The 70,690-nt window shown below is 46.3% G+C and overlaps 3 protein-coding genes across 9 annotated transcripts in view; all 3 read left to right on the forward strand.

The window, feature by feature from the left end:
• si:ch73-265d7.2 (C-type natriuretic peptide 2) overlaps positions 1–2,047 on the forward strand; it is a 2,128-nt gene extending 81 nt beyond the window's left edge. Inside the window, exons 1-3 of the mRNA XM_047386725.1 lie at positions 1–45; positions 1,122–1,252; positions 1,405–2,047. The exon at positions 1–45 is cut by the window's left edge and continues 81 nt beyond it. Of these exons, the coding sequence (XP_047242681.1) occupies positions 1,160–1,252; positions 1,405–1,713 (402 nt within the window). The 5' untranslated portion in view covers positions 1–45; positions 1,122–1,159 and the 3' untranslated portion in view covers positions 1,714–2,047. The remainder of the gene's footprint in view (positions 46–1,121; positions 1,253–1,404) is intronic.
• A 2,462-nt stretch (positions 2,048–4,509) lies between these two features.
• Positions 4,510–13,822, forward strand: zgc:85858 (uncharacterized protein LOC405879 homolog). Its single transcript, XM_047385062.1, has 3 exons — positions 4,510–4,809; positions 7,737–7,812; positions 12,755–13,822. The coding sequence occupies exons 1-3, from the start codon at positions 4,726–4,728 to the stop codon at positions 12,793–12,795; spliced, it is 201 nt and encodes a 66-aa protein (XP_047241018.1). The 5' UTR covers positions 4,510–4,725; the 3' UTR covers positions 12,796–13,822.
• Positions 13,823–18,443: 4,621 nt separating this feature from the next.
• On the forward strand, positions 18,444–60,520 carry camta2 (calmodulin binding transcription activator 2). 7 transcript variants are annotated; one of them, XR_007041348.1, is made up of 27 exons: positions 18,444–18,508; positions 19,262–19,337; positions 21,164–21,267; positions 21,693–21,760; positions 21,838–21,973; positions 22,236–22,307; positions 22,931–23,078; positions 23,153–23,281; positions 23,350–23,539; positions 28,101–29,007; positions 29,094–29,708; positions 37,194–37,320; positions 38,423–38,557; positions 50,257–50,417; positions 52,901–53,076; positions 53,151–53,229; positions 53,304–53,550; positions 53,618–53,854; positions 55,128–55,330; positions 55,491–55,672; positions 55,926–56,130; positions 56,374–56,445; positions 56,527–56,547; positions 56,769–56,962; positions 57,907–57,981; positions 58,063–59,683; positions 59,738–60,520. XR_007041348.1 is itself a non-coding variant. In XM_047385564.1 (26 exons), exons 2-26 carry the CDS (start codon positions 19,304–19,306, stop codon positions 58,115–58,117), a joined length of 4,572 nt encoding a protein of 1,523 aa, XP_047241520.1. In that variant the 5' UTR covers positions 18,444–18,508; positions 19,262–19,303; the 3' UTR covers positions 58,118–60,520. The 7 variants fall into 7 exon arrangements, 6 of the variants coding, with proteins under 6 accessions (XP_047241520.1, XP_047241522.1, XP_047241524.1 ...); XM_047385564.1 differs by having other exon boundaries at positions 58,063–60,520; XM_047385566.1 differs by having other exon boundaries at positions 53,618–53,845; positions 58,063–60,520.
• The last annotated feature ends 10,170 nt before the right edge of the window (positions 60,521–70,690 follow it).

Raw genomic sequence — 70,690 nt, forward strand, 5'->3', positions numbered from 1 at the left:
CAACCAGCTAAAACTTCTGGACCTTTGTTGGACTTGTTTGTGGAAGTAAGTTCTGCTGATTTATCACCATTTTAATGATAATAATTAAAGCATGCAGGTTTATGTTCTGCTGAAGGACCAGAACCTGCTCTGGTCGATCCAAACTTTTCTCTTTAAGATTAACATGAATTTACGTGAGTAAAATTCAAAGAAACTTTATTTTTATTAGAGTTATTTCATAAAACATTTATTAATTAACAATAAATGACTGGATTGAACTGAGTTGTTTTGAGATAAATTACATTTCCTGACTGAAAAATAAAATAATAAAGATTTTAACGGTCATGTCCTTAAATTAGAAGAAGAAGAAGCAGATCTTAAGGAGTGAAGATGTGTTTCTGGGTTGTTGATGGGAAGATCTCAGCTTCAAAGCTGCGAGGAACACATTTATTAATATGAATAAAATAACTGAACTCATTCACAGGCTGGAGGTGTCTGACCTGCTAACAGGAGCTCAGAGACAAACGGACGTCAAGATGCTGTCCTCCTGTTTGTCCACAGCGTCCACCAGGGGGACAGTTTGTTCTCTGGTTCTGAAAAATAAAACTGCAGAACCAGTTCTTTTGTTTCAGATATTTTATCTCTTTGACTCTGATGAAGACGTCTCACTGAGTATCTTTATGAGTTATTTAAGGCTTCTCAGCCTCCGCCTGGGTCAGTACTTCCATATAGGACCCGTATGGGAAGGACGGGCCCCAGATGGGACAAGTCTATGTAAAATGTGGGACCCATATGGATCGTAGATGTGCTCAGTCTGAACTGATTATCTTTTAACCCATTTCGGACCTCCACAGGGGACCCATATGATTTGGCATTTCCAGGTTCTATGTAGGTAACCCAAGTGGGTCCAATAGAAGAAGCCCTTAGTGGGCCCAGTCAGTCCGTAACCAGGGTTAAATGGGTCATGTTTCACGGCTCAGAGCTCTAGATGGTTTTTGGTTTTTAGAGTTTTTTAAGGTGAAATAAAATAAAAGTTTGACTATGAAACGTTGAATTTAACTCAGGTTGAATCTGTTTCTGTTTCATTTTAATAAAAACATTTAAAACATTAAAACATTTTCTGAACATTTTTTTCTTTTCAGGTTTTAAAGGATAATTTATTTTTGGTCTCCAAATAAAGATGGCTGCCTCTTCTTCTGTTCCTGTGATCCTCCTTCTCCTCCTCTCGGTTTCCGTGGAAACGAGGCCTTCTCCTCATAACGATGACAAACAGGTCTGTGGAGGCCTTCATCTTCTTCACCCTTCTTCTTCATCAGTTTCATCTCTTTCATCTCTGCGTGCTCGGATCTCACCAATGATTGGTCGGTCCTGGTCATGTGACTGATCTGCTCATTAATGTTATTGATTACCTGCTCATTTCTTCAGGTGTTACTCTCTCTTTTGGGCTCTCGCATCACTTCTCTCATCGAGGCCACGCCCACCTCTGATGACATCACAGAAGGCTCTGCTTCCCCACCAACATTCCTGCCTCCATCCCTGAGGTTAGCCCTGAATCACCACGGAAACACGAGCGGATTGGCCAGTAGACAGGAGGCCGTCCCTCGGTTCTTCCTGGACTTCCTGCGGCGGCAGGTGAAGACGAGGAGGCGGAGCCGCAAATCCATGGTGGGAGGAAGAGGATGTTTTGGGATGAAGCTGGACCGCATTGGCTCCATCAGTGGGCTGGGATGTTAGGGACTCAGTATGCTGCCCTAGGGTCAGTTACCATGGTAACTGTGTTGCAACTAAGGCTCCATCTTGCTGTGTTATTATTAATCAAAAGATGACTCTGCGTGACCTCTGACCTCCGGGACGTCCTGGTCCATCAGGTGGAGACTTCATGCTGGACTTTACTAACCACACACGCAGACAAATGTTGTAGTGATGAAGACTCTGGTAGTCAGCCTTGTAATGATCTCTGACCCAGAACTGTGTGTGTGTGTGTGTGTGTGTGTGTGTGTGTTTAACATGTAGACGTCTGTTAGTGCCGACTCAGCTCAGGCTGCATTAAACTGAATCTGAAATCTTTGCTCCAGCTGCTTTATTTAATCAGAACCAACATTTAAACCCGGTTTAAATGGACTTAAACTGTGAGACTCGGGTCAAATGTTCTGGGTCTCCACAGAACTAGCGTAATTGGGTCAGGTTTGTAGGCCACCTTGCTCACATACACTTTTTTCATCTCAGAGATCAGGACTTTGTGATGGTCATTCCAGAACATGGACTTTGTTGTCCTTCAGACACCATGGACCTAATCTGATGGTGTGTTGAGGGACGTCGTACATCTGAAGAACCCATTGGTGTCCAAGCTTTAACCTCCTGGCTGATGTCTTCAGAGGTTGCTTTAACTTTTCCTGATAATCTTCTTTCTTCATAGCGTAATCTATTTGTAGAGTCCACCAGTCCCTCCTGCAGTAAAACACCCCCACAGCATGATGCTGCCACCCCCTTACTTAACAGGTGGGATGGTGTCGTTAGGCTTTCAGGTTTCCTCTGTTTTCCTCCAAATGTACCAATGGTCATTATGTTCAAACACTTTAGTTTTAACATCATTAGATCAGAGGACACGTCTCAAATAATGAAGGTCTTGTTCCCTGAAGACATTTACAAACTGGAATCTGGGTTGGTTCCCAGTCTAGCCAACCAGCTGGTTCTTACTGCAACCATCATGTCCCACTGCAACGATGGGATGGCATTGGTTTAATAAACAGGAGAGAACAGCTTCATCAGAAGGGCCTCCTGGGGGTTGGACAAGGAGGAGAGTCAGGCTGCAGTCTCAGTCCACTCCCACCTCCAGGTGGCGCTGTTGGAGAAAGAAAAGGAGGAATTCCAGATAATAGCTGGAGTGCATCTCAGTCACAATGAGCACATTCAAAGGTCTCACATTAGACTGAGGCTCATCGTGCAGGAAATGGATCATAGCAGATAAACTGTGGATCATCATATTTAGATGTCTAAACTCGAACTGATCTCATTATTAAATTATTTATTTAGAATATTTATCGTCATGGAGCTTAATGGGTCACTCCAGGAAACAGACCCAGAGAGGCATATTAATTGATTTCATTGCATCATCGTTATATTCACACTTTCAATTAGTCACTAACAAACTCATAAATAACTTATTGGTAATCATATTAATATATTTTAAGTATTTGTTAAAACATAGAAAAGAGTGGCTTGTCCTCTTCAGGTTGGAGGGAAGTTCCTGCCTCAAGTGAAGGTGTTCAAATATATTGAGGTCTTGTTCATGAATGAGGGGAGAATGGAGCAGGAGATCGACAGACGGACCGGTGCAGCCATCACAGTAATGAGGACAATGTGTCCATCCATTGTAGTGAAGAGAGAGCTGAGCCAAAAGGCAAAGCTATTGATATGCTAGTCGGTCTACGTTCCTACCCTCACCTATGGCCACGAACTTTGGGTCATGACCGAAAGAACAAGATCCCGGATACAAGCGGCTAAAACGAACTTCCTCCGTAGGGTGGCACTCAGAGTAGAGCCGCTGCTCCTCCACATCGAGAGGAGTCAGCTGAGGTGACTTAGGCATCTGTTTTAGATGACCCCTGGACGCTCGAGAGGTGTTCCAGGCACATCCAACTGGGAGGAGGTCCAGGACACACTGGAGGGACTATGTCTCTTGGCTGGCCTAGGGAACGCCTCGAGCTCCCCCAGAGGAGCTGGAGGAAGTGCTTGTTGTTATTAAGGCCAGTTAAATGTTAACAGTGTGGCTGTTCTGGCCCATGGGTCCAGTCCAAATGTAACGTCAATAATGTCAGGCTTGGCTGACCCATCGGATCACACCTGCCACCATGGAACCACAGTGAGATGGACCATATGTTGATGTCTGTTCATCTTTCTAGTACAGTTTCACATTGTTTAGATGGAAGGCAACATCTCTTCTATGTCTGTTCACTGAGAACTTTCTCAGTTTATAACGAGGTATGGGGAGGAAGAGCGGAACTGTTAATGAACCAGGGATGATTTAGGTTAGTTCAGGATTAAAACACAGCATAATGAAGGAAAGCTTCTGGTTGGCTTATCTAGTGATTAATGGTGTGGTTGAGGTTTGGCCCTGCTCCCAAACCTTAGTTTTACCACGTTAACAGCATGATGTTTCAGACGCAAGGCAGCCATGTTGAAGTGTGTGGTTAGGGATGGAGAGAAACCTCTGACTTTCCAAATCAGACTTCTGGATTCAGACTGCAGTTGATTTATCTGAGTTGGTATTAAAATATTTTAACTTTTAAAAACAAATGGACGCTTAGTTCTTAAGAAATGGCAAAATTAGGTCCACCAAAGTTGATATTGAATATTTTCTAATGCTACATTTTAAAAGGAAATCCTTTCATTTCAGCATAACTGTATGCTTTATGTTTTATGTGTGTATTTTCATCCCGAAATAAACTGCTTTCATTCCTATAAGCCTGCAGTTTTCCCCAGCCACCAGGGGGCAGTACAGAGCAGTTCATAAACTTTGTGTAGCCCCTGTCACGTGACGGGGTTAGTTCCGGGTTCAGTTAGCAGCTAATAGTTAGCATCGTTTGCTCGGAGGTTACCTGCGGAGCGGTACCGAAACCGGTCTGAGCTGAGACTCTGCTTCTCTGGGACATTCCCTCCTCTAACCACACAGCCTCCACTGCTGCGCTCTCTTACCCGGTTCTGACCCGGTTCTCGCTCCCCTGTTCCGGTAATTACGGTGGAAACATGTCTGCGGTTCAGCGGATGAAGGTGGCCAACGAGCGGCACAGCAAGACGATCACACAGCGGGGACACGTCCAGAAAACATCGGTGGGTTCTGTCATAAAGTATTAAATGTGTTTATATCAGAATTAACTGGAAATGGAGCGGAAACATGTCCATATATGGCTTTTAGCTAACGTGTGTTTACAGGAGGAAGTGAGCCAGACTCCTCCAACAAACTCTTGATTTTAAGGTAATTTTATCTTCAGTGAGAGCCACAAACTCTAATAACATGATTTAAAGTGATGATCTGAGAGGATCAGAACCTGCCTTCAGTTCGGTTTACAGTTTGGGTTCGGCTGTTTATTTATGGGGCTTACATAACCTCTTCAGGCTGTAAACGGTCCGTGTGGATTGGATCAGCCTGGATCTGCCTTAACTAAACTGAGAATCATCGGTTCTGGTACCGAGGCTTAGTTCATTTACTTCATACTTAAGTGACGTTTTGATTTCAGAGTTTACGTCAGCTGTCAGCGGTAACCACGTCCATTAGCAACCATAGCCGAACCTGTTCCGGTGTTGAGGCAATGCGTCCTACTGCTGAGGATGTCACAATGCAGCGTCTGGTTCTGGAGAGGTGACAGGATAGAAACAGGGAGCATGCGTGGAGAGAAGGGTAGGTGATGCTCTCTGAGGATCTGGGTCTTCATGAAGATAGACAGGGGCGCCCAGGTTCTGGTACCACTTGGACATCAGTAGCCGCTGGTACCATCAAGAAGCAAAGCATGGCTGATATGCCTCCACTTTTCAAAATGCATAAAAATAGACCAAAAAAAAGCGATGCAGATTACGTTCGCTGCTGTATTTGTGATACGAAGTCCACGTTAATCCTGAGGAAACATCTGCAGCGTTTCCCTGACCATCATCCAAGGTCAGGTTGGGTCCCACCAACCAGACGGCCCGACCCCCAAAGAGGATCACGGCATGTTTAACAGTTAATGTCATTGGTGTTACTAGATCACGTCGTGAAGGATTTCTGTCCCTGCCGCGTCACTTCTCTACTTTCTATGGCCAAAACACACTCCTGATACTCCGGGTCACCTGAGTTACCTGAGCTCAGGTGACCACCAGCTCCTGACAGCGGACAGAAAAACATGCCGCTAAAACCTGGCTGTCGGAGGTGAAATTATCGCCCTGGATCTATAAGACTGAGCTTGGTAATTAAATACGTACATGATAGATAGAGGAAAGAAAGAAACAAAAACAGATAAAAGATGTGATAAAGAAGATAGATTTAGACATGATATATAAATCCAGGAGGTCAAAGATAAAGGTTTTTTCTCTAAATGTTTTGTCTAGTTTTGTCAGTTAAATCAGGCAGCAGTCAGAGGAAACCATGGTTCCAGCCACTCCTCTATTCTTCTGAGTGTGTGTTTATACACTGACCCGGTTAAGAACAAGATCATTTTCATCAGCCTCAGATCTACGGCTACAACTCCTGCATTCAGCACCGTCAGCTCGCCTCCATCCGTTAGCGACTCGTCTGCAGCAGCATGGCTGGGGTTAATTAAAGGTTTTAATGTTGAAGAAATGTTTGAAACAACTGAGATGTTACGATGCAAACAGCTGGAAGTTCTTTGACACATTAATTAAAGTTTATACAGAGAAATATGTTAAATTGAACATTTTTCTGATTTTATTATCAAAACAAGTTAACATTTATTACCACATAAACACACAAAAGTACCGAAAATCCATACCGTTCAGTACCGGTATCAGTTCCCAGGTACTGAGTATTGGTACCGTATCGGTTCAGATGTGAAAGGTACCCGTCCCTTATTGTGATCCATATCATGATAAATATTAGCATGTTTTCCTAACTGCATGAAGCCGTAGCTGGAACAGAACCTTGAGAACAGTTACCACTGGCTTTACTGCAGCATGGTGAGATGGTACCAATCAGAACCTTTAGAGCGGAGGAGAGGAATGAAATGACCGGGATAAATATACCTGGAATGGTTCTTCAGACCAGGAGCTCAGATTGGTTGGAGACCTGATTAATACAGGTTCTTACTTCCAGGTCCAAAAGATGTATACAGTTGGTACTGACCCAGTTTTCAATATCCTGGCTTCAGGAACCCATAGTGCTGCCATGTTCACACCTGAGTTGAGTTCTGCTTGCTATGCTGCCCCCTATCTGTGGGCAGTTCTACAGCCTCAAATATACAAACCATTGAAGAGAGGGACAACGTTATGAGATGAGGCCTACAGAAATACAGTGAACCTGGTCTACACCAGGTCTACACCAGGTCTAAACCAGGTCCAAACCAGGTCTACACCAGGTCTAAACCAGGTCTACACCAGGTCTAAACCAGGTCTACACCAGGTCTAAACCAGGTCTACACCAGGTCTAAACCAGGTCTACACCAGGTCTACACTAGGTCTAAACCAGGTCTACACCAGGTCTAAACCAGGTCTACACCAGGTCTACACCAGGTCTACACCAGGTCTAAACCAGGTCTACACCAGGTCTAAACCAGGTCTACACCAGGTCTAAACCAGGTCTACACCAGGTCTACACTAGGTCTAAACCAGGTCTACACCAGGTCTACACCAGGTCTACACCAGGTCTACACTAGGTCTAAACCAGGTCTAAACCAGGTCTAAACCAGGGCTACACCAGGTCTAAACCAGGTCTACACCAGGTCTAAACCAGGTCTACACCAGGTCTACACTAGGTCTAAACCATGTCTAAACCAGGTCTACACCAGGTCTAAACCAGGTCTACACTAGGTCTAAACCAGGTCTAAACCAGGTCTAAACCAGGGCTACACCAGGTCTAAACCAGGTCTACACCAGGTTTAAACCAGGTCTAAACCAGGACCATATTGGTACCAAGTGGGAATGGGGCCTCAGATCTCACACTGAGTTACGATAATGCAGTAAAACTTCATCCACCCAGACAGCCAGATGTTCAGGCTCTGCAGATGTTTTTTCCACTGCAGCTCTCAGGTTCACCTGTCTGTCTGTTTCAGAGGCCGGTAATCGAGGAGAAGTCTCCGGTGGGCCCCTGGCTGCTAGCGCTGTTCGTCTTTGTGGTTTGTGGATCAGGTGAGTTTTCCTTACAGGATGTTCTACAAGAGGGTTCTGTCAAGTCTCAGATCAGAACCAGCTGCTGAACTCTCACACACTCCAAACACACAGTCCCCTCTAAAGCAGAGCTGGATGACTGATGCGGATGAGGGAATAGTTTGGTTCAGATGTGTTGGAGCAGGGATGCTTCTAAAAGCTGCATGATCGTAGTTCTGGAGAACTAGACCGGGGCAGGATGCTTTAGATCAACATTAATGTTAAAACATAACGTTGTACTTCAGACAGTTCTGACCAGAGACTGAACCCAGACAAAGATCGAAGAGGGGAACCAAGTCCAAACTAATTTGAGACCAGTACTAAGACCACTGAATATTTCTGAAGCAGAACCTTTGACTGTTGACCTGTTTCCTGAGCTGTTCTGTTGGTCCATTACCGTGGTTACGGTCTGTTGTCTCCAGTCAGTTGGGGTTAAAGACACCGTGCAGAAACTGTTAAAGATAAATGAAAAAAGCTGCAGATAAACAGGAAGTAGGAAACCTCAATTTCACTTATTGTCACATCAAGACAGGAAGCTGCTCTTCCTCATCACCACAACGTCTGTATCAGAACCCGAACCTTCTTCAGGTTAATTACAGACCGTTTATATAATCCTGGTATCAGAATCAACCAACCCTTAGCAGATCCCATCAGAAGTGAAGGTATCACAGCAGCTTTTATGGTTTCACAGATAATAAGGGGGAACATGGAAAAAAGGGAGGATTTTTCCCTTCGCCTGAAGTGTTTCTGTTTTATTCACTATATCAACCTGTTGGCAATATCAGGAATAAGGCTACACAGCTTTGGAAACCCTTGATCTACCTTTGGACATCACCTGCATGGAGATTCATGCATCTGAGGTAAACTAGAGCAAAATTACAGAGGCGAAAACAAACGGAGGCGTTCTGCCTTTTGGCTCATTTCAGCACCATCTAGAAAAGTGGACAATTCTTGTGTTTTTACTTAAAACTTAATTTATTTAAAGTCTAAAATAGGTTGATTTAGTTTTATTTTTCTCCTAGTTTTAATAAAACAACAAGAAACTTCTCTGTTTGACTCCAACTGGAGGATATTTACACCCAGTTCAGTTAATATAATGAGGCTCATAATACAATGAACAGGAACATTTCTACATCGCTGAACTAAACATTAGTTTATTCTCCTTCAGTTTCACTGACTGTAAAAAGTGAATTTAGGTTCAGACCATCAGTTAGTAGCTGAATCAGGAAGTTCTCAGGTGGCTTCATTTACATCTATTTATGTGTTGTTTATGTGTTGTTTACATGTTGTTTATGTGTTGTTTACGTGTTGTTGACGTGTTGTTTACGTGTTGTTTGTGTTGTTTACGTGTTGTTTACATGTTGTTTATGTGTTGTTTACGTGTTGTTTATGTGTTGTTTACGTGTTGTTTATGTGTTGTTTACATGTTGTTTATGTGTTGTTTATGTGTTGTTTATGTGTTGTTTATGTGTTGTTTACGTGTTGTTTATGTGTTGTTTACATGTTGTTTACGTGTTGTTTACATGTTGTTTATGTGTTGTTTACGTGTTGTTTATGTGTTGTTTACGTATTGTTTACGTGTTGTTTACGTGTTGTTTATGTGTTGTTTACATGTTTATGTGTTGTTTACGTGTTGTTTATGTGTTGTTTACGTGTTGTTTATGTGTTGTTTACATGTTGTTTACGTGTTGTTTACATGTTGTTTATGTGTTGTTTACGTGTTGTTTATGTGTTGTTTACGTATTGTTTACGTGTTGTTTATGTGTTGTTTATGTGTTGTTTATGTGTTGTTTACGTATTGTTTACGTGTTGTTTACGTGTTGTTTACATGTTGTTTATGTGTTGTTTACGTGTTGTTTACATGTTGTTTATGTGTTGTTTACGTGTTGTTTATGTGTTGTTTATGTGTTGTTTACGTGTTGTTTACGTGTTGTTTACATGTTGTTTATGTGTTGTTTACGTGTTGTTTATGTGTTGTTTACGTGTTGTTTATATGTTGTTTACGTGTTGTTTATATGTTGTTTACGTGTTGTTTATGTGTTGTTTACGTGTTGTTTATGTGTTGTTTACGTGTTGTTTATATGTTGTTTATGTGTTGTTTATATGTTGTTTACGTGTTGTTTACGTGTTGTTTATGTGTTGTTTACGTGTTGTTTATGTGTTGTTTATGTGTTGTTTACGTGTTGTTTACGTGTTGTTTATGTGTTGTTTACGTGTTGTTTACATGTTGTTTATATGTTGTTTACGTGTTGTTTATGTGTTGTTTACATGTTGTTTATGTGTTGTTTATGTGTTGTTTACGTGTTGTTTACGTGTTGTTTACATGTTGTTTATGTGTTGTTTACGTGTTGTTTACGTGTTGTTGACGTGTTGTTTACGTGTTGTTTGTGTTGTTTACGTGTTGTTTACATGTTGTTTATGTGTTGTTTACGTGTTGTTTATGTGTTGTTTACGTGTTGTTTATGTGTTGTTTACATGTTGTTTATGTGTTGTTTATGTGTTGTTTATGTGTTGTTTATGTGTTGTTTACGTGTTGTTTATGTGTTGTTTACATGTTGTTTACGTGTTGTTTACATGTTGTTTATGTGTTGTTTACGTGTTGTTTATGTGTTGTTTACGTATTGTTTACGTGTTGTTTACGTGTTGTTTATGTGTTGTTTACATGTTTATGTGTTGTTTACGTGTTGTTTATGTGTTGTTTACGTGTTGTTTATGTGTTGTTTACATGTTGTTTACGTGTTGTTTACATGTTGTTTATGTGTTGTTTACGTGTTGTTTATGTGTTGTTTACGTATTGTTTACGTGTTGTTTATGTGTTGTTTATGTGTTGTTTATGTGTTGTTTACGTATTGTTTACGTGTTGTTTACGTGTTGTTTACATGTTGTTTATGTGTTGTTTACGTGTTGTTTACATGTTGTTTATGTGTTGTTTACGTGTTGTTTATGTGTTGTTTATGTGTTGTTTACGTGTTGTTTACGTGTTGTTTACATGTTGTTTATGTGTTGTTTACGTGTTGTTTACGTGTTGTTTATGTGTTGTTTACGTGTTGTTTATATGTTGTTTACGTGTTGTTTATATGTTGTTTACGTGTTGTTTATGTGTTGTTTACGTGTTGTTTATGTGTTGTTTACGTGTTGTTTATATGTTGTTTATGTGTTGTTTATATGTTGTTTACGTGTTGTTTACGTGTTGTTTATGTGTTGTTTACGTGTTGTTTATGTGTTGTTTATGTGTTGTTTACGTGTTGTTTACGTGTTGTTTATGTGTTGTTTACGTGTTGTTTACATGTTGTTTATATGTTGTTTACGTGTTGTTTATGTGTTGTTTACATGTTGTTTATGTGTTGTTTATGTGTTGTTTACGTGTTGTTTACGTGTTGTTTACATGTTGTTTATGTGTTGTTTACGTGTTGTTTACGTGTTGTTTATGTGTTGTTTACGTGTTGTTTATATGTTGTTTACGTGTTGTTTATATGTTGTTTACGTGTTGTTTATGTGTTGTTTACGTGTTGTTTATGTGTTGTTTACGTGTTGTTTATATGTTGTTTATGTGTTGTTTACGTGTTGTTTACGTGTTGTTTATGTGTTGTTTACGTGTTGTTTATATGTTGTTTACGTGTTGTTTATATGTTGTTTACGTGTTGTTTACGTGTTGTTTACGTGTTGTTTATGTGTTGTTTACGTGTTGTTTACGTGTTGTTTACGTGTCAGCCCTATGGACGTCCGGCCAGAGCCTGTATACTGAACTCATTCTTCAACAGGTCAGAAGCAGGTTCAGCCTCCTCCTCTCTCCAGGCCCCCCATCCTCCTTTTACCCACAGCTTCCCTTCACACTGCAGATACCACCTCACTCATGGATGCTGTGACTTCTTTAACCAAGTCAGGAGATGCTGCTGCTGCTTCTGCTTGTCCTCCCATCTGTCTGTCTCTAGGGGTCAGGTGGGAGGAGGCTGGAGAGACTTAACCAGAACAGGGCCTCTTGTCCAGATGGTGTCAACCCCAGAGTCCTGAAGGTTCATTGCCTTGAAGTTGAAGATGCCATCATATATCTTCAACTCACCCACTGTCTTGAGGATCATTTTCTTTAGCAAGATGCTGCATATCTTCTCTAAGTCTGTTGTGGAGAGTGTGATCTCTTCTCCATCATCTCCTGGGGAAGCAGCATCAGAACCTGGGACTTAAAAAAAGCTCAACAAGCTGATAAAGAAGACTGGTTCTGATTCTTCTAGAACCTGGAGATCATTGTGCAAAGAAGGATGCTTCATGAAATGAAGAACATTATGGAGAACCCTGAGCATCCTCTTCATCCGACTGTTGTACAACAACAGAGTGTCTTCAGTCAGAGGCTTCTTCAGATCTTATGGGATGTCATCTACCAGATCTGGACCCGGTTTATGCAGCACGAGTCCAGAAGACAACCAGACACATTGCTAGAGACCACACCCACCTGGACAACGCACTGTTTGTCCCACTTCCATCAGGAAATGATTCGGGAACATCAGAGCAAGAACAAACTGTTTCTAGAAGCAGTTTGAAGGTAGTTGTCCCCCTGCAGGCAGACACTAAACATGCTGACAGTCAAACAAACCAGCAGCCCATCTATAGACTGCTTCAGCACACGCTGCTCTTCATGTAGATACCATGTTTTTAGATGGTCTCCTCTAAGGTTGCTGCTCTTCATTTTTCTGCAAGTGTTTTTCATTTATGAACTACATGTGTATCTTTTCAGCCGGTGTCTCTGCAGAATGTTTACGCCTGGTTATGGTGACACGATGACACTAAAGACTCTGCTGTAAGACAGACGGCTGCAGGAGATGCTTCCTCTCCACAGCTGCTCATGAAGGAGTCATTTGTTCTCAGGACAAATGAAGGAATGTTAAACTGAATGTGAGCTGCTGCTAACATCCACCTCTCTGTGTTTCAGCCATCTTCCAGATCATCCAGAGCATCCGACAGGGCATGTGATGACCTCTGACCCCAGAGCCGAGCCTGCCTTCATCACCCCACCCAGCGTGCACACACACACACACACACACAGGTCTTTCTGACTTTGTGGGGACTCATTAAATTCTTGGTTGTCCCCATGAACTTTAACCTGAGCTCTGAAACAGGTCCGGACCTGTAAACATATCTGCAGGTCTGTCCTGCTGAAGAGTCCTGAACCTCCAGACTGAAGAGCTGTCCTCAGTGTAAGGACATGTCCTCGTAGTGGAGACATGTCCTTACACTGCAGATGTGTGCAGAATGTCCTCATGTTGTTGTTGAAGATCTCTGGTTCCCACAGAGACAGAAAGACCAGAACACATTTGTTCCTGTGGAGTTAAACTCTTTCTCCTCCTCTTGTAACTACACAACCTTGTTTTTTATTATTATTATTTTCTGCACTGTTATTGAAGCTGATCAGTTAGTGGAGTTACTGGTGTCAGATGAAGTCTTAAACTGTTTTCCTTCCAGTCGTCCTGCTGCTGATGTAAAGGGAAGTTCTGCTGTTGGTCGGTTCTGATCATAGATCCTGGAAAGCTTTGTTTGGTCCCTCAGAGTCGCTGTTTGTGAGAATTATTTAAAGATATTTATGAGGAGTCTGCTGTAACAAGCCATAATGGTCTCATCATCCTGATCTTGTTTACCAGTCTCCACTAAGCTGTGAAAGGTAACACATCCTGTGGATTTCACAATAAAAGCACACCGTGCTCAGTGTGTTTCCAGCCTGCTGCTGTTATAATGTGAACCTGATTCAAACCTTACAGAAGCTGTTAAATTGTGTTTAAATGAAACATCTGCAGCTCAGATGGGATTTCTGTCTACTGATATAAAACAGCAGCATCCTCCTTCAGAAAATGTCTCCATCTCTGTTCTTCAGGACATCAGACTGATGACTTTTACTGTAAAATACTGAAACTAATGAGAACAGCTGAAGAACCATCCTTGCTGCCCCCTGCTGGACTGTTTTCTCCACTTTTATACTAAATAAAACTTGTGATATTTTTCTCTACCTGCTTCTGACCCGGTTCTTCTTTAATGCACCTGTTTGAAGGAAAGATGCTGATGTCATCATGACGTCGTGATAAATTGAGGTCAGTAATGATTCTGGTCGGGATGAAGGATGAACGTATGTTTGGTCAGATGTTCTTTCTAAAAGCAGAACTTCTGGGCCAGCTTCTTCTGACTGCATCAGAACCTTCAGAGATGATCACCTCAGGACATGACCAGAACACAGTCCAACCCAACTTTAAATGGATAGAAGTCCAGTTGGACAGTTCTGTTGGGTTAGCTTGTAGCTTCAGTTACATTTCATCTGCCTTGTTGGCTCATATAAAAAGAAATGTTGAACAGATGAAGTAGAAGTTCAACCAATCAGGGTCTCAGAGTTTCAGTTCCATGTATTTAAATAGTACTATAGTATACAGGTACTTCACCAGGTCTGGACCCAGGTCAGGTTCAACGGTACTCCTAGTTATAAACCAATGAAGCCGAACTCAGTTTGTTCAGATTACTTCAAACTTTTCTTTCTAAGGACAACCAGCAGATTGCTTCGAGTCACTGACTTGGAGTCATTCACTGTAGTCCAGTGAAGACATGCTGCCACCTACTGGTGCATTGACAAACTGCACTTCACAGTTACTAACTAATGAACTTGGACTGAGCTGGTTGGGCTATTTAAGTTAAGCTTAAAATACATATTTCTGTGGTTTTAAGATGAGCTCTAAAGGTTTCTGCACACCAGCTGCAGCGTTTTATGTGATGTTATGAAATTAATAAAATAAACGTCCTGCAGATGAAATATTGTTACTAAAATCAGCCAGAGAAAATGTTTTAACTTCATTTAAAACTTTGATGCCCTAACAAAATCCCAGTTAACAGTGACGGCCAAATAAATACAGTATAAGACATTGAATGTTATTAATTTAGTTTGATGCTGGATCAGTTTTCCTTCGAGGAACCACCTGGTGATCAGGTGTTTAAATCTTCATGTTGGACCGAACCAACTAACTCGTGGTACCATGAGTGTTTCAGCTTATTTAATGAACAAAGTATTCATTTAAAATGTAAGAAAAGTTTATTGGTGAAATTTCTTCAACAGAAACAGGAAGTCTTTCAAAATAAAATACAAAAACATCTATAAAAATAAACATTAAAAACATTGTAGAAAAATGAAATAATCTCATAAAACTAAGAATCTGCTGTTTTCTAAGCAATCGGGTCATGATGTTAGAACCAGAGAAGCTCCTCCACAGCTGGAAGACTGTTGAGAAGACCATGTTCCTGTTGTAGCTCTGCCAGCTGTCTTGTCCAACATCAGCCACCACCAGGTGGGTTTTATGGACCATTGTTCTGATGACATTGTTACACTTTTATGTCGATTATTTGATCTCCATGGATCATGAAGATGTTGGAGTGAGGTGGTCCTCATATTTCACTTGGTCCAGCCTTGTCTGCAGGAGAAACCTGAGACATGATGCTCTTTAGATCCTGAAGATGTTTCAGCATAATAGAGGTGAGCTGGAGGTGTATAAACCCAACGTTCTGCTTTATGCTGATGATGTTTTTATTTGTAAACTCATTGCTAAATGTGGGCCATGAAGTCAGATCATTTTTAATCATCTTCTGAGCCTGGATCCACTCACGGATCCAAAACCTTGCTAGAGATGTTTCTGAAGAAAAATGGAGACGATTCTACAAAAAGCAAAAGAGTTGAACAAAGAGACCTTCTGTTTTGATCACAGATGGAGGATTCTTCTGAGACAAAATGAACCGTGTCAGAGAGCAGTGGTTCCGACTGTGTTCTAGCATGAAATACTAGGATTAATCAGACTGTTGATCAATTTTATTGATGCTCTGACTTCCAGGACCTATCAGGAGCCAGAAGGTATCTGGACCACCTTCTTCCATTAACTGAACGTCCATGTTGGAAGAACAACTGAATTCAGTTTTATTTATATGGCTCCATGTCATCTCAAGTCTCTTTACAGAGTCAGAAAAATCCAGGTTTAATGGAATCATCCAGATTCCCAGTCAGGTTCATCCATTCCAGTTAATCCTAACTATCAACCAGTTAGATTCAGTTTATTATTCAAACGTTTTTCTATCCAAGTGTTTCTACCCAGTCAGCAATCATTCCTGGATGAGCATGTAGAGACAGTGGACAGTCACTGGCACCGAGTCACTGACTTGGATGTTAGAAATAAATCAGAACATTTTCTACCCAACCAGAACTAGTCTGAACATCTGATGATGTGTAGAAATGTGGCCGTTGTTCTGTTTCTCCACTCACTGGTCACATTTTTACCATCTCTCAAGCAGATGTTCTACAACCACAGAAGACCACAGGAGGACCAACTGCTGCCAGCTCAGAGCAGGACCATTTCACACAAAGTCACCAGAACTGGACCAGAACATGATGGAAAATGTTGCCTGGTCTGGATTTCAGATTGTCAGGGTTCAGCTTGTCGGGTCAGAATTTGGTGGAAACATTATGAAAGCATGGATCCATCCAGGATCAACAGTCCAGGCTGCTGGTGCTATCTTGGTTTTCTTGGCACAGCTTGGGCCCCTCGGTACCAAATGAGCATCATCTGAACTCCACAGTCCACCTGAGTATTGCTGCTGACCATCTCCATCCCTTAATGACGACAGCAGACCCATCTTCTGATGGCTACCTCCAGATCATCTCCAACTGGTTTCTGGAACATGACAATGAGTTATCTGGACTCCAGTGGTCTCCACAGTCAGCGGATCTCAGTCCAACAGAACACCTTTGGGGTGTGGTAGAACTGGAAGTTCCAAGATGTGCAGCAGCTGTGTGATGCTGTCATTTCATTGTGGACCAGAACCTCTGAGGAATGGTTCTGATGTTTTTCTGGATCAAATCATTCCCTAAAATGAAGGTGGAGGAGAAGAAGCCCCTGCTGACATCAGGGATGATGTCCAGCTGTGACACAGTTCCTGGTATTAAACAGAATATTTATATTCAGAACCTGTTCTGGATGTTTTAATGCCAGGTTCTGATGTCTAGCTGTTCAGCTGGACCAACATCTTCTCTGGTAAAATCCTCACCGGGACCTGGTCCACATTGAGGATGAAGGGAAACATCTTCTCAGTGAAGGTGTGTGTGTAAAGGTGTGTATGTGTGTGTTTGAGTCGGGATCACAGAAGGTCAGTTTTCCACCGTTCCAGTCCAGGTTCACCCTGATCTTCTGGAGCTTCTTCTGTATTGGGAGAACTGTGGTTGAAGCTGCTGGTGCCAGTGCAGAGTATTCACCTCCATAGAACCCTATTCTCCATAATCCAGACTGCAGATCTCCTTCTTTCTGGACAGATTCTGATAGCAGACCCAGTAGCCAGTAGGTGCTGTCTCTTGGTGTGTTGGTCTGAATCTCTGCAGACCAGACAGATGGGCAGCTGGTGGTCCAGACAGAAGACATCAAGTCTCTCAGAGTGCAGATGGCAGAAGCCCTCTGAAGCTCTCTGCTGTGAGAAGGTTTCACACTGGATCTTTAGAGACATGTTAATAGGTGGCTCCTCCTTTGAAAATCTTCTCCTGCTGATGGGACAGTCTGGTTCTGGTTTCTCTGCCCAACATGTCTTCAGACAGTCTCTGCAGAAGTTCTGATTACAGGTCAAAACAACAGGATCCTTGAGGAGGTCCTGACAGACTGAGCAGCAGAGCTCCTCTGGTCTGGAAGCCATGCTGACTTTGAGTGAAACTGAAACCAAATCGAGCAGAAAGCTTAGAACCCGTCCAGAACTAAAGCCTCTCTCAGGCGGACTCTGGTGGGCGTTGAACCTGAAAGCAGGTCTCTCTGCTGCAGCTGAAAGCTGGTAGTTTGACCCAGAGCTGAAGTCAAAGTGAGGAAGGATCTCCAGTCAGGAAGATGTGGAGCTTCATGCTCCTTCAGATCAAAGCTGCTGTTTGAATATTTCAAGGTGTGGTGGTCCAGAGTTCAGGTGGTAAAATGATACGAAGCAAGAGAACGTTCAGATAAACCGGCCTAACTCTAACCCTTTATATGCAGAGATCCGAGCAGCAGAACCTGCTGTTCTTTGGTGCAGCTGGTCTGGAGCCTTTACTTTGAAAGACCTGCAGGAGATCCAGAGCAGCTTGAGACTCATGATGAAAGAACACAGATGAAGAGCTGCAGTTGGACTAAAAATACCAGCAGTCAGTCTGGAACCAGCCAAGGACTGAAACCTGAACCGGGCCGGTTCTGCCTCTATCTGTCCATAAACGTCCAGGAGAAAGATCATTTTAGCTGCTTGTAGGGTCCATATCTCCTGACCAGAGGTGAAGGAGGTCAGCTTGTTCTTCTTCATGAGAGACCAGAACAACGACCACATTGATGTAGACCAGACCTGGACAAGAAGACACCAAGATGCTTGAGCTTCTTCTCCAGAAGCAGAATATGAACTGGACCTGCTGGACCTGCTGTAAAGTCCACTGAGATGAGCTCTGATGTGAACTGATACCACATAAATGAACGGAACTGGTAGATCCAGATAGTCTAGAACCCTGAGATCATTTTAGAAAGCTCTCTCGGATCTTCAGACCCATTGGACCGGTCTCACCAATCACAGTCCAGCAAACTAATGAAAGCAGCCCGACGTCTTAGCCCCGCCCTTCTCCGTTGCTACGCAGTGACGTCAGAGGCAGAGAACATGGCGGCTGTGCTGAAGGCGGAAGGTAAATGAGCTTTAACTGACTACATAGCTGTAAACACGTCCTGTCTCGGTTCTGTGGGTTCTGTTTCTAACATCATACTGTGAGAACTGACGGGCAGAAGGCTGGTTGCGGTCAGAGCTCTTTAACCCGGAGCTGCAGCCCTGCTGCTCGGGTATTACTGGTGTTGATTCACCGCAGCTGAACTTCTGACAACCAGAACATCTCCGGTTGGTTCGCTGCCGGTTTAACTGCGACTGGACCGCCTGCCGGAGGGAAAAGCTTTCACTGCTACGTTTAGTCCGTAAGCCAAGGCTGCGGACTTTAGCAGCCTTCCGCCGTTAGCTCTTAACTAAACGGGAGCAGCTGAAGTCCCACCGCCGGGAAGAGGCGCCGAGAGGCGGCAGCAGCAGCCAGGAGAGTCCGTGGTCTCACCGCGGCCTCCTGGAGGGAGGGTATACAGTTCAGGCTGATTTAATCATTATTATTTATTCATAAAACGCGTCTCATTTACTGCGTCACACTGAGTATTTATGTGTTGTAATAGAAACATGTTTAATCAGAGGAAATCTGAACCGGTCCTGGTGTGTGTGTGTGTGTTGCTGTCAGATGTATGTGGTGTAATGTTTTTCAACACACGCTCCATGCAAATTGGATCCAAATTTGGCTGTTGCTAGGCAACTGGGCTGCACTGAGGAAGTGTGTGTGTGTGTGTGTGTGTGTGTTGGTTGGAGCAGAGCTTCAGGGTTTTGAACGGATGTCTCTGTGTGTCCTCAGCAGGACCGTGCAGGTGGACGTCCATCCTGTGAGACTGCCGCCATGAGCAACAAGGAGATGGTTTCCACGGAGACAGGTCAGTCACATCCACCAAGCTGCTCTCATCTACATGTTGCCGTGGAAACTGGAAACGTCATAGGAGGTGTTTCAGCAGTCAGGGTTTGAAATGAAATAATAAAACATTTTATTTGGAGCAACTTTCAGAACCCTGAAGGACTCCATTCAAACAAGAAATTAGATAAACTCCAGAAAATTAAAGCAACACCTGGAGGTAAGTGCTCTAGAACAGGTGAGTTTAGACGTGAACACAGGAAGTGTGTCAGAGTTTTAAATGTCTGGAGAGAGAGATCTCCAGAGTTTAGGAGCAGAGCAGCAGAAAGCTCTGCTCCCCAGGGTGCTGAGATGGACAGGAGGAACAATAAAATGGATGGAGGAGGAAGATCTGAGGATGAGGGACAGAGTAGCACCATGAAGGAGATCTGAAGGTGGGGCCTTGAATGCAAACAGAAGGATTTTTATCTAAATTTAACAGGAAGCCAGTGGAGCTGCTGTAAGACTGGGGGGATGTGATGAAGAGACAGGGTTTTGGTCATGGATTTTTGAGGAAGACCAAAGAGAAGAGAGCTGCAGTAATCAATGCAGGAGGTCAGAAGACTCTGGATCAGAATAGATGAGGAGTGCAGGGAAAGAGAGGGATGAAGATGATTCATATTGTATAGATGAAAATAAGCAGAACGGGTTCATGTGAGAGATGAAGAATAGAGCTATGGAGGAGGACACCCTGAACCTTGACAGCTTTGGTTCCTACAAGCAGCACCAGGACCAGGATTTAATTTCAGACAAGCAGGAGGTGAGGGATGAGGGATCTGAATGAGGTTTGGTGATGTTCAGAAGATGGGTGGTCCAAACCCCCTGAACCACAGGACCTCTAATCCACCCTGACGGACCTTGGTAGAACCTGGTAGAACCTGGGGGTTCTAGCTTTAAACGTGTCTCTTCCAAGAGGGAAATGGACCAAATGGACAAAGACCTGGAATTGAACTTAGGACCACAGGATGTCCACATGGTGGACTGTATCCTCTGCCCAGGGTGGACCTGCTCCACCAACTGAGCCAGCCAGCGCCCCATGATTGGGTTCACTGTGGAGCATCTTGGTGTGTTGTTCCTGAGGGCGTCTAGGATGGAGCAGGAGATGGGCTGCTGGTCTGGTCTCATGTGAAGCAAGAGCTGGTCCTCTTTGGTCGCTAGGTGTGGTGTGGATATGGATGAGTGAAGGAAACTGATCCAGGATACATGGATACTCAGCTGGACCCGTCCTTGGAGAGGAGAGGACATCATCTGGAGGTCTTCAGTGGAGAGTTGCTGCTCCTCAGCTGAGGTGTTCTGATTAGGTCTTAATGGAAGGAGATCCCTGGACAGAACCAGAACTATACATCTCTTCTGGTCTGAGCCTCCATGGGATTTCCCTCAAGGACATGAAGAGTTCTGCTAGTCAGAGAGATGTTTGGGCTTCCCTCCAGAACTCGTTCCTGCTGCGACCCGAGTCCAGATAGAACGCCAGGATGTTGGTTCCACGTTGGTATGAGGAGCAGCATGGATCTGATAATGTTGGACCTTTATTATTTATGATTTATTATTAATATTTGTTATGGAGCAGCAAGGAGGTTAGGGAGGAGTTCAGAGTTCAGAGTTCAGGGGCAGGATGACTGAGCAGCGTTTCCTCTCATCTGGACCGGTGTTCTGCTCCGACCAGTAACTTTGTGTGTGTGTGTGTGTGTGTGTGTGTGTGTGTGTGTGTGTGTGTGTGTGTGTGTGTGTGTGTGTGTGTGTGTGTGTGTGTGTGTGTGTGTGTGTGTGTGTGTGTGTGTGTGTGTGTGTGTGTGTGTGTGTGTGTGTGTGTAGAGAATAAAGGACAGAGGAAGGTGTTTGTTCCCAACAAGCTGCTGGAGTGTCTGCCCCGCTCGTCCTCGCTGCCTAACGAGCGTCTGAGGTGGAACACTAACGAGGTGAGTTACAGCACCTAGAGAGACCCAGAACCTGAGAGACCGGGTTCTGACACATGTATGCTTGAAGCCCCTCAGCTGGCTGCAAACAGAACTACACAGAACATTTTACTGGGTCCACAGCACCGGCCCTTTACCAGGACGATGGTGCTCTGTTGGACACACGGGTTAAAAGGTTCTGCAGCTGGACCTCCATCATCATCCCAGCAGGACAGGTTGTTATTAGAACCATCCTGACCTGCTGGTTCTGATCAGCAGATCAAAGTTTTATTGTTTGGATCTTTTGTCTGCTGCAGCTTCATTTTAGCAGATGTATTAATGAGGCAGGTTAGAACAGTTAATTAGAGAACAAATGACTTTCTGACCAATGAGGTCTCCTGGTGAAGAAGCAGGTCTTTGTTGATGACTCTGTCTCTGTGGTTCTGCAGGAGATCGCCTCCTACCTGATATCCTTCGACAGACATGACGAGTGGCTCTCCTGCAGCCTGAGAACCAGGTACAGCCCTGTGGTTGCGCCTGCCAGACGGTGCTGAGGGCTTCACGTTTCTCACTTGTCATGTGTGGGTGTTTCAGGCCGAAGAACGGCAGCATCATCCTCTACAACAGGAAGAAGGTGAAGTACAGGAAGGATGGATACTCCTGGAAGAAGAGAAAGGATGGAAAGACGACAAGAGAGGACCACATGAAGCTGAAGGTCCAGGGCATGGAGGTAGGCAACACTGCCTGCGCCCCCTGCAGGTCGGGTAGTGTTACTCCTCATCATCAGATCTACTGTCTAACATTTCTGACTTGGTGAAGAACAGAAACGTTAGGTTGTTAATGCGCCACCTGCAGGTGACGTCTTTTTAGGTTTCCATCTGCAGACGGGAAGATAATCGGTTAAAGTTCTCCCAGCTCTGCTCCAGTCAGACACGTTACTGGAGGTCCAGCAGAACTTCCTGTATCTGATCTGTGTTTCTCTGCTGTTTCAGTGCCTCTACGGCTGCTACGTCCATTCCTCCATCGTGCCAACATTCCACAGAAGATGCTACTGGCTGCTGCAGGTAAACACCATGAAGCACCACCAGGGGAACCGCCGGGGGGGGTCCAGGTTCTGGCTGGAAACGAGCAGAGTCAGGAAGGCCAGGAGGAAGATGAGACGTCTGTGACCAGGAGATCCTGAAACCTCTAGCTTGTTCACCAGACTAGATCCATATCCATCCACTGTGTCCACATTCTGAGTCCAGTTCACAGGTTGGCTTTCACGGGTCAGATTCTCACCATGTTCTGTTCCTCGGCCCAGAAGATCCGTGACCATCTTCAAGTTCTCAGTTCAGCCTCCAGGTTTAGTTTGAGTTTAGATGCAACATTTATTCCTGAGTTTAGTTTTGTAGTTGGTCCAGTGTTTCCTCCAGAACCTGGGATCAGTGCAGGCAGTGGTACCATAGTTCTGGTCGAGTTCTGTGATGAATCTTTGATGGTATCGTGTTTTCGTTCTATAACATCTTCTGTCCAACCGTTCCTACTTCCTGGTTTCCACGGTTACCTGCCTAAGTTGGTCCAAAGTTCTGATTTGGTGTAAAATGTTCAGAGAAAGGACCCAAACCCATGTCTGTAGTGGACCAGAACCCTGCAGCTTTTTGAAACATCAGAACCAGAAGTGTAACCAAATGTGTTTCTGTAACAGAACCCAGACATCGTCCTGGTCCACTACCTGAACGTGCCGTCACCAGAGGACTCTGGGAAATGCAGTCCACTAATGTGCACGTTGTCTGACCGCCACGATACCCTGAGGTGGAGCCGGGACGACCTGCAGAGCCAGCTGAAGCCCATGTGTACGGAACCGAGCAGCTCCTTAGTGTGACTCGTGTGTTGTGAGTGGGACTAATGTCCACTCTCTGTGTTTCAGTCCACAGCATCAAGTGTTCTGTGGGTTCTGGAGAGTTCAGCATTGAGGAGCTGGTTCAGCACATCTTGGACCGGCAGAGAACCAAGCCTCAGCCCCGCACACATACCTGCCTCTGCAGCACCAGCCAGGGTAGGAGGTGCTGCTGTGACATCACGGTGACACCCTCTGATGTCACTCACCTGTCTGTGTGTCCTCAGTGTCTCCAGGAGTGAACATTCCCCACCGCTGTAACAGCACCAAGCACCGCATCATTTCCCCCAAGCTGCCGCCGTCCTCCGCCTCCCCGCTGTCCTCAGAACCAGGGGAGGCAGGGAGGGAAGGAGAGAACGTGCTGCCTGCCCTGCAAGCCCAGAGCAGCCCCTCGTCTTCCCCCAGCCCTTCATCCGCGTAAGTCTTCCTCACATTAACCCAGCAGAGGTTCAGATGCAGAAGCACCAGGGTTATCCTCCTAACATCTTCAGTTAGAGCTGCTCCACCACAGTCAGCTGCACCTCAATGAAACATCTGCAGGAGTTTCCTTGAGTCATTTCCTCCGCAGGATTAAAAATATCTGCAGTTATTTGAATTATAGAACAAACTTTTGTTTCTGCTGCTTATTTCAGAACCGATACTGTAGGAAGAGAATAGAATCAAAGTAACCTTCTCTCGCAGGAAGGCTGTTTGTTCATTGAGTTTTTCCTGTTTAAATAAAGGTTATTTAAACTAGAAATCCTCATTCCTGTAAAACTAGCTGCCCTGATGAAGCAGTGAGCCTCAGAGCAGCAGGACCAAATGAGTTCATCCTCATAGAGGTGATTAATACCTGATCATAAGCAGAGGAGGCAGGTCTGACTGACCAATCAGAGCCTAAATCCAGGATAAACCCTGCCCACCCCAGTTGGACCTCCCTGCAGACTCGTGTTTAAATCTATCACTCATGAAGAACATGTCATATGAAGAAGAACCTGTCATATGAAGAACATGTCATATGAAGAAGAACATGTCGTATGAAAAAGAACATGTCATATGAAGAACATGTCATATGAAGAGCATGTCGTATGAAGAAGAACATGTCATATGTAGAAGAACATGTCATATGAAGAAGAACCTGTCATATGTAGAAGAACATGTCATATGAAGAAGAACCTGTCATATGAAGAGCATGTCGTATGAAAAAGAACGTGTCATATGAAGAACATGTCATATGAAGAGCATGTCGTATGAAAAAGAACGTGTCATATGTAGAAGAACATGTCATATGAAGAAGAACCTGTCATATGAAGAGCATGTCGTATGAAAAAGAACGTGTCATATGAAGAACATGTCATATGAAGAAGAACATGTCGTATGAAAAAGAACGTGTCATATGAAGAACATGTCATATGAAGAGCATGTCGTATGAAAAAGAACGTGTCATATGAAGAACATGTCGTATGAAGAAGAACATGTCATATGAAGAACCTGTCATATGAAGAGCATGTCGTATGAAGAAGAACATGTCATATGTAGAAGAACATGTCATATGAAGAAGAACCTGTCATATGAAGAGCATGTCGTATGAAAAAGAACGTGTCATATGAAGAACATGTCATATGAAGAGCATGTCGTATGAAAAAGAACGTGTCATATGAAGAACATGTCATATGAAGAGCATGTCGTATGAAGAAGAACATGTCATATGAAGAACCTGTCATATGAAGAGCATGTCGTATGAAGAAGAACATGTCATATGAAGAAGAACATGTCGTATGAAGAAGAACATGTCAAAGAACATGTCATATGATGAAGAACATGTCACATGAAGAAGAACATGTCACATGAAGAAGAACATGTCACATGAAGAAGAACATGTTGTATGAAAAAGAACGTGTCATATGAAGAACATGTCATATGAAGAACATGTCATATGAAGAGCATGTCATATGAAGAAGAACATGTCATATGATGAAGAACATGTCACATGAAGAAGAACATGTCACATGAAGAAGAGCATGTCATATGAAGAAGAGCATGTCAAAGAACATGTCATATGAAGAAGAACATGTCAAAGAACATGTCGTATGAAGAACATGTCATATGAAGAAGAGCATGTCAAAGAACATGTGATATGAAGAAGAACATGTCAAAGAACATGTCGTATGAAGAAGAACATGTCAAAGAACATGTCGTATGAAGAAGAACATGTCAAAGAACATGTCGTATGAAGAAGAACATGTCAAAGAACATGTCATATGAAGAAGAACATGTCAAAGAACATGTCGTATGAAGAACATGTCATGTGAAGAAGAGCATGTCAAAGAACATGTCATATGAAGAAGAACATGTCAAAGAACATGTCGTATGAAGAACATGTCATATGAAGAAGAACATGTCAAAGAACATGTGATATGAAGAAGAACATGTCGTATGAAGAAGAAAATGTCGTATGAAGAAGAACGTGTCATATGAAGAAGAAAGAAGAAAATGTCGTATGAAGAAGAACATGTCAAAGAACATGTCATATGAAGAACATGTCATATGAAGAAGAACATGTCAAAGAACATGTGATATGAAGAAGAACATGTCGTATGAAGAAGAAAATGTCGTATGAAGAAGAACATGTCATATGAAGAAGAAAATGTCGTATGAAGAAGAACGTGTCATATGAAGAAGAAAGAAGAAAATGTCGTATGAAGAAGAACATGTCAAAGAACATGTCATATGAAGAAGAAAATGTCGTATGAAGAAGAACATGTCAAAGAACATGTCATATGAAGAAGAACATAAGCACACAGCTGCATTAAAACAAAGAGCAAAGGTTACAGAGAGAGGCTCTCCACAAACCAACCAACCAACTAACTAACTAACCAACCCATACATCCCTTTCCTCATCATGCTGTTGTCACATCTTCACTAACATCTGACGCTCCTCCACTGATTAACAGAACCCTGACAACCAACATCCTCAGTTTAGGTGTTTTTGGTCGTCTTTCATGATGTTATCTGATCATGTGTTGCTGCAGAAGACTTGGAGCATAACTCGGTTTTTTGTGGCGCCATGTTCTTTCCAGTGATGGCGTTGCGCTGGGATCTCTGCGTTACAATACGTGCAGCGAGCTTCAGATCATCCTCTGGGACGGGGATTGATTTCTGTGTCTCGACGTCAGGTCAAAGCCTCTAGGCTATGCACCTCAGTGTAGATGAACTATTGACCCCATTAGGAGCGTACGCCGTTATCATGAACCAGTGACCTTCACTGGCTGATGATGCAGAGGTCAACACATTCTCTACGTGTCCAAATAAATGATCTGATAGTTTTTACTTTTCTGACACACAGTCATTATTTGATCATTATTAGTAATTATTAATACTTTGTAAACTCTGCCTAATAGGTCTGAATCAGTCTGGCTACCTGGACTCAGCCATGTTTACAGGCTGCTGGGCATTAAAAGTAAACCCACCCCTGGGAGCATTAAAAGTAAACCCACCCCTGGGGGCATTAAAAGTAAACCCACCCCTGGGGGTATTAAAAGTAAACCCACCCCTGGGGGCATTAAAAGTAAACCCACCCCTGGCAGTGTTTCATAAACCCAGACGTGTTGCTAAACATTTCTCAACCTCCGTCTGATGGTGGCAGGAAGCTCAGCTGTCAGAGAAATGTGACGAAGGAGATGTCCTCCTTCATGTAAATAGGGTCAGTACCAGCAGGCCTGGTGTGTTCACGGAGGTTCCTGTTCTACTCGGTTCTAGAGCAGAGGTGACCTTAGATGACCCCTGCTGGGGTTTTAGGAAAAGAAACCAAAGAACCTGACCTGATGACCCGGGTTTGGGTCATATTATTAAACAGCCTGATGTACAGAACCTTACAGAAGTTTTTAGTGTTCCAGTATTGATTTAATTAGGATTTCATGATGCAGACCAACACAGAGAAGATCATTACTGAAGTAGAAGGAGAACAGCATGTGGCTGTAGGTGTTTAAATCCAGCCCTCAGAGCTAGTAGAACCTCTGTTTCAGGTCCAGCTGCAGGTCTTCTGAGGTTTGGTCTCCACCAGATTTAAACATCTACAGACTTTGATTGTTCTTGGTTTAACTGCTCAGGCTCAGTCAGGTTTGATGGAGAACATCATCAGTTTTCTGGTCCTGCTGTTTTATCGTCTGTTTTTTCATGTGTGGTTTCTGACCTGTGAAAGGTGCATCATAAATGAGGTTTACCTGCCGACTCTTTAACACCGCTGGCCATGAGACATGCTGGGAAGAAAGGGAGGAAAACCTGAAATGAATTTCCTCAAATATCTTGTGAAATCGTTTGACTAAAATAATGTACATCTTTAACACATTCATTGATGCACTCGGTGCTTTGTGATCCAGATTTCTTCACCATCAAATCAGACGTTTCTCCCTGGGGAGAACCCGTCTGGCCCATTACTCCTCTGGGTAATTGGGGAATATTCTTTCAAGAACTGGTCCACATCTGGACCCAGAGTCAGAGCCTTCCTAGTGCTCTGTACCTTCCTCCTCACTTCTAGGAGAACCCAACTCCTCCAGGGGTCTTTTACAGTGAACTGCTTCTCACTGTGGACAGCGAGGTCCTTTACGCTCTCTGTTCCAGGGTGGAAGATCCTAATTGACCTTTAACCCCAGTCATCGAGCCCCAGAAACCTTTCCAACATGTTTTAGTTCATAGTTTAAATAGAAGAATGAAAGGAACTCTGAACAAATGGGTTTTAACGTTGACCTAAAAGAACTGTGGGATTCAGCACCTCTACAGATTCCTGGAAGTTCTAGATAAGTGGAGCAGAAGAACCGAATGATGTTTCTCCTTGTTTGGAACCAGAAGACCTGAGTGGTCTGGAAGGTTGATGCAGCAGCGATAGATATTTCATTTATTTAAGCTAAACCATTCAGGGATGGTGTGAAAACTTATTTTGATGAAGTCTAATGTAACCAGAACCAGCAGAACCTGTCTAATCCCCCCCTCTGCTCCACAGTTCAGCTTCTTCACCTCCTCCGGCACACAGGGCCACCATCACCGTGAGTAACCATGGTAACGGTTTCTACAGGGACGGCCACAGTAACCTGGCTGCCGTGGCACTGCCTCAGAACGCTGTGATCGTCATGGCGACAACTGCCACCATCCCAGGAGGAAGAGGAGGGGGCCAGGGAGGAGGAGGAGGAGGTGGTGGGGCTCAACCTGAGGAGGCAGGGCAGAGGAGGAGCTATGGATCATTGCTGCTCTCACCCACCGTCCCTCCCCCTGCTGGAAAGCCTGCCTCCCCCTCTCCTCCTTCCTCCTCTGCCTCACCCACTCCCCCGGCCCCCTTACAGGCCACCCTCTCCCTCACCCTTCTTCCCTCCCCCGTCATCGGGGGTCTCTTCCTGACCCCCTCCTCATCCAATACCTCCCTTCAGTCTTCTCCTCCTGCAGCTACCACACCTCCGTCTCCCTCCCCATCTCCACCCCCACCTCCCCCATCCCTGCCCCCAGCCTTTGACCCTGACTCTTTCCTTAACTCCCCAAAACAGGGACAGACATACGGAGGGTCCCCTCCCACCTGCATCCTCAGTACCTGCTCCCCCCTCTCTCACCCTTCCCTCAGTCTCTCCCTCTCCCCCACAACCTCTACCCCTCCATCCTCTGTTTCTCCCCCTTCCTCCCTCTCCTCCCCCTCCACCTCTGCTTCCCCTCCTTCATCTGGCCACCCCTCCTCACTCACCCTCTCCCTGTCTCCCACCTCCTCTGTGGCCCCACCCATCCTGCCCCTCTGCCTGGAGCTTGGAGCTCTGGGGGAATCAGATGCAGTAAGGGAGGAGTCTAGGTCTGATGAAGAGGAGGTGACGGAGCAGACTGATGATGATGAAGGCAGTGGACCACCCACCAAGCTGGTTCTGCTTCAGGTGAGTCTGGTCATAAACCTGTAGGACTACTTCCTGAGGCCGTATCCTTCCACTTATCTTGTCTCTCTAAAATTCCTCTCATTCAGACAAACCACGCCCCTTCCAGCTTGTCTCCTAGGCAACACACAGACGGCAGCTCCGCCTCCCTCCTGGTTTGCCAGAAACCATCCCAGTCGACTGAAGCTCCGCCCCCAGCTGAGATTTCCCATCAGCACCTGGGGCTGCTACAGCCATCAGTGTTCACTTCCAAAGCTGACGTGCCATCCTTCGCTAGCTCTGATCCAAGAGCTGTTGCTATGGACACCGCTTTCTTAGCAACGGTCCCGTTGCAGGTGAAGGAGGACAGAAGGCAGCGCTACGACTCTGTGGAAACCTGTATGGAAACTCAGTCACCGGAGGAGGCGGAGCCTGGGGAGCACAGAGGGGAGGAGCTTGATATTTCCTTTGATAGCCAGTTCCCCGACCTCATCTCTGACCTCATCACTGAAGAGTCCAGTCCCACTGTGGCTCCGCCCCTTCCTGCACCTACACCAACCACTGCAATGAGTGCGGCCGTGTTCCCCACCGGAGTCCGCTACGTGGTGCCGCCGCAGCCCTCACCCTCCTCCTCTTTCCTCCCCTTTCCTGACCCGGTGCCTGCCGCCTCTTCCACGCGCCTGGCCTCCATCACTGACTTCTCCCCAGAGTGGTCGTACCCAGAGGTGAGATCTCAGATCAACATCTGATGGTGACTGGCTGCTCAGTAGATCCTTTACTATTACTGGTTGGGGTGGTCTCATATAGATGGTCATCCTAGAACATCTAACTGTGGTTGTGCATAAACCAGTCTGACAGATGTTCATGTTTCTGAATCTCTTATCTCCAGCGGCACCGGATTATTTTTAGAGGTGGGGGGCTGTGGGAGTGTTGCGTTTTCTTGGACTTGAATTCAGGTGCACATACTTAATTTTGTCACAGGGTAATGTTGGTGGTAACTTAAGAACCTTGAAACATTAGGACTTTAGCCCAGAACCCTCCTTCCTCCTCTCCCCTCTTTAAAAGGCGAACTTTTCAGCTAATGTAGAATCTGGGGTTACAGTAGAGAACCTACGCTTTGCCCTTTAGGGCTAACGCTAGTGGGTTTAAGGTGAAGCAGTCTGTGCCTCACTGGGTCCATCCGGACCGCAAACATTAACCATCTGCTCCCAGAACAACTTCAGACTCGACCTCCAGCATGACAAGCGCCCGGTGTCCCACAACAACAGAGAGGAGTCATTTGGTCAGCTTGGAGGTTGAGATGATTGACCTGCTGCTGTGAACAGAGATGATGAACTGTAATGGTCCAGAAGAGCAGGACCAGAATAGCAGGAAACACATCAGCAACTGGACCAGGACCAGGCAGTGTATTTCTCTCCTGCATGCTTCAAGCAGCAGAGCAGAGGGGATGTGTTCACTAAACTGGGCCAGCTGTGGTTGTCACTGAGCCTACAGGAGGATCCAGTTAGGAGTGGAAGTCTTCCATGGCTAAAGACGCTCCTTGGTGGTTCTCCTCCAGTTCTGCTGGTCCCGCAGCCTCTGAGTTGGGTCTCTGGTCCTCCTGGACCGCATGCATCAGAGCAGATGGGTGTGCTGATCATACCTGCTACCTCCTGAGTTCAGCCCAGGAACGGATGTTTAACAGAACCATCAACCCAGGATAAACTCCTCTCTGACTATAGTCACAGATCATCTACGTCCTCCGGATCACGCTGGGTTCTCTCTGTGTTGGAGGTTCTGTCTCTTCTATGGTTCTGATAGAGCTGGACACACAGCGGTGCAGCAGCAACCTTACCTGCCCTCTGTGTGCGGTGCTGCTGCTGCCTCTGAGACGCACCGATCCACAGACAATGAGTTCAGTTTAAATCCAGTCCTTCCAGAACCGGGCAACTTTGGGCTGAGCCCAGTAGGCTGCTGGATATTCATGGAACCTGTTAACTGGACCGCTTCTGTCAGTAAATCATCCTGTCTGGTTTTAAGAGGCACAGAGACATCGGGTCCGGCAAGCATGAACGTCTGCTGGGACCTGATGTGGGCCGGACAGGGCCATGAACTGGGCCCCCCTAGTCTGGCACCATCTGCTGGAGTATAAATAATTCCTCCATCTCTCTGGACTTTTAATCTCCATGAAGCACTGACGGGCCGGGCCAACAGTGACAACCCTGATGGTCAGAACATGCAGCCTCATTGGCATATCTGTCGCCATGGCGATGGTATTGTTTTCCTTATATCATCAGCAGGTTCTGATCACGTTGTGTTTAACTGATGTTGGTTTCTGTCAGAACCATCAATGTGGGGAACCCTGACCTGTAGGTCAGCAGCTCTCTAGTCTGGGTTTTATTCAGAGCTGCAGCACCGCAGATCATCTCTTCAGAACCTTTGGAAATGGCTGGGTTCTTCAAGCAGCACCGCGACGCCACATCAGCTAAAGATTCTGTTGTCCTGCAGTTAATGGGTCACATTCATGTTAACCTCAGACGGGTTGAAAAGAGACAAGAACCAAGCTGCTCCGTTATTTGGAGCCCAGTAGATGTGATTCATTACCAGTTATCTGACTGGTTCTGGTATCGTTACCAGTTATCTGACTGGTTCTGGTGTCGTTACCAGTTATCTGACTGGTTCTGGTGTCGTTACCAGTTATCTGACTGGTTCTGGTGTCGTTACCAGTTATCTGACTGGTTCTGGTGTCGTTACCAGTTATCTGACTGGTTCCGGTGTCGTTACCAGTTATCTGACTGGTTCTGGTGTCGTTACCAGTTATCTGACTGGTTCTGGTGTCGTTACCAGTTATCTGACTGGTTCTGGTGTCGTTACCAGTTATCTGGCTGGTTCCGGTGTCCTTACCAGTTATCTGACTGGTTCTGGTATCGTTACCAGTTATCTGACTGGTTCTGGTGTCGTTACCAGTTATCTGACTGGTTCTGGTGTCGTTACCAGTTATCTGACTGGTTCTGGTGTCGTTACCAGTTATCTGACTGGTTCTGGTGTCGTTACCAGTTATCTGACTGGTTCTGGTGTCGTTACCAGTTATCTGACTGGTTCTGGTGTCGTTACCAGTTATCTGACTGGTTCTGGTGTCGTTACCAGTTATCTGACTGGTTCCGGTGTCGTTACCAGTTATCTGACTGGTTCCGGTCGTTACCAGTTATCTGACTGGTTCCGGTGTCCTTACCAGTTATCTGACTGGTTCTGGTGTCGTTACCAGTTATCTGACTGGTTCTGGTGTCGTTACCAGTTATCTGACTGGTTCTGGTGTCGTTACCAGTTATCTGACTGGTTCTGGTGTCGTTACCAGTTATCTGACTGGTTCTGGTGTCGTTACCAGTTATCTGACTGGTTCTGGTGTCGTTACCAGTTATCTGACTGGTTCTGGTGTCGTTACCAGTTATCTGACTGGTTCTGGTGTCGTTACCAGTTATCTGACTGGTTCTGGTGTCGTTACCAGTTATCTGACTGGTTCCGGTGTCGTTACCAGTTATCTGACTGGTTCCGGTCGTTACCAGTTATCTGACTGGTTCCGGTGTCCTTACCAGTTATCTGACTGGTTCTGGTGTCGTTACCAGTTATCTGACTGGTTCTGGTGTCGTTACCAGTTATCTGACTGGTTTTGGTGTCGTTACCAGTTATCTGACTGGTTCCGGTGTCGTTACCAGTTATCTGACTGGTTCCGGTGTCGTTACCAGTTATCTGGCTGGTTCTGGTGTCCTTACCAGTTATCTGACTGGTTCTGGTGTCGTTACCAGTTATTTGACTGGTTCCGGTGTCGTTACCAGTTATCTGACTGGTTCCGGTCGTTACCAGTTATCTGGCTGGTTCCTGTGTCGTTACCAGTTATCTGACTGGTTCCGGTGTCGTTACCAGTTATCTGACTGGTTCCGGTGTCGTTACCAGTTATCTGACTGGTTCCGGTGTCGTTACCAGTTATCTGACTGGTTCCGGTGTCGTTACTAGTTATCTGACTGGTTCCGGTGTCGTTACCAGTTATCTGACTGGTTCTGGTGTCGTGTCGTTACCAGTTATCTGACTGGTTCCGGTGTCGTTACCAGTTATCTGACTGGTTCCGGTGTCGTTACCAGTTATCTGACTGGTTCTGGTGTTGTTACCAGTTATCTGACTGGTTCTGGTGTCGTTACCAGTTATCTGACTGGTTCTGGTGTCGTTACCAGTTATCTGACTGGTTCCGGTGTCGTTACTAGTTATCTGACTGGTTCCGGTGTCGTTACCAGTTATCTGACTGGTTCTGGTGTCGTGTCGTTACCAGTTATCTGACTGGTTCTGGTGTCGTTACCAGTTATCTGACTGGTTCCGGTGTCGTTACTAGTTATCTGACTGGTTCCGGTGTCGTTACCAGTTATCTGACTGGTTCTGGTGTCGTGTCGTTACCAGTTATCTGACTGGTTCCGGTGTCGTTACCAGTTATCTGACTGGTTCCGGTGTCGTTACCAGTTATCTGACTGGTGTCGTGTCGTTACCAGTTATCTGACTGGTTCCGGTGTCGTTACCAGTTATCTGACTGGTTCCGGTGTCGTTACCAGTTATCTGACTGGTTCCGGTGTCGTTACCAGTTATCTGACTGGTTCCGGTGTCGTTACCAGTTATCTGGCTGGTTCCGGTGTCGTTACCAGTTATCTGGCTGGTTCCGGTGTCGTTACCAGTTATCTGACTGGTTCCGGTGTCGTTACCAGTTATCTGACTGGTTCCGGTGTCGTTACCAGTTATCTTGCTGGTTCCGGTGTCGTTACCAGTTATCTGGCTGGTTCCGGTGTCGTTACCAGTTATCTGGCTGGTTCCGGTGTCGTTACCAGTTATCTGACTGGTTCCGGTGTCGTTACCAGTTATCTGGCTGGTTCCGGTGTCGTTACCAGTTATCTGACTGGTTCCGGTGTCGTTACCAGTTATCTGACTGGTTCCGGTGTCGTTACCAGTTATCTGACTGGTTCCGGTGTCGTTACCAGTTATCTGGCTGGTTCCGGTGTCGTTACCAGTTATCTGACTGGTTCTGGTGTCGTTACCAGTTATCTGGCTGGTTCCGGTGTCGTTACCAGTTATCTGGCTGGTTCCGGTGTCGTTACCAGTTATCTGACTGGTTCCGGTGTCGTTACCAGTTATCTGGCTGGTTCCGGTGTCGTTACCAGTTATCTGACTGGTTCCGGTGTCGTTACCAGTTATCTTGCTGGTTCCGGTGTCGTTACCAGTTATCTGGCTGGTTCCGGTGTCGTTACCAGTTATCTGGCTGGTTCCGGTGTCGTTACCAGTTATCTGACTGGTTCCGGTGTCGTTACTAGTTATCTGACTGGTTCCGGTGTCGTTACCAGTTATCTGACTGGTTCTGGTGTCGTTACCAGTTATCTGACTGGTTCCGGTGTCGTTACTAGTTATCTGACTGGTTCCGGTGTCGTTACCAGTTATCTGACTGGTTCTGGTGTCGTGTCGTTACCAGTTATCTGACTGGTTCCGGTGTCGTTACCAGTTATCTGACTGGTTCCGGTGTCGTTACCAGTTATCTGACTGGTGTCGTGTCGTTACCAGTTATCTGACTGGTTCCGGTGTCGTTACCAGTTATCTGGCTGGTTCCGGTGTCGTTACCAGTTATCTGGCTGGTTCCGGTGTCGTTACCAGTTATCTGACTGGTTCCGGTGTCGTTACCAGTTATCTGACTGGTTCCGGTGTCGTTACCAGTTATCTTGCTGGTTCCGGTGTCGTTACCAGTTATCTGGCTGGTTCCGGTGTCGTTACCAGTTATCTGGCTGGTTCCGGTGTCGTTACCAGTTATCTGACTGGTTCCGGTGTCGTTACCAGTTATCTGGCTGGTTCCGGTGTCGTTACCAGTTATCTGACTGGTTCCGGTGTCGTTACCAGTTATCTGGCTGGTTCCGGTGTCGTTACCAGTTATCTGACTGGTTCCGGTGTCGTTACCAGTTATCTGGCTGGTTCCGGTGTCGTTACCAGTTATCTGACTGGTTCCGGTGTCGTTACTAGTTATCTGACTGGTTCCGGTGTCGTTACCAGTTATCTGACTGGTTCCGGTGTCGTTACCAGTTATCTGACTGGTTCTGGTGTTGTTACCAGTTATCTGACTGGTTCTGGTGTCGTTACCAGTTATCTGACTGGTTCTGGTGTCGTTACCAGTTATCTGACTGGTTCCGGTGTCGTTACTAGTTATCTGACTGGTTCCGGTGTCGTTACCAGTTATCTGACTGGTTCTGGTGTCGTGTCGTTACCAGTTATCTGACTGGTTCCGGTGTCGTTACCAGTTATCTGACTGGTTCCGGTGTCGTTACCAGTTATCTGACTGGTGTCGTGTCGTTACCAGTTATCTGACTGGTTCCGGTGTCGTTACCAGTTATCTGACTGGTTCCGGTGTCGTTACCAGTTATCTGACTGGTTCCGGTGTCGTTACCAGTTATCTGACTGGTTCCGGTGTCGTTACCAGTTATCTGGCTGGTTCCGGTGTCGTTACCAGTTATCTGGCTGGTTCCGGTGTCGTTACCAGTTATCTGACTGGTTCCGGTGTCGTTACCAGTTATCTGACTGGTTCCGGTGTCGTTACCAGTTATCTTGCTGGTTCCGGTGTCGTTACCAGTTATCTGGCTGGTTCCGGTGTCGTTACCAGTTATCTGGCTGGTTCCGGTGTCGTTACCAGTTATCTGACTGGTTCCGGTGTCGTTACCAGTTATCTGGCTGGTTCCGGTGTCGTTACCAGTTATCTGACTGGTTCCGGTGTCGTTACCAGTTATCTGACTGGTTCCGGTGTCGTTACCAGTTATCTGACTGGTTCCGGTGTCGTTACCAGTTATCTGGCTGGTTCCGGTGTCGTTACCAGTTATCTGACTGGTTCTGGTGTCGTTACCAGTTATCTGGCTGGTTCCGGTGTCGTTACCAGTTATCTGGCTGGTTCCGGTGTCGTTACCAGTTATCTGACTGGTTCCGGTGTCGTTACCAGTTATCTGGCTGGTTCCGGTGTCGTTACCAGTTATCTGACTGGTTCCGGTGTCGTTACCAGTTATCTTGCTGGTTCCGGTGTCGTTACCAGTTATCTGGCTGGTTCCGGTGTCGTTACCAGTTATCTGGCTGGTTCCGGTGTCGTTACCAGTTATCTGACTGGTTCTGGTGTCGTGTCGTTACCAGTTATCTGACTGGTTCCGGTGTCGTTACCAGTTATCTGACTGGTTCCGGTGTCGTTACCAGTTATCTGACTGGTGTCGTGTCGTTACCAGTTATCTGACTGGTTCCGGTGTCGTTACCAGTTATCTGACTGGTTCCGGTGTCGTTACCAGTTATCTGACTGGTTCCGGTGTCGTTACCAGTTATCTGACTGGTTCCGGTGTCGTTACCAGTTATCTGGCTGGTTCCGGTGTCGTTACCAGTTATCTGGCTGGTTCCGGTGTCGTTACCAGTTATCTGACTGGTTCCGGTGTCGTTACCAGTTATCTGACTGGTTCCGGTGTCGTTACCAGTTATCTTGCTGGTTCCGGTGTCGTTACCAGTTATCTGGCTGGTTCCGGTGTCGTTACCAGTTATCTGGCTGGTTCCGGTGTCGTTACCAGTTATCTGACTGGTTCCGGTGTCGTTACCAGTTATCTGGCTGGTTCCGGTGTCGTTACCAGTTATCTGACTGGTTCCGGTGTCGTTACCAGTTATCTGACTGGTTCCGGTGTCGTTACCAGTTATCTGACTGGTTCCGGTGTCGTTACCAGTTATCTGGCTGGTTCCGGTGTCGTTACCAGTTATCTGACTGGTTCCGGTGTCGTTACCAGTTATCTGGCTGGTTCCGGTGTCGTTACCAGTTATCTGGCTGGTTCCGGTGTCGTTACCAGTTATCTGACTGGTTCCGGTGTCGTTACCAGTTATCTGGCTGGTTCCGGTGTCGTTACCAGTTATCTGACTGGTTCCGGTGTCGTTACCAGTTATCTTGCTGGTTCCGGTGTCGTTACCAGTTATCTGGTTGGTTCCGGTGTCGTTACCAGTTATCTGGCTGGTTCCGGTGTCGTTACCAGTTATCTGACTGGTTCCGGTGTCGTTACCAGTTATCTGGCTGGTTCCGGTGTCGTTACCAGTTATCTGGCTGGTTCCGGTGTCGTTACCAGTTATCTGACTGGTTCCGGTATCATTAACCTGTCTTGTTCACCTGCAGATCCCTGTCAGCTGCAGCTCTGCCCTTCTCTCTGCAGGGTGGTGTGAAGGTTCTTATCACCGGGCCGTGGAACGAGCCGTCGGGTCGGTACTCCTGTGTGTTTGATCAGAGCTCCGTCCCTGCATCCCTGATCCAGCCTGGAGTTCTGCGCTGCTACTGTCCAGGTACAACCCGTCTCTGTCTGTGTGGAGATGACCAGGGGCTCCGTGGGACCGGGTTTTATTCAAACGGGTCGGTGACAGGTTCTACATGTACTGGGTTCAGATAAACTCAATAAATCATGAGAATCTAAAGTTGAGGTGACGGGTAGAAGCTGCAGCCCGTCCATCCTATTGATCAGATCGAGAAATGCAGCGAGTCTAGTAACGATTCCCAACCTGGCCTGAACTCGAGAAATATCTCTGCTGATCCAAACCCAGAAAGAACTCGGACTTAAAACCTCCAACTGGTTCAGTCAAAGACTGATTTAGAAATGATAAATAATTGAATAAAAGTTTCAACAGCCTGAGAAAGAAACCTAGTAAGCATCCGGTTCCAGGGAGATGGACCCAGTCGAGAAACGGACCTAACAGGATCACCTCGGATCAGCTTAAAGGAGCTCTCAGAAACTCCAAACTGGACCCCAATCTGACCTGTGGTCTTTAGGACGTCCTTTCATTGTTTCTTGTTCAGTTGAGTCTGATATCACCATAGATGGAGATCTTTTAGTTGTTCCAGAACAGGTTCTGACTCGTATCTTTGGTTCTTCTAGTGTTTTCAGCTGGACTCACCTTAATCGGGTTTTCCTATAATGTCACCTCTTTGGTGTCTATCTCTGCAAACAGAACCGGGTTTTCATGTTAAGGAGAACCTTAGCTTCACTGGAAAGGTTCTTATCTTTTGACGGAACCCGTTTTTCTTCTTTCTTCATGTTTTTGCTCTGAGCAGTGTTTCAGAGGACCCTGTTGTTCTTGATGGACGGTGGTGTTCTGTTGGATCAGAACCTTGAAGATGACTAGTTGTCTGGCTGGCTCTGTCTGAGGAGACCTCATGGAGATGTGCAGCACTTTTGGTCGTCCTGTGTGCTCTAGGTCATTCAGCTCATATCTGCTGTGTGGGACCCAGACTGAGGTTCCGGGTCATACATCAGAACCGTAGAATTTAGTGATGTTAGGCTGCTGCAGGTTGAATATGAAACATCATCAGAAGAGAAGATGACAGAGAACCTTCTGCAGATGTTGTGTATTGAATGTTTTTCTGATGGACTGTCTCTCTCCTGTGTTTCAGCCCACCAGGCCGGTCTGGTGTGTCTGCAGGTTCTGGAGTCCGGAGGTTCTGTCTCCTCATCAGTTCTGTTTGAGTACAGAGCGAGGAACGCCAGCTCTCTGCCAAGCTCCCAGCTCGACTGGCTCTCATTGGACGGTCAGTCCCAGTTCTTCTTCTCACCATTGTCCTTCTCCTGAGGGATGAGGCAGGATGTTCTGAAGATGTTCTGCTAGAACCCAGGGGTTTCTGGATTAGATGGAGACAGGGTGCATGTTAACACCAGGAGTCTCATGGATAGAAGAGCATTCAGCTTTCATACTAAAAGTTGTTGGTGGGGAGAAATTGAGACGTAGAAACCGTGCATAGACACGTCACCTCATGTAGCCTTCATCCATCCAGTCTGAGGTCAACTGGGCCCAGCTGCACGTGGCGCTGGAACCGCCCGGTCCTCGGCCCTAAATACATATGCTAAGTGGCAAAGTGGGTGCCTTCCGATTATTTATTACTGTTTTTTCCATACCGGTACCTAGTTTTCTAGTCCCTGCTCCTGAGGAGGTCCGACCGGGGCTGAGTCTGGACCACATATTAAGTGAAACATACTGCTGTTCACTGATTGGCTGTGTGAGGAGAAAACATGAGAAGATATTCCAAGAAGTAGAGCAGAGAGAAGGTAATGAAACTCAGGAGCGACTACTATTATGGACCACAGTGGCCGGAGCGGGTCAAACCCAAATATAATTTTACTATTTAATCATAAACCAGCATGAAGGATGAAAGAAAAGAAAAATGACACATCTGTTTCTGAATGACCTGCAGGTAGGGGGCGCTGCAGTTAATAACATCCTAAACCAGCTGATCACACATTAAAAAAATCAGCTGTTCAGACACACAAACATTTCGTCCAAAACACACAAACAAAACCAGCATGAAACAGCGGGTTTGGTTCTGACATTTACTGACGGTCCTCCAGAGAACCAGCGTCTGAAGGAGGAGGCAGCAGGCAGAGAGCAGCTGCCTCTAATCAGACTGTCTGCATCGGACCAAACGGGAAGAAGACCTGCTGAATCCATGGAGCACGAAGATCCAACTTCCAACATAAAACTAACTTCACCAAGGTCTGAAGTCCGTGGTTCTGGTCTGTAAAGTCCCGGTCCTCCTGTTTGCCATGGAGGAGACAAGAACTTCCTCATAAAACCAAAAATGTTAACTTCTTCAGGTAAACTCTGGAGCTTCAGCATCCAGAAAGCAGCGTCTCTCCTCGCTGCTTCTCTTCTGCAGGAGGCGCTGTTGTAATGTTCTCTCAGTAGATTCTGGTTAGTCAGAACTGATCCAGGAACGGTTGCAGGTTCTGTATTGGTCCCGGTGGTCCTGGGTAAGGAGGACCTGTAGACCTGTCTGGACTTGTGATCCAGATCTGTAACAACACCTAAACCAGTGTTGGTGATGGCTTGGTTCTAGATCTATGATTGGGTCAAGTACCCATTGTTGTGACTATTAATCTGAGAATATTATTTAATATTAATATTTAATCAAATAATATTTCAGTCTGTTAAGGGTTGTCCTGTGAATACCAGCCCAGTAAGGCGATGGTATCAGGACAAAATAGAAAGGTGTGAGACGAGCTCTGACATTATTGAACAGCATAAACTCTGCACATATATGGAATACATTCACACAATTTATTAAAATACAAGAATTTATTAACAAAAATAAGTCAACTCAAAGTCCAACATATTTCAATCAACAAACTCTTTACTTTGCTAAAACAATCCAACTAAACTACCAAGCAGAATGAAAGAATAATGAAGACTAATGGACTATGTACAATATAAACAAGTTGATTAAAGATGATTGATAATTATGACCAAAAAGAGTGATGCAACATTACCATGCAATGTTTATGTTTGAGAACCAAGGATTATCTTGAAGAATCTGGAAATGAAGTTAAGTTAGTCTTGGAACTAACTTAGAAAATAATCATCATACCTTTAGACAACCATTCACAATGTAATATCAGATAAAATATTATTTTAATAAAATAATGTAGGGCTGCACGGTGGCGCAGTTGGTAGCTCTGTTGCCTTGCAGCAAGAAGGTCCTGGGTTTGATTCCCGGCCGGGGATCTTTCTGCATGGAGTTTTCATGTTCTCCCGTGCATGCGTTGGGTCTCACCGGGTACTCTGGCTTCCTCCCACAGTCCAAAGACATGCCTGCTAGGTTCATTGGTCACTCTAAATTGCCCTTAGGTGTATGAATGAGTGTGTGTGGTTGTTTGTGTGTTGCCCTGCGATGGACTGGTGACCTGTCCAGGGTGTACCCCGCCTCTCGCCCATAGACTGCTGGAGATAGGCACCAGCTTCCCCGTGACCAACTATGGAATAAGTGGTAGAAAATGACTGACTAAAATAATGTTTTAAATAATGATCTGCTGAATAAAACCAACCTTCTGGATGACTAATTCTCAACGGTTTAATTAGCTGCCTTTATTTATTAAAATAAAATTTGAAGAAATATTATTGAGTATTTTGGAAAAGAGCCAAATCTTTCTGGAGAAATGGGGCTTAATGGTGTTTACTTAGTTATCAGATTTAGTAAATGATGTTCAAGGACTATTATTTACTAGCTTGAAAACTAACAACCTTTCCGTTAAGTACTCTTTAGGAAGCTAGCACGTGTTCTTACTGGTTAGCAGTTGAGCTAACAAAGAAGCTAATAGCTTAGCAACAGAATCAACACACACCTTTAAAATATCAGGGTTAATAAAAGGGTTAAAATGCATAAGCGTGGACGGCGGGTTATGAGCAATGTTCTGTTTAAAATCACCCGTTAAATAAAGTTAATCTTAACTTTAAAACATACAAAGAACACAAACCGGCCCGTGTGCTACAGATAGCCTGCTAACACTAAGATAGCTGAGTTTCACAAAATCAAACGTCACAGAATGAAAACGTTCAGATCATTTCATCCTGTTAATCTGTCTATTATTCTGCCCAAAACACCTAACCTCTGACCGTAGTGAAGAATGTTGTCCAAGCGACGATGAAGTTTGAAGAAGGTATCCACAGTGAACAAAGGGTTAGCTTCCCGCTAACCTCCTCAGCTTCTCATGATCAGAAGGTGCGTTCGTTCTGTGAACAAAAGGGTTAGCTTTCAACTAACTTGACCTCCGGAGCTGTAGCTGGGCGGTTCGTTCTGTCCACTGCGGTCTCTGCTGTCTTCCTTCCAGACTGGGAGACCGCGTCTTTTCAGGGGCTTCTCTCGAACACCGTTTGCGTCTGCAAGGGCTCGGAGAGAAAGTCATGCAATGATTATACTTTAATTACCCCGTTCATGAATGAAAATACCGGATACACAGACAGTATTTCCTTCGTACTTATCTTTGCATATGATTGATGATCGTATTACTTTGGATCCAGTTGAAGAGTTTACCATGTTCCACCAGGTTTTACCACGTTCCTCCAGGTTCCATCATGTTCCTCCATGTTCCACCAGGTTTTACCACGTTCCACCATGTTCCTCCAGGTTCCATCATGTTCTTCCATGTTCCTCCATGTTCCACCATATTCATCCAGGTTCCACCATGTTCCTCCAGGTTCCACCATGTTCCTCCATGTTCCTCCATGTTCCTCCAGGTTCCACCATGTTCCTCCATGTTCCACCAGGTTCCACTATGTTCCTCCATGTTCCACCATGTTCCACCAGGTTCCTCCATGTTCCTCCTGGTTCCACCATGTCCCACCAGGCTCCTCCATGTTGCAACAGGTTCCTCCTGGTTCCACCATGTTCCTCCAGGTTCCACCATGTTCCTCCAGGTTCCACCATGTTCCACCATGTTCCTCCAGGTTCCACCAGGTTCCACTATGTTCCACCATGTTCCACCTGGTTCCTCCATGTTCCTCCTGGTTCCTCCATGTTCCAACAGGTTTTACCACATTCCACCATGTTCCACGTGGTTCCACCAGGTTCCTCCATGTTCCTCCATGTTCCACCATGTCCCACCAGGTTCCTCCATGTTCCTCCATGTTGCAACAGGTTCCTCCAGGTTCCACCATGTTCCTCCATGTTCCACCATGTTCCTCCAGGTTCCTCCATGTTCCACCAGGTTCCACCATGTTCCACCTGGTTCCTCCATGTTCCTCCTGGTTCCACCATGTTCCACCATGTTCCTCCAGGTTCCACCATGTTCCTCCATGTTCCAACAGGTTTTACCACGTTCCACCATGTTCCTGCAGGTTCCATCATGTTCCTCCATGTTCCATCATGTTCCACCATGTTCCTCCAGGTTCCAACATGTTCCACCAGGTTCCACTATGTTCCACCAGGTTCCACTATGTTCCACCTGGTTCCTCCATGTTCCTCCTGGTTCCACCATGTTCCATCAGGTTCCTCCATGTTCCTCCAGGTTCCACCATGTTCCTCCATTTTCCTCCAGGTTCCACCATGTTCTTACATGTTCCACTAGGTTCCACCATGTTCCTCCATGTTCCACCAGGTTCCACCATGTCCCTCCATGTTCCACCAGGTTCCTCCATGTTCCTCCATATTCCACCAGGTTCCACCATGTTCCTCCATGTCCCTCCATGTTCCACCATGTCCCTCCATGTTCGACCAAGTTCCTCCATGTTCCACCATGTTCCTCCATATTCCACCAGGTTCCACCATGTTCCTCCATGTTCCACCATGTTCCTCCAGGTTCCACCATGTTCCACCATGTTCCTCCAGGTTCCACCATGTTCCACCATGTCCCTCCATGTTCCACCAAGTTCCTCCATGTTCCTCCATGTTCCACCATGTTCCTCCATGTTCCACCATGTTCCTCCATATTCCACCATGTTTTTCCATGTTCCACCATGTTCCTCCATGTTCCACCAGGTTCCACCATGTTCCTCCAGGTTCCACCAGGTTCCACCATGTTCCTCCATGTTCCACCATGTTCTACCAAGTTCCACCATGTTCCTTCATGTTCCACCAGGTTGCACCATGTTCCTACATGTTCCACCATGTTCCTCCAGGTTCCACCATGTTCCTCCAGGTTCCACCATGTTCCTCCATGTTCCACCATGTTCCTCCAGGTTCCACCATGTTCCTCCAGGTTCCACCATGTTCCTCCATGTTCCACCAAGTTCCTCCATGTTCCACCATGTTCCTCCATATTCCACCAGGTTCCACCATGTTCCTCCATGTTCCACCATGTTCCTCCAGGTTCCACCATGTTCCTCCATGTTCCACCATGTTCTTACATGTTCCACCAGGTTCCACCAGGTTCCTCCATGATCCACCATGTCCCTCCATGTTCCTCCATGTTCCTCCAGGTTCCACCATGTTCCTCCATGTTCCTCCATGTTCCTCCATGTTCCACCATGTTCCTCCAGGTTCCACCATGTTCCTCCATGTTCCACCAGGTTCCACCATGTTCCTCCATGTTCCAACAGGTTTTACCACGTTCCACCATGTTCCTGCAGGTTCCATCATGTTCCTCCATGTTCCACCAGGTTCCACTATGTTCCACCTGGTTCCTCCATGTTCCTCCTGGTTCCACCATGTTCCATCAGGTTCCACCATGTTCCTCCAGGTTCCACCATGTTCCTCCAGGTTCCACCATGTTCCTCCATGTTCCACCATGTTCCTCCAGGTTCCACCATGTTCCTCCAGGTTCCACCATGTTCCTCCATGTTCCTCCAGGTTCCACCATGTTCTTACATGTTCCACCAGGTTCCACCATGTTCCACCAGGTTCCACCATGTCCCTCCATGTTCCACCAGGTTCCTCCATGTTCCACCATGTTCCACCAAGTTCCTCCATGTTCCACCATGTTCCTCCATATTCCACCAGGTTCCACCATGTTCCTCCATGTCCCTCCATGTTCCACCAAGTTCCTCCATGTTCCACCATGTTCCTCCATATTCCACCAGGTTCCACCATGTTCCTCCATGTTCCACCATGTTCCTCCAGGTTCCACCATGTTCCTCCATGTTCCTCCATGTTCCACCATGTTCTTACATGTTCCACCAGGTTCCACCATGTTCCTCCATGTTCCACCAGGTTCCTCCATGATCCACCATGTCCCTCCATGTTCCTCCATGTTCCTCCAGGTTCCACCATGTTCCTCCATGTTCCTCCATGTTCCACCATGTTCCTCCATGTTCCACCATGTCCCTCCATGTTCCTCCATGTTCCTCCATGTTCCTCCAGGTTCCACCATGTTCCTCCATGTTCCTCCAGGTTTCACCATGTTCTTACATGTTCCACCAGGTTCCACCATGTTCCTCCATGTTCCACCATGTTCCTCCATGTTCCACCATGTCCCTCCATGTTCCACCATGTCCCTCCATGTTCCACCAGGTTCCTCCATGTTCCACCATGTCCCTCCATATTCCACCAGGTTCCACCATGTTCCACCATGTTCCTCCAGGTTCCACCATGTTCCTCCATGTTCCTCCAGGTTTCACCATGTTCTTACATGTTCCACCAGGTTCCACCATGTTCCACCATGTTCCTCCAGGTTCCACCATGTTCCTCCAGGTTTCACCATGTTCTTACATGTTCCACCAGGTTCCACCATGTTCCACCAGGTTCCTCCATGTTCCACCATGTCCCTCCATGTTCCACCATGTCCCTCCATGTTCCACCAGGTTCCTCCATGTTCCACCATGTCCCTCCATATTCCACCAGGTTCCACCATGTTCCTCCAGGTTCCACCATGTTCCTCCATGTTCCTCCAGGTTCCACCATGTTCCACCATGTTCCTCCAGGTTCCTCCAGGTTCCACCATGTTCCTCCATGTTCCTCCAGGTTCTTACATGTTCCACCAGGTTCCACCATGTTCCTCCATGTTCCACCAGGTTCCACCATGTCCCTCCATGTTCCACCAGGTTCCACCATGTTCCTCCATGTTCCACCATGTTCTTACATGTTCCACCAGGTTCCACCAGGTTCCTCCATGATCCACCATGTCCCTCCATGTTCCTCCATGTTCCTCCAGGTTCCACCATGTTCCTCCATGTTCCTCCATGTTCCTCCATGTTCCACCATGTTCCTCCAGGTTCCACCATGTTCCTCCATGTTCCACCAGGTTCCACCATGTTCCTCCATGTTCCAACAGGTTTTACCACGTTCCACCATGTTCCTGCAGGTTCCATCATTTTCCTCCATGTTCCACCAGGTTCCACTATGTTCCACCTGGTTCCTCCATGTTCCTCCTGGTTCCACCATGTTCCATCAGGTTCCTCCATGTTCCTCCAGGTTCCACCATGTTCCTTCATGTTCCACCAGGTTGCACCATGTTCCTACATGTTCCACCATGTTCCTCCAGGTTCCACCATGTTCCTCCATGTTCCACCATGTTCCTCCAGGTTCCACCATGTTCCTCCAGGTTCCACCATGTTCCTCCATGTTCCTCCAGGTTCCACCATGTTCTTACATGTTCCACCAGGTTCCACCATGTTCCACCAGGTTCCACCATGTCCCTCCATGTTCCACCAGGTTCCACCATGTTCTTACATGTTCCACCAGGTTCCACCATGTTCCACCAGGTTCCACCATGTCCCTCCATGTTCCACCAGGTTCCTCCATGTTCCACCATGTTCCACCAAGTTCCTCCATGTTCCACCATGTTCCTCCATATTCCACCAGGTTCCACCATGTTCCTCCATGTCCCTCCATGTTCCACCAAGTTCCTCCATGTTCCTCCATGTTCCACCATGTTCTTACATGTTCCACCAGGTTCCACCATGTTCCTCCATGTTCCACCAGGTTCCTCCATGATCCACCATGTCCCTCCATGTTCCTCCATGTTCCTCCAGGTTCCACCATGTTCCTCCATGTTCCACCATGTCCCTCCATGTTCCTCCATGTTCCTCCATGTTCCTCCATGTTCCTCCAGGTTCCACCATGTTCCTCCATGTTCCACCATGTTCCTCCATGTTCCTCCAGGTTCCACCATGTTCCACCATGTTCCTCCATGTTCCTCCATGTTCCTCCATGTTCCTCCATGTTCCTCCATGTTCCTCCATGTTCCTCCAGGTTCCACCATGTTCCTCCATGTTCCACCATGTCCCTCCATGATCCACCATGTCCCTCCATGTTCCTCCATGTTCCTCCATGTTCCACCAGGTTCCTCCATGATCCACCATGTCCCTCCATGTTCCTCCATGTTCCTCCAGGTTCCACCATGTTCCTCCATGTTCCACCATGTCCCTCCATGTTCCTCCATGTTCCTCCATGTTCCTCCAGGTTCCACCATGTTCCTCCATGTTCCTCCAGGTTTCACCATGTTCTTACATGTTCCACCAGGTTCCACCATGTTCCTCCATGTTCCACCATGTTCCTCCATGTTCCACCATGTCCCTCCATGTTCCACCATGTCCCTCCATGTTCCACCAGGTTCCTCCATGTTCCACCATGTCCCTCCATATTCCACCAGGTTCCACCATGTTCCACCATGTTCCTCCAGGTTCCACCATGTTCCTCCATGTTCCTCCAGGTTTCACCATGTTCTTACATGTTCCACCAGGTTCCACCATGTTCCACCATGTTCCTCCAGGTTCCACCATGTTCCTCCAGGTTTCACCATGTTCTTACATGTTCCACCAGGTTCCACCATGTTCCACCAGGTTCCTCCATGTTCCACCATGTCCCTCCATGTTCCACCATGTCCCTCCATGTTCCACCAGGTTCCTCCATGTTCCACCATGTCCCTCCATATTCCACCAGGTTCCACCATGTTCCTCCAGGTTCCACCATGTTCCTCCATGTTCCTCCAGGTTCCACCATGTTCCACCATGTTCCTCCAGGTTCCTCCAGGTTCCACCATGTTCCTCCATGTTCCTCCAGGTTCTTACATGTTCCACCAGGTTCCACCATGTTCCTCCATGTTCCACCAGGTTCCACCATGTCCCTCCATGTTCCACCAGGTTCCTCCATGTTCCACCATGTTCCTCCATGTTCCACCATGTCCCTCCATGTTCCACCAAGTTCCTCCATGTTCCACCATGTTCCTCCATATTCCACCAGGTTCCACCATGTTCCACCATGTTCCTCCAGGTTCCACCATGTTCCTCCATGTTCCACCATGTTCCTCCAGGTTCCACCATGTTCCACCATGTCCCTCCATGTTCCACCAAGTTCCTCCATGTTCCTCCATATTCCACCAGGTTCCACCATGTTCCTCCATGTCCCTCCAGGTTCCACCATGTTCCTCCATGTTCCACCAGGTTCCACCATGTTCCACCATGTTCCTCCAGGTTCCACCATGTTCCTCCATGTTCCACCATGTTCCTCCAGGTTCCACCATGTCCCTCCATGTTCCACCAAGTTCCTCCATGTTCCTCCATATTCCACCAGGTTCCACCAAGTTCCTCCATGTTCCACCATGTTCTTACATGTTCCACCAGGTTCCACCATGTTCCTCCATGTTCCACCAGGTTACTCCATGATCCACCATGTCCCTCCATGTTCCACCAGGTTCCTCAATGTTCCACCATGTCCCTCCATGTTCCACCAGGTCCCACCATGTCCCTCCATGTTCCACCAAGTTCCTCCATGTTCCAACATGTTCCTCCATGTTCCACCATGTTCCTCCCTGTTCCTCCAGGTTCCACCATGTTCCACCATGTTCATCCAGGTTCCACCATGTTCCACCAGGTTCCACCATGTTCCACCAAGTTCCACCATGTTCCTTCATGTTCCACCAGGTTGCACCATGTTCCTACATGTTCCACCATGTTCCTCCAGGTTCCACCATGTTCCTCCAGGTTCCACCATGTTCCTCCATGTTCCACCATGTTCCTCCATGTTCCACCATGTTCCTCCAGGTTCCACCATGTTCCTCCAGGTTCCACCATGTTCCTCCATGTTCCTCCAGGTTCCACCATGTTCTTACATGTTCCACCAGGTTCCACCATGTTCCTCCATGTTCCACCAGGTTCCACCATGTCCCTCCATGTTCCACCAGGTTCCTCCATGTTCCACCATGTCCCTCCATGTTCCACCAAGTTCCTCCATGTTCCACCATGTTCCTCCATATTCCACCAGGTTCCACCATGTTCCTCCATGTCCCTCCATGTTCCACCAAGTTCCTCCATGTTCCACCATGTTCCTCCATGTTCCACCAGGTTCCACCATGTTCCTCCATGTTCCACCATGTTCCTCCAGGTTCCACCATGTTCCTCCATGTTCCTCCAGGTTCCACCATGTTCTTACATGTTCCACCAGGTTCCACCATGTTCCTCCATGTTCCACCAGGTTCCTCCATGATCCACCATGTCCCTCCATGTTCCACCAGGTTCCTCCATGTTCCACCATGTCCCTCCATGTTCCACCATGTTCCACCAGGTTCCTCCATGTTCCTCCAGGTTCCACCATGTTCCTCCATGTTCCTCCAGGTTCCACCATGTTCTTACATGTTCCACCAGGTTCCACCATGTTCCTCCATGTTCCACCATGTTCCTCCATGTTCCACCATGTCCCTCCATGTTCCACCATGTCCCACCATGTTCCACCAGGTTCCTCCATGTTCCTCCAGGTTCCACCATGTTCCTCCATGTTCCTCCAGGTTCCACCATGTTCTTACATGTTCCACCAGGTTCCACCATGTTCCTCCATGTTCCACCAGGTTCCACCATGTCCCTCCATGTCCCTCCATGTTCCACCAAGTTCCTCCATGTTCCACCATGTTCCTCCATATTCCACCAGGTTCCACCATGTTCCTCCATGTTCCACCATGTTCCTCCAGGTTCCACCATGTTCCTCCATTTTCCTCCAGGTTCCACCATGTTCTTACATGTTCCACCAGGTTCCACCATGTTCCTCCATGTTCCACCAGGTTACTCCATGATCCACCATGTCCCTCCATGTTCCACCAGGTTCCTCAATGTTCCACCATGTCCCTACATGTTCCACCAGGTTCCACCATGTCCCTCCATGTTCCACCAAGTTCCTCCATGTTCCAACATGTTCCTCCATATTCCACCAGGTTCCACCATGTTCCTCCATGTCCCATCAAGCTCCAGGTTCCTTCAGCCTGCTGGGTCTCAGGTCCAGCTAGCTGGAAGCGGTTCATGTAGAAATTCTGATGGGAAAGAACACGGTTCTGTTTCCTGTTCTGGATTAGGGTTTCCGTCTCTCCCAGGAATCTCAACTCAGACCCCTCCTCCCCCCCTCCTGTGGATGTCCCAGCATGCCTCTCTCTGATCCTCGCACGCCCACTCAGTCTGCAGCCTGACGCTGTGTGTGTGTGTAGAGGTGTGTGTGTGTAGAGGTGTGTGTGTGTAGAGGTGTGTGTGTGTAGAGGTGTGTGTGTGTAGAGGTGTGTGTGTGTAGAGGTGTGTGTGTGCTGCAGATCATACTGGATCCGAACTATATTTGGCCTGTGCTTTTATTTCCTGAACACAGCGCGCCAGGCAGCTGGACGATTGAAGTCAGTCAGATAGTTTCCATCTGAGACACAGTGTGTGTGTTTGTGTGTGTGTGTGAGTGAGTGAGTGTGTGTGTGTGAGTGAGTGTGTGTGTGAGGCGCTCTTTAAGCAGTTATTTAGGAGCAGCCTCCTGGTTAGAGCTGTCGACAGAGGCCTCGCTGACAGATTCTGGATGATGGACAAGCAGCTGATTGGCTGAAGTCTGATCTTTGTCTCCAGGTTCTGATCACCTCGTGACCTCCTGCCAGGTTCAGCTCTAATGTTCCTGGTGCACTGTGGGTAATGTAGGAGGAGTTTTGGACGGTCCTGGGTGTAATCCGTCTGTTCAGGTTCAGCAGCGCTCTGAAGGAGACGCAGTGACTGCAGCTCCTCGGTTAGAGGCTGATCTTCCTGAGCTGCAGGGGGCGGAGCCTCTGTCACACCTTTTCTCTTCACCTGCAGATAATCAGTTCAGGATGTCCATCCTGGAGCGGCTGGAGCAGATGGAGCGGAGGATGGCAGAGATGGCAGCACGAGACCGCAACCATCACCCTCATCAACAGCAGCAGAACCGGAACCAGTTGGCCACACCCCCTCCTCCTCTATCTGAGGACCACGACCAGGTGAGGCAGCTGTGAGAAGTCCTGTAGATGCTCCTCAGGATCGTTCTGAGGAGGTTCTGACTGAGACTGGACCTGACCCAAAACAGTTACTGCTGCTGCTGCAGAACCTGTAGATGCTCCTCAGGATCGTTCTGATCGGTTCCTGCTGCTTCAGTTTTATTACTTCTGAGTACTGCAGCTCTCACCAGACGGTCCAGAATCTTTTAAACAGAACCACAGCTTTTTTAAGTCTGTGGTTCTGATGCTGCTTCCCCAGCAGATGATGGTAGAAGAGATCAGACTCTCCACAACAGACTTATAGAAGATCTGCAGCATCTTGCTGCAAACACTGAAGGTCCTAAGCTTCCTCAAGAAGTACAGTCTGCTCTGATCCTTCTTGTAGATGGCTTCATTGTTGGATCTTCTCACCAGTCTGTTGTCCAGGTGAACATCAAGGTGTTTACGCTCCTCTCCATCTATGTCTTCTCAGCACATGGTGAACATGTTCCTGTGGGTCTGTAGCCATCTCATGCAGAACCAGCCATGCATCTCTGGTAGCTTCTGCTGCTACTGGTGATTAACCTGTTGGTTAGATGTTATTACTGGATTAGAGGTAAATGGATTGGACCAGAAGGACTGGTACTGGTACCACAGTGTGAGAACCATGGATCTACCAGCATCTCTAACGAGATGTGGAGAAATTTCCCAGAAAGGTGGTGTGAATCATCATTTCTGATGTTCCTGGTTATCCACTCCACCTGTTGGGTGTACAAGACTCTAAACTCAGCACTTGGTCAACAGGACCTTTTAAATTCTGATCCAGTAAAGTTGGATCGCCAAACCGGGCTGCAAAAGAAAACCTTAAAACAGAAGCAAGTTTTCTCCTTGTTGTTGGAAATACAGCAGGAATGTTTTCTGAAGTGGGAATTCTGACTGGGAAAGTTCAACATCCAGCACCTTTCTGTTTAACGGTGCGCCCGCAGGGATCCGGGGTGGTCGCCAGGATCCGGTGCGCCCGCAGGGACATGTAAGGTCCAATGTCTCTTTAGTCAGCCATGGTTCTGACACGCGTGGTTCTGAATCAAACATCGACGGTCCAGATGTCTGTGAAGAAAGTAACATCTGCCTTTCATTTGGGGATCAAGGTCCTAGAGTTTGGAGGAAGAGTGGAAAGGACCAGAATCCATGTTGCTTGAGGTCCAGAGTGAAGTTTCCACAGTCAGTGATGTTTGGGGTACCATGTCATCTGCTGGTTCTGGTCCACTGGGCTTTCTGAAGTAGACAGTCAATGCAGCCATCTACCAGAACATTTTAGAACACTTCATGCTTCCTTCAGCTGACGAGCTGCATGGAGATACTGTCAGGTTTAACCAACTTAACAATATTTATAACAACACAAAAAGAAAAGAGAGACAAAGTATTAGTTTCTTTTACTCGCTTTGCGAGGAGAGACAGTCAAGATATGCTCAGTTACAGATCTCGCACCGCTCTGAAGCCTATCTGTCCGCCTCCTCTTTTTATTGTCTTTCGGGGGTCCCTAGTTTACATAAAACATTGTTCTCTAAAGGATGGGGGAAAACAACAACTGCATCGTAAACAGGTCATAAACAGCTTTATACATTAACAACACATTTCCCACAGTCTCCTCCAACTGGTAGGGTCAGTTGTGCTTTCATCTTTATGACCTCCTTCATCTTTATGACCTCCTTCATCTTTATGACCTCCTTCATCTTTATGACCTCCTTCATCTTTATGACCTCCTTCATCTTTATGACCTCCTTCATCTTTATGACCTCCTTCATCTTTATGACCTCCTCAACTGGACTGCTTCCTTCTCTGCTAGTTCAGCTCCATTTATTATCCTGCAGACAAACTCACACATCCTTTCTCACACATACATCATGAAAAGTTATATAATCAAATAGTCAAGATAATAAATAGGAGAAACTATAAGATAAATCTATATTCAATTATTCCAACAGATACGGATTTCATTTTCCAGCTGGACTTGGTACCGGTCCACACAGCCAAAGGTACCAAAAGATGGTCCAATGACTAAGCTGGTACTGAGCTTGACCTGAACCCCACACAGAATCTATGGAGTTCTGTCAAGAGGACACCAGAACCAACAGTGCAGATGACCTGAAGGTCTTATTAAAGCAAACTGGGCTTCCTGAACACCTCAGCAGAACCACAGGCTGATCTCCATGCCATGCCGCACTGATGCGGTAATTCTGAGGGCTGAATCTGAACGATTCTGAACAGAACCTGGACACACTGTTCAGTAGGTCCATATTTCTGGGTTAAAAGGTTTTATTGGTCTGTAACATTTAGATGTTCTGATAAACTGGATTTTGGGTTTTCATAAACTGGAAGCTGCAAACATGCTACATGTATCACTGGGTTTACAATAACTAACTAATGATTTACTGGGAGGCCCAGAACGGGTCAGAACAGGTCAACTAGGCCGGGTCAGCAGTAAACCTCATGTCTCCTTGTTTCAGTCCTCTCAGTGGTTTGAGAGGAGGATCGTTGGAGTGTGTGAGGGGATGATGAGAGGAGCCCGATGGGGAGGAGGAGACATGCTTCATCACTCAGTTCGCCACCGTGGGATGACTCTGCTCCACCTGGCTGCTGCACAGGGATACACACACCTGCTCCACGTCCTGATCCACTGGAGGTAAACACTGGACCACCCTGATGGTCTCAGCTGATGATGGTTGCTCTCCTCACATTGCTGCTCGTTGTCTGTAGGACGCTGAACCGCGACAGTTTGGACCTGGAGCAGGAAGTTGACCCTCTGAACGTCGACCACTTCTCCTGCACGGCGCTGGTAAACACATACCTGACTCGCCTGGATGCCATCGGGTTGTTGCCGTGGTTACCGTCGGTGTAACTGTGTTTCAGATGTGGGCGTGTGCGCTGGGCCACCAGAGGGCAGCAGAGCTTCTGTACAGCTGGAACAGTCTGGCTCTGGGGATCCCCGACTCGTTGGGCCGCCTGCCGCTGGCGGTCGCCCGCTCCCGGGGCCACACGCGGCTCGCCGCAGCACTGGAGGAGCTGCACACCCAGCGTACTCAGATGACCACCAGGGACGTGCGCGTGCCACCAGCAGACACGCCGCAGTCTCCTCTGTCCACCAGCACAGATACAGGTAACATACACACAATATACTCCTGCTCTCTGATTGGCTGTAACCGTCTCCTGTCTCCTTCCTCTAGGTCTCAGCTCCTCCAGCAGTCTCCCCTCACCCAGCGACCCCTCCTCTCCTTCTCCCAGCTCCGCCTACTCCAGTGGCCCCGCCCCCATGGACACCTCCCCCTCATCACCATCATCACTCTCCTCCTCCTCACTGCCTGTGTCTCCTCTCTCTCCGTCCTCCTTCCCTGTCTCCACCCCTCCTTCAGTGTCCATGTGGAGGGAGGAGCCTAACCCGACCTTCAGCGCAGGTAAGCCAGGTAACGTCACTGCATAGCTGTCATGTTGAACTTTATCTCAGTCTCCCAGTCTGGGATGATTTCTCTCCTCCTCAGGGAGAGTGAAACACTGGTCTGTCCTCGTGTGTAGAGCACATTTAGGTGTTGGAGGAACGACTCCTCATTGGTTCATGTCTCACCTGTCTGACAGGTGTTTTTGACCAAACCAGGTTTGGTCTGTTGTGGAATTTTCTTATCAAAGTGGGTAGAAGTTGACTCATAACAAGAGAAAATCCAGACTTTGTCTTTATAAGTTTTATTCAAAGGCATTCAGCATTTGAAGACCCTGACACTGAGGTTAGTCAGTGAAACAGAGCCCTGATCAACATTTACACACAGTATTTATACCAGAACATGACAGTTTTATCTCAACTTTAAAGAGTCTGTGTTTTATGACCCAAACCCTTCTCAGGTTCAAAGGTAAGAAGGTTATCTAGGAACAACCATCTACTCTCCCCGAGGCATCACCCTAACAAATGTCCTTAACCATTAAACGTCTGATAATGGCTTTTACAGCTTCCTCCTCTAACACAGATGTTCTGAGGAGTGAAGTAAACCAAAGGTCATACACTTTGGAACACTTAATAAAATAATTTCCATCACAGGTCAAACCCTCTTTGTCCTCTGCTTCTCTCTCTTGCAGTGTCCTTTTATCATTTTATGCTGATGACTCGCAGAGTTCATCTCCATCTCCATCCATTGCAAATGCAATGGATGGAGATGGAGATGAACTCTTTACATTTAAATAAAGATAAAACTGAGGGTCTTGTGTTTGGACCCAGTCGGACCCTGGATGATCTATGTTTTTATTTGGGTCCCTCAGAACCTGTTTTATACCCAGTCGAGGAAACTAAAAGTTCTGCTGATCAACGTCTCTTTGTCCCTAAAACCAGACTGAGCTTCTCAGTGGTGACACCACTGCTGCCATCTTGTGTCCAGCTGTCTGTACCTCAGTCTTTAACTGACCTTTGCTCCTTGGCTGATGACCCAACATTGTGTCCTGCTCTGTGTGTCCTTCACACGTCTCTGATTGAAGTGTCTCGGTGTCCCGGGTTTGGTGTCTTTAAATTCAGTTTATTACTGGATGGTGAATGTGTGGATGCCTGCGTATCATCTGCATACATCACTGTGTTTTTGAATGGGCATTTTATTGGGTTCAATCTAAAATCTCAGTAAATTATGTTTTTAAGCTGTTCTTAAGAGTCAAAGGTCAAATCTGTATTACTGATCAGCGTCACTCTGATCTCTGTCGCAGGTTTGAACGCCGGCGGCTTCAGAGACGCCTCCCTGTACCTCATGGACTATGAGAACGCCCCGCCCACCAACACAGACCTTCACACAGCGGGGGGGCGGCAGCCTCACTCGGCGGCGACGCTGGAGGAGCAGCTGCTGAGCTACAGCGAGAACGCTGAGAACGAAGGAGAGGACGAGGACTACCTGGAGGAGGAGGTGCTTCAGGTAGGTTAAAATCCTCCACACATGTCGTCATGGCAACTGGGTGAAGAAGAGCTGAAGCTTCATCAGATGGTCAGGAGAACTGTTGATCCAGACCACTTTGCAGGAACATCCTGATCCCACACAGAAAGCAATGAACCAATCTCCTCTCCCTACCTATCAGGTCGACATGGCAACGCTGGCAGAACAAATCATCGAGGCGACCCCAGAGCGAATCAAACAGGAGGACTTTCCCAGGGGGGCGGAGTCTCCGCTCAGAGAGAGGCGGGACAACCCCGCCCTCCAGGACACCTGGCTGGCTACCTACCTGGAAACAGTCGACACTCACACACACTCCCCGCCCAGGTAAGCCCTGAAGGTTCCCAGTGATCCCACTGGGTTCTGGAAGTTCTGGATAATTCTGGAAAAATAAATTAGAAATCTCCAGATTTTATTCCGTATCCTAAGTTTCTGCAGGCTCCCTATTTACTTCCTGATGACGGCAGAGAAATCTGCTAGAAGATGAACTTCAGTACTTAGACTTTGTTAACATTTGGACCTGAAAGGTTTCCAGAACCAGCAGTGATCCGACCCTAAACACTCTGTGTTTCTGCTACAGACCGGTGTGCCCCCCCTCACCCCTCAGTGCTCTGGCTCTACAGAGGCTCCGCCCCCCTTCCTCTGCAGCGTGGGCGGAGTTCCTGAACGCCTCAGCCAATGGGAAGATGGAGAGAGACTTTGCTCTGCTGACGCTGACGGACGGCGAGCAGAGAGAGCTGTACGAGGCCGCCAGGATCATCCAGAACGCCTTCAGGAGATACAAGGTAACCATGGAAACGTCCATCCATCCTCCATGGTGGAGACATTTGGACGTGTTTAAAGATGCTAAATTACATCTGAGGCAGAAAGGATCATAGTTGTTCTTCAGCACCAGTTGAACTTGGACCTGAAGGAGCAGATTTGACAGGAGACCACCACCAGAACCGGCGCAGTGTTTCCTGTTACTGGGATATCTCGCTGCCTCCTGCTGGCCAACAGCGGTGTAACTCCTGTGTGTTTGTGTGCAGGGTCGGAGGTTAAAGGAGCAGCAGGACATGGCTGCCGCCGTCATCCAGAGGTGCTACAGGAAGTACAAGCAGGTGTGTGTTGGTGTGTGTGAGCTGGTTTGTGTGGCAGCTTCACTAACTGAACTAACCCGCTGTCTTTCTCTCTCTGGATAGCTAACATGGATAGCTCTGAAGGTAATCCAGCTGCCAGTAGATGTAGTGATGTGTAGTCAGTGTGTCTGTGTGAAGCTTCCAGCTGGATGTAGACAGAAGTCTCTGAGATGTTGGTCAGATTAACTCCATGGAACCAGTTTATACGGTAGAAACTGGACTAACCAGACCATTAACCTGGGTAGGACTAAACCCTGAGCTCAGGTAACGTGCTTCACCTAACAGTCTGACTCCTCCCCCCTCAGTACGCTCTCTACAAGAAGATGACCCAGGCGGCCATCTTGATCCAGTCCAAGTTCCGGTCATACTATGAGCAGAAGCGTTTCCAGCAGAGCCGGCGGGCGGCCGTCCTCATCCAGCAGTACTACCGCAGCTACAAGGAGTACGAGCGGCTGAAGCAGGCGCCACGAGGGGGCGCCACACACAACCCCAAGATCAAGTAAGACATTACTGGCAGGGCCTGAACCGAGTCTGACCCCGAGTCACAACCGAGTCTGACCCCGAGTCACAACCGAGTCTGACCCCGAGTCATAACAGAGTCTGACCCCGAGTCATAACAGAGTCTGACCCCGAGTCATAACAGAGTCTGACCCCGAGTCATAACAGAGTCTGACCCCGAGTCATAACAGAGTCTGACCCCGAGTCATAACAGAGTCTGACCCCGAGTCATAACAGAGTCTGACCCCGGGTCATAACAGAGTCTGACCCCGAGTCATAACAGAGTCTGACCCCGAGTCATAACAGAGTCTGACCCCGGGTCATAACAGAGTCTGACCCCGAGTCATAACAGAGTCTGACCCTGGGTCATAACAGAGTCTGACCCCGAGTCATAACAGAGTCTGACCCGGGGTCATAACAGAGTCTGACCCCGAGTCATAACAGTCTGACCCCGAGTCATAACCGAGTCTGACCCCGAGTCATAACCGAGTCTGACCCCGAGTCATAACCGAGTCTGACCCCGAGTCAAAACAAATTCTGACCCGGAGTCTGACCCAAAGATCAAGTAAGACATTACTGACATGGCCTGGACCGTGTCTGACCCCAAATCTTAGCGGTTTCTGATCCAAGTCTCAGTAGAGTCTGATCCGAGTTTGACCTTGAGTCTGACCAAGAGTCTTAGCAGGGTCTTATCCGAGTCTCTACAGGTCCTCTGTACAGTCTGACCAGAATCTCACCAGAGTCCATCTTGAGTGTCAATAGTCAGACTCTGACTCAAGTCTCTCCAGACTTTCAGCTGTATAAGACTTGTTTGTCCTTAGTCCATCAGAGTGTAACAGGTCATGGAGAACAAAGCCATGTCTGATCTGAGAGTTCTGGTTATCTCATATTGGTTCTTAAATGGACCCTTGGTTGATCATCAGTTATTGATTGTTTGTCCATCAGGGGGTCGTTCCTGACAAAGAAACAGGACCAGGCGGCGAGGAAGATCATGAGGTTCCTGCGGCGCTGCAGACACAGGTAGGGCAGCAGCAGTGTGAAGATGTTTCCTCAGTGACGTGTCATCTCATCAAGGGTCACATGTCTGTTCTTCTTCTGCAGGATTAAAGAGCTGAAACAGACGAGGGAGCTGGAGAGGAGAGGACTGACCACATGAAGCAACCACAGAGGAATGATGGACAGAGTGACGGAGAGATGCCTTACGCCACACCAACTCCTCCTTCCTGTTCATCAGTCCATGGATCATCTGTCTTCTGGTTGAATGTAGCCGTCTGTCTGCAGCTTCAAGAGCTCCGTTCACAAAGATCCTGCTGTTCCTTAGGAGCTGGGGCTGTATGTCCCTGGGCGCGGTCTGGCAGGAGGTAAAGACCATATAGACATGGTGTCAATTTGCCCTGGGCGCGGTCTGACAGGAGGTAAAGACCCATATAGACATGGTGTCAATTTGCCCTGGGCGCGGTCTGACAGGAGGTAAAGACCATATAGACATGGTGTCAGTTTGCCCTGGGCGTGGTCTGACAGGAGGTAAAGACCATATAGACATGGTGTCAATTTGCCCTGGGTGCGGTCTGGCAGGAGGTAAAGACCCGTATAGACATGGTGTCAGTTTGCCCTGGGTGCGGTCTGGCAGGAAGTAAAGACCCGTATAGACATGGTGTCAATTTGCCCTGGGCGTGGTCTGGCAGGAGGTAAAGACCATATAGACATGGTGTCAATTTGCCCTGGGCGTGGTCTGACAGGAGGTAAAGACCATATAGACATGGTGTCAATTTGCCCTGGGCGCGGTCTGACAGGAGGTAAAGACCATATAGACATGGTGTCAGTTTGCCCTGGGCGTGGTCTGACAGGAGGTAAAGACCATATAGACATGGTGTCAATTTGCCCTGGGCGTGGTCTGGCAGGAGGTAAAGACCATATAGACATGGTGTCAATTTGCCCTGGGCGTGGTCTGACAGGAGGTAAAGACCATATAGACATGGTGTCAATTTGCCCTGGGTGCGGTCTGGCAGGAGGTAAAGACCCGTATAGACATGGTGTCAGTTTGCCCTGGGTGCGGTCTGGCAGGAAGTAAAGACCCGTATAGACATGGTGTCAATTTGCCCTGGGCGCGGTCTGGCAGGAGGTAAAGACCATATAGACATGGTGTCAATTTGCCCTGGGCGTGGTCTGGCAGGAGGTAAAGACCCATATAGACATGGTGTCAATTTGCCCTGGGCGCGGTCTGGCAGGAGGTAAAGACCATATAGACATGGTGTCAATTTGCCCTGGGCGCGGTCTGGCATGAATTAAAGACCCATATAGACATGGTGTCAATTTGCCCTGGGCGTGGTCTGGCAGGAGGTAAAGACCATATAGACATGGTGTCAATTTGCCCTGGGCGCGGTCTGGCAGGAGGTAAAGACCATATAGACATGGTGTCAATTTGCCCTGGGCGCGGTCTGGCAGGAGGTAAAGACCCATATAGACATGGTGTCAGTTTGCCCTGGGCGCGGTCTGGCAGGAGGTAAAGACCCATATAGACATGGTGTCAATTTGCCCTGGGCGCGGTCTGGCAGGAGGTAAAGACCCATATAGACATGGTGTCAATTTGCCCTGGGCGCGGTCTGGCAGGAGGTAAAGACCCATATAGACATGGTGTCAATTTGCCCTGGGCGTGGTCTGGCAGGAGGTAAAGACCATATAGACATGGTGTCAATTTGCCCTGGGCGCGGTCTGGCAGGAGGTAAAGACCATATAGACATGGTGTCAATTTGCCCTGGGCGCGGTCTGGCAGGAGGTAAAGACCCATATAGACATGGTGTCAGTCAGCTCTCTTACTGTAGCAACATGATAGTCTGTTGGCTGAGTGCTTTGAAAGGCAGACAGATGCCATCACTACATCTCTTCGGTTTTATGTATTTAGTGGTATTTTTAATGAAAAGCTGCTCATGTTTGCGCCTCTAATAAAATCATGCAGGAAACACTTGTATAGTTCAACGCTCCCTCCTGCTGTAGTCCGAGTCTTTGGATGCATCAGTGATGGTAATAAGCAAAGGAACACCTGAGCAGACGCCGCTCAGGGCACACCCAGCACTCCAGCTCTGCTCTCATTGGCTGAACAGATTCAGACTGAAAACATGGTCTTAATGTTTCAGCTGCGACTCTTCTGAACGGAGCTCAGAGATCTTCTCCATGAATCAGAGCTTCTTCTATCTAGACACAATCATATAGAAACACATAGAAATATATATTGTAGATGTTTTATTTATTACAGCATGAACTGTTGTGAGCGTATGACAGGTTGTGTGTGTGTGTGTGTGTGTGTGTGTGTGCGCGCTGCACTGACTGAAGTCTTAACCCCCCCCCGGCTTTTCTAATGTAAGAGACTGAAGGAGGCTTCATCTGCACCCTGAGCATGAGCTTCTCATTACAACCTGCTGGTCTTCCTCAGTTTCACCTGAAATCTAACGTTTCTTTTCCTCCACTGTTGCAGTGAAGCTTTGCTCCAGTCTTTTCATCGTTGTGGATCTGAAAACATGAGACGTTAAGTTCTGAGAATAAATCAGATGTTTACTACTCATCTCTGCTTGGTTTCTGCTGCACAAACACACCAGATGTAAAGCTGAGGCTTCAGGGGGAGATCACTGAAACACGTAGAAACTCCAGGATTTCTTCTGGACGTTTCTCTTTGGGTGTTTCTGACACATCTTGGGCGAAGAACCTGGGTCACACCCTGAACCCACCACAGAAACATTTCAGTTGTGCATTCAGTTATTTAATGAAGAATAAACATATGCTGAACAACTTGCCTGCAGTGAAGCATGGTGGTGGCCCAGTAATGCTGTGGGGCCACCTTACTTCCTCCGCCACAGGAAACTAGGAGCATGTTGAGGGCCAGATGGATTGAATCATAAATCAGGAAATCCTAGGAGATCCTGCTCTGTGTGAGGAGGCTGAGGCTTGGTCATCATTGGACCTTCAAACAGAACAATGAGCTCCAGCAGGTCTCAAAGTCCACCAAGGTTTGGTTCAGAAGAAGTCCAAAAGATCATAGAGGGGCAATTAGTCACCTGAGTGGAACGATTGAAAGCGAACAAAACCCAGAATGATTAACTGGGAGACTTTCTCCATGAGGTTTGGGGTGAGGTTCCTGAGGGACCTCAGCTGCAGCTAAATAAGCAGCAATGGTCCAAGATCTGAAGGAATATTCTGTTTTTAGGTACAGAAACAGATTTTCTACGTTGTGTCATTTGGTAAACATTAATCTGGGTGAACAGAAATGATCTGTGGAGTTCCTCAGGTGTCGGTTTTCGGGTCACTGTGCTACATGATCTCCTGGCTCAGATCAGAATCAGAATCAGAATCAGAAAAGCTTTATTGCCAAGTACGTTTTTGGACATACAAGGAATTTGTTTTGGCGTAGTCGGTGCAATACAGTACAAATTAAACAGTATAAACATATCTACAATATAATATAAATATAAGTGCACAGTTTTAAGTGAGTGAGAGTAAATATAGAGCAGTATAAGATGCAAGAGCAATACAACAGTGCAGGTGATCATTGTGCAAGTAAAGCAGGAGTCCAAGCTGAGCGTTAATGTAACTCATAGAGTTACAGGTTACAGGTGTCCTGTCAGTAAAAAAAGGGGGGGTGTGGGTGAAAGGGACAGTGTCAGGGTGGTTTCCGGGCTTTGTTAACCAGGCTGGTGGCAGATGGGAAAAAACTGTTCTTGTGGCGTGAGGTTTTGGTCCGGATGGACCGCAGCCTCCTGCCAGAGGGGAGAGTCTCAAAGAGTCTGTGACCGGGGTGGGAGGGATCAGCCAGAATCTTCCCGGCCCGCTTCAGGGTCCTGGAGGTGTACAGTTCCTGGAGCGACAGTAGACTGCAGCCAATCACCTTCTCAGCAGACCGAATGACACGCTGCAGCCTGCCCTTATCCTTGGCTGTAGCAGCGGCGTACCAGATGGTGATGGAGGAGGTGAGGATGGACTCAATGATGGCTGTGTAGAAGTGCACCATCATAGTCTTTGGCAGGTTGAATTTCTTCAGCTGCCGCAGGAAGAACATCCTCTGCTGGGCTTTCTTGATGAGGGAGCTGATGTTTGGCTCCCACTTGAGATCCTGGGAGATGATGGTTCCCAGGAAGCGGAAAGATTCCACAGTGTCAATTGTGGAGTCACAGAGGGTGATGGGGGCAGGTGGGGCTGGGTTCTGCCTGAAGTTCACAACCATCTCCACTGTCTTTAGAGCGTTGAGCTCAAGGCTGTTCTGGCTGCACCAGTCCAACAGATGGTCCACCTCCCATCTGTACGCAGACTCATCACCATCAGAGATGAGTCCGATCAGGGTGGTGTCGTCTGCAAACTTCAGAAGCTTGACAGACTGGTGACTGGAGGTGCAGCTGTTGGTGTACAGGGAGAAGAGCAGAGGAGAGAGAACACAGCCTTGGGGGGAACCGGTGCTGATGGTCAGGGAGTCAGAGACGTGCTTCCCCAGCCTCACGCGCTGCTTCCTGTCAGACAGGAAGTCAGTGATCCACCTGCAGGTGGAGTCGGGCACACTCAGCTGGGAGAGCTTCTCCTGTAGCAGATCATAGAGAACATCCATCACCGTATGTATGCTGATGATAAGGTAACGTTCTGCTCTGATCTGTGGCCACAGAGCCTGAAGGGAAACAGCCACATAAAGTCCGTTACTAAATCAGTGTAATATCTTTAAAACGTCACCAGAACAAATGGTTTCCTGTCTAAACAGGAAGCAGCTGTATTCTCCAGTAGGTCAGCTCACTGCACCAGTGTCTTTACTGGTATCTGGAATAAAATCAACCAGGCAGCTGTAGCTCATGTAAAATGCTTCTGCCAGAGTCCTGACCAACACCAGGAACATGGATCATATCAGAACTGGTCCTTAAATCACTGCTCTGACTGCCTGCTGGTCAAAGAATAGATATAAAGCATGTAGATCACCAGGCCTCCAGAGACCTGCTTATTGAATGTAACTGGAACTAAACAAGGTGAGGCAGCGTTCAGTTTCTATGCTACTCAGATCTGGAACAAACTGCCTGAAAACCTGAGATGTTCAGAAACTGTTGGTTCCTTTGAATTGTTTCCTGCTGCTTTGTGCTTCTAAGGTTTAGACACGTTGATCTCTTGTTAACCAGAAGTTAGAAGGTAAAAACAAAAGTTTCCTTGTCTTCCTCTGATGTCCCATAAAGCTCTTTGGACTCCATTGTCTCTATAAGGAAACGTCTTTAAGTCAAGGTAAGTTTATTTATATCATGTTTTTCAGCAACAAGGCGCTCAACGTGCTGCACATGAGGAAAAACGTTACAATGATACAGAAAATCAAATCAAATGACATTAATAATCCTTGGAGGTTTACTGGTAAGAGCTGGTTCTGATCCAATCTTTCTAATAGAGATAATTAGATCATTAAATCCTCTGTGGTAAGAAATTCATCCTAGAAGAAAAATGATATTAATCCTTGAGGTCGCTGGTATAAAACAGTTTTAGTCCAAACTTTATAAATACTAATAATGTTTAGATGTCACTGGTAGGATATAGTTGTAATATAATCCTTTTAAGAAATCTAAAATTCTCTGGTCATTGGTGTAAAAACAGCTTTAGTCCAAATTTTCAAATACTATTAATATTTGGCTTTCGCTGGAAATCCTTCTGAGAAATCTGAATATCTATGAAAAGTAATGAAGTCACACATTTAGGTAGATGAGAAAAGAGACCACATTAGGTAACGAGGTAAAAAAATCATATTTCACACTTTATTCTTAACAAGATACAGTTTGAGATTGGAAAAAAACTTCAGAACAAAGAAGCAACATTTATACGAAACATCATCATGCAGTGAAGGTGGTGTGAAGGATGCATATGTTTATCTTGAGCATGTGAGTGTGTGCAAAGTAAGTCTGTGAAGCATCATCACACAGACCATTGTCCTTGATGGTACGATGAAAGGTCCATCAACCGGCCACACAGTTCTGAACAGGTCCACAGATGTCCTCAGGGAAGAGAGGGAGCAGAAGGTGCAGAACGTCATTCAATTCAATTCAGTTTATTTATATAGCTCCAATTCACAACACATGTCGTCTCAAGGTTCTTCACAACAGTCAGGTTCATACATTCTAATTAATCGTAACTATTGAACAGTTCAGTCAGATTCAGTTATTTATTCAAATTGGATAAAAAGTTTTTCTATCTAAGGAAACCCAGCAGATTGCATCCAGTCAGTGACTTGCAGCATTCACTCCTCCTGGATGAGCATGTAGAGACAGTGGACAGTCACTGGTGTTGACTTTGCAGCAATCCCTCATACTGAGCATGCATGTAGCGACAGTGGAGAGGAAAAACTCCCTTTTAACAGGAAGAAACCTCCAGCAGAACCAGAACCAGGCTCAGTGTGAGCGGCCATCTGCCACGACCGACTGGGGGTTTGAGAGAACAGAGCAGAGACACAAAGAGAACAAAGAAGCACTGATCCAGGGGTACTTTCTATGGGAAGGAAAAGTAAATGTTAATGGATGTAGCTCCTTTAGTCGTTTCATCTAGAAAGAAAGAACAGATAAACTCTGATCCAGTTTTCAAGGTTAGAGTCTGAAAGAGAGCACATAGAGTTAGTTACAGTAGAAGCTCAGTCAGTAGCCATGTCTAGGAGAGAGAAAGGGTTAAACACTAAAAGACAGGGCTATGTGGATCATCTGTAGAAGGTGAGCATTAAGTTGTTGCCAGCAGAAGCTCGGACGATTCCCCTCTCCAGAAAGGTGTCACAGGTAGACACAGAGTCAGGCCAGGTGTAGCTTCTAGGAAGAGAAAAGAGAGAACAAAGTTAAAAGCTGAAATAACAGCTAATAATGCAAAATTGGAGAGTAGTATGAGAATGTAGTGAAGAGGGTGAAAGTGGTCATTATGTCCTCCAGCAGCCTAAGCCTATAGCAGCATAACTACAGAGTTAGCTCAGGATAAACTAAGTCACTCTAACTATAAGCTTTATCAAAAAGGAAAGTTTTAAGCCTAGCCTTAAAAGTAGACAGGGTGTCTGCCTCACGGACTAAAACTGGGAGCTGGTTCCACAGGAGAGGAGCCTGATAACTAAAGGATCTGCCTCCCATTCTACTTCTAGAGACTCTAGGAACCACCAGTAAACCTGCAGTCTGAGAACAAAGTGCTCTGTTAGGAACATATGGACCAATCAGATCTCTGATGTATGATGGAGCTAGATCATTAAGGGCTTTATATGTGAGGAGGAGAATTTTAAATTCTATTCTGGATTTAACAGGGAGCCAATGAAGGGAAGCTAAAATAGGAGAAATATGATCTCTCTTTTTAATATTCATCAGAACTCTTGCTGCAGCATTTTGAATCAGCTGAAGGTTTTTAACTGCATTTTGTGGACATCCTGATAGTAAAGAATTACAATAGTCCAGCCTTGAAGTAACAAATGCATGGACTAGTTTTTCAGCATCACTCCTGGACAGGATATTTCTAATTTTGGCAATGTTCTGGAGATGAAAGAAGGAAATCCTAGAAACCTGTTTAAAATGGGATTTAAATGACATGTCCTAGTCAAAGTTAACACCAAGGTTTTTTACTTTATTATCGGAGATCAATTTAATGCCATCCAGGTTAAGTGATTGACTAAGCAGTTTCTTTTTCAAAGACTCCGGTCCAAAGATGACAACTTCTGTCTTGTCTGAATTTAGAAGCAGAACATTTAACGTCATCCAAGTTTTTATATCTTCAAGACATGCTTGTTGTCTATCTAACTGGTTGGGTTCATCAGGATTTATGGATAAGTAAAGCTGAGTATCATCAGCATAACAGTGAAAGTTTATCCCATACTGCCTGATAATTTGACCTATTGGAAGCATATATATAGTAAAGAGAATTGGTCCAAGTACTGAACCCTGTGGTACTCCACAATTAACCCTGGAGTTTAAAGATGATTTATCATTTATATGAACAAACTGGAATCTGTCAGACAGATAAGATTTAAACCAGCCTAGCGCTGTTCCCCTGATCCCTACAGCATATTCCAGCCTTTCTAAGAGAATATTATGATCGACTGGATCAAATGCAGCACTGAGATCTAACAGAACCAGAACAGACACAAGTCCATTATCTGAGGCCATAAGAATATCATTAGTGACTTTCAGCAGAGCTGTTTCAGTGCTATGATGAGCTCTGAAACCTGACTGAAACTCTTCAAACAGGTCATTGCTGTATAAATGTTCACACATTTGATTAGCAACTATTTTCTCAAGAATTTTAGATAAGAATGGAAGATTGGATATAGGTCTGTAATTTATTAAATCATCTCGATCAAGCGAAGGTTTCTTAAGTAAAGGTTTAATTACAGCTAACTTAAAAGCCTGTGGTTCTGATCCATTTACTAAAGATAGATTAATCATATCTAAAATGGGGCTGGTAATCAGAGGGAACACTTCCTTAAATAAATAATGAAATCATTTCTTCACTGAGGACATCTTGTCCTTTGTTGTCCTCTCAGTCCAACAGGTGGAGGTGGATTCAGGGGTGGAGTCTGTCCTGCTGCCCTGCAGAACCACAGTTCACCTGCCTGGAGATGCTAGAGTGGAGTGGAGGGACAAAGGAGACAGGAAGGTCCATGTGTACGAGAACGGTTCTGATCAGGCTGAAGAACAGAACCAGTTCTACAGAAACAGAACCACGATGAATGAAGACCTGCTGAGAACTGGAGACCTCAGTCTGACTGTGAAACATCCCACAGATGGAGACAGTAACATCTACACCTGCAGCGTCTCCAGCAGGGAGCCGTACCAAGTCCCTGGATCAGTAATCTGGTCTCTTTTTGTCGGGGCCCGACCAATGTCTGTCTCCCAAATAAGCCCGGTCCTTCGTCTGGTACCTTCCATACGCTACAATAATTTTTTATTAAAACGTGTTTGGTCTTCATTTAGTGAAGTGACTCACAGCCAGGGTCAAACTGGCATACAGGACAACCGAGGAAATCCCCGGTGGACCGCTGGCTTAGGCATTTCTTATTTTGTGAATGTTTAGTGTTTAATAACCACCTTTCACAGACGCAGGGCGCTGATATTTTTCTGGATCATTGTGCCCTAAACTATGCCATATCAACCTGTTAGGGATAACCTTTATTTATATGACTTATAGCAGTTTTTCTCATTTATACCATAATGATATAAAGTATAAATTCTAATGTTTCCTTTTTGTTAGAAAAGGACAAGAATGTTATGATTTGGGGTTGTTTGGTTTATATATTTTTCACAGCTCAAGTCTTGAATCATGCTGCTGTTTATTATTTTCCTGTTTATGTTTCATGTTTTTCTAGTTATATTTCTATTAGTTTGTTTCCTTGGATTTACGTTCTGTTCAAACCATGTTTTGCTCTTGTCACGTGTTCTGTGTTAATCAACTTTATTCGGTTCACCTGCACCTAGTTAATCTGTCTTGCTTCACCTGGTTCACACTCCATTTAAACACACCTGTTCTGGTTACATATCGCAGAAACATTTCTCATATCATGTCTTGTTTTGTGGTTCATGCCAAGCCTGTCCGTTTATTGTTTTGTTCCTGCCTCTTCTGAGAGTGACTTTGTGTTTTTTATGAAATTGATTTTCACTTACCATCACGCTGCCTGCTTGTCTGCATTCTGGGGTTCTGTCTCGCAAGCCCTAACAAAGAAAGCTCATCGACATACAGTACAAGGAGAAATGGCCCAAGGTTTGTCATAAATGACCTGAAGCTGGGGCACTGGGTTTGATGGTGGAGCAGCTGGTATAACTGGGTTGATTAGAAACCTACAGCACACTTAGATTAAGTATGTACACCCGCTACTACACAACCTACCAGATAGACACCACAATGGTGACACATAGTCTACTGATAAGCACTGAGGGAGGGAACATCCATTGCATTGGAGACCAGATATAAAACTACATGTGACCTTCTATCGAGGCTCTTCGTCATCTTCTAACAGACGGTACCGGTCCAAGACGGGAGCCTCGGTGCTGATCTCTGTAATCATTCCTCTGCCTTATTTAGATTAAAGGAGCTGAAAGTTAGAAACTGTTTGAGAGTCGTTCCTTTAAGAGTCTTTAGAAAGAGTCTGATCACTTCATGGGAACCAAGGACTGGAGAGACTCCGAGAGGTCCGACCACCAACAGGGTTCAGTAGCTCAGACAAACCTCTCCTCTGCTCCAGTCAGGCAGACCAGCTCTGCTGCGCACTGCCGAACAGCTGATCAGTAACACATGAACATGCGCTGCAGGGCGGCTAGCTGAGCCGACAATCAGGAGCGGAGATCAGAAAAAAAAGCCCAGGCTACTAAAACAAACAGTGGCACTTATTAAAAACTATATATATATATATAAATTGTTGAAGTACCCCTTTAAAGAGGCCTTCTGCGCGTTCTTTTATTCACCGTAACCTGGAGGAATTCACAACACATTAGAATAAATCACACGGAGACAGCTGTATGTTATTCAAAGAACCTGGACCAGGGAGAAGAGCTCACACCGAGACTTCTTCTGAGGCTCTCTCTCACTGGGCTCATTTCTTTTATTAAAACACACCAGGTATTGTCTCACATCCCGTATCTTCTGATATAAGCAGGGAGTAACTCAGTCAGTTGTACTATCTCTAATTTTCACACTCCTGCAGTTTTCAGTAATTTTCCACTTCACCTCCCTGTGAGAAATACTTCTGCAGGCCACACAATGTCTTATACTAACACATGTTACACATTTTATTTCCCACACTGGTTATAAACATAGTAATAATAATGATGCACACACATAATATATCTCCACAATATCTATATATATAAGTGAACCAACATCCCACTAAACCAGCGGTCCACCGGGGATTTCCTCGGTATGCCAGTTTGACCCTGGCTGTGAGTCACTTCAACTAAATGGAGACCAAACACGTTTTAATCAAAAATGCACCAGAAACTGAAACCCGAGTCCAGTTCTTATGAAAACAAGTCCAGGTTTAATTATGAAGGATATTCGCATCTGGTTTCATAATGTCGCTTAGTCTGGCGGTTCTTTAGCTGGATGTTGAGAGGATGGGAAATCTCCAACATGGACTTAAAATGCTGTGAAAATCTGTCAAGATCATATTTTCTCCACTGAGATGTTTTCATATAAGATGCTTCTATCGGTGAAGTACGTTATCTTTCAAAACCAATCACGTATATATAGAATATCGATGATGTATTACAGATAATTCCAGTTCCCACGGTCCCTGAATGCAACAGCAGGGAACATGTTGCTGAGCCGCTGTGTTGAGCTGTCAGTAATCTGATCTGAGGCCCCGCCCCCCACGCCAAAACAGGACCACAAGTTTGAAGCCGAAAAAAAAATCTGCAAGTTCGAGGAAAAAACTTGAATCTGAAAACCTTTTTTTTTCCAGTTTCACATTTTTTGGGGGAGGTTCAAAATATTTTTTAAAGTTCAAATTTTTTTCTTTTGAATAAACTTTATGGCCCCAATTTAGCTCCATAAGTCTTCTTCTTTAATGAGGTTTTGTTGGAAAAACGACATGTTGAGCTGGTGTGTGATGTCATCATGACCTCACACGTGGACCCCCAGTGATTGGTTCGTTTCCAACCACCAGAGGAGCAGGTGAGGACTGCAGAACAGAACCAACCGTTCTGTTTGTCTGATCATCAGCAAACCTCCAACAGTCTGGGTTTAATTCTGACAGCAGAGGTCCAGACTGGCCCAAGAACAGTTATAGGTCAAAGTTCATGACTGGCTACTGTCATTAATGTGGTGATGAAGATTATCCTCTGAAGGTCATCTTCACTCATACTGAGGTCCTTTAGCTCAACACAAACTGTACAGAACCTTGGTTCTGTAGTTCTCAGAGGCTGGTACCATCCATGAGGGAGGATCTGTCTTCTTCATTATAACTCAAATGACTCACGAACCAAATGCTGTTCTGCTGATTCAGACCGATGGAGGTCTGGACAGAACCAATGAACTGAACACATTCTTCAATAGGCTCAGTTCAGAAACATCTTCCTCTCCTGCTCACAGCCAAACAGAACCTCCACCCACCTTTGACCCACACTTGTCCAGTAACACCTCACATGTTTTATCTTCCACCTCAGCCCTAGAACCTTCTGCTTCTACATGTTTGCCTTCAACCATATCAGAAGATGCTGGTGCTTCCTTTGCCTCCTTCCACCTGTGTGTCTCAAGAGGTCAAGTGAAGATGCAACTGGAGAGACTGAACCAGAACAAGACTGCAGGTCTATGGAGGTCAATTTGTCTCAATATTATTCAATCAAAAAATATTAAGTTGTGATCAAAACTTTCAGAGTTGTAGTGATTTTTTTTTTTATGGAATATTTTATTTTGGGGAGAAAAATAAATAGTTTGATAAAACTTTTTTTTATTAAAATGACTCATTTTTTGTCACGAAGAGAAAAAAGTTATTTGCAAAACATAAACTTTTATTTGCGCAGGTCAAAAATCTTTGGTTACGACTCTCTTGGTTTTGACGATCTCTGTTTTTGGTTGAACTCAAAGAATTTTGAGTTCTGGGAACATGAACATCCTGGGCGGGGCCTAAAGACGAACGCTGTAAGACGTTTCCCTATTGGTTAGCGCTGACTAAAGCTGCAGACTCTGATCCCTCCACCTCTGAACTTCTGGTCCAACTGCAGGGTTTGCAGCGTCGCTTCAGTGAGGAGACATCAACTGTACAGAAGAAAACTGAGACGAC

Source organism: Girardinichthys multiradiatus, chromosome 14 (genome assembly GCF_021462225.1).
Source record: "Girardinichthys multiradiatus isolate DD_20200921_A chromosome 14, DD_fGirMul_XY1, whole genome shotgun sequence".
Lineage (NCBI taxonomy): Eukaryota > Metazoa > Chordata > Actinopteri > Cyprinodontiformes > Goodeidae > Girardinichthys > Girardinichthys multiradiatus.

Excerpts from the sequence above, each read along its gene's own strand:
- zgc:85858 (XM_047385062.1), top strand. The coding sequence starts at position 4,726 with ATGTCTGCGGTTCAGCGGATGAAGGTGGCCAACGAGCGGCACAGCAAG. Across the intron at positions 4,810-7,736 it reads GACACGTCCAGAAAACATCG|AGGCCGGTAATCGAGGAGAA; the intron begins GTGGGTTCTGTC and ends TGTCTGTTTCAG. Across the intron at positions 7,813-12,754 it reads CTTTGTGGTTTGTGGATCAG|CCATCTTCCAGATCATCCAG; the intron begins GTGAGTTTTCCT and ends TCTGTGTTTCAG.
- camta2 (XM_047385564.1), top strand. The coding sequence starts at position 19,304 with ATGAGCAACAAGGAGATGGTTTCCACGGAGACAG. Across the intron at positions 23,540-28,100 it reads TCCCCCAGCCCTTCATCCGC|TTCAGCTTCTTCACCTCCTC; the intron begins GTAAGTCTTCCT and ends TCTGCTCCACAG. Across the intron at positions 53,077-53,150 it reads CACGTCCTGATCCACTGGAG|GACGCTGAACCGCGACAGTT; the intron begins GTAAACACTGGA and ends CGTTGTCTGTAG.